This window comes from Cnephaeus nilssonii (assembly GCF_951640355.1).
Source record: "Cnephaeus nilssonii genome assembly, chromosome: 16".
Taxonomy (NCBI): Eukaryota; Metazoa; Chordata; class Mammalia; order Chiroptera; family Vespertilionidae; genus Cnephaeus; species Cnephaeus nilssonii.
Genome location: NC_137087.1, coordinates 55,797,749 through 55,869,837, shown reverse-complemented (window position 1 = coordinate 55,869,837; position 72,089 = coordinate 55,797,749). Strand labels below are relative to the sequence as shown.

At 39.7% G+C, this 72,089-nt stretch overlaps 1 protein-coding gene across 2 annotated transcripts; it reads left to right on the top strand.

The window, feature by feature from the left end:
• Positions 1-28,361: 28,361 nt before the first annotated feature.
• On the top strand, positions 28,362-65,303 carry RAB11FIP2 (RAB11 family interacting protein 2). Of its 2 annotated transcripts, XM_079792974.1 has the most exons (6): positions 28,362-28,501; positions 29,097-29,401; positions 34,717-35,159; positions 36,081-36,549; positions 55,415-55,460; positions 61,048-65,303. In XM_079792974.1, the coding sequence occupies exons 2-6, from the start codon at positions 29,265-29,267 to the stop codon at positions 61,273-61,275; spliced, it is 1,323 nt and encodes a 440-aa protein (XP_079649100.1). In that variant the 5' UTR covers positions 28,362-28,501; positions 29,097-29,264; the 3' UTR covers positions 61,276-65,303. The 2 variants fall into 2 exon arrangements, with proteins under 2 accessions (XP_079649100.1, XP_079649099.1); XM_079792973.1 differs by lacking the exon at positions 28,362-28,501 and having other exon boundaries at positions 28,518-29,401.
• Positions 65,304-72,089: the final 6,786 nt, after the last annotated feature.

Here is a 72,089-nt window from a genome sequence, read left to right as displayed (position 1 = left end):
GGCTGAGGCTGCAGTCATGGGGGACCCTGAAGGCCTAAGGGCCAAACCTCGGGAGCAGACACCTCCCATCACTTTACCTCCCTCCGAAGGACTTTAAAGCACGCTTTGGAAAAATACTACAAGACAGCAGGTATTGAAAATGTTTTAGAGCGAGTCTCCAAAATGGCAAGCAGCTTCCAACTTGGCGTTTAGAACATGCTCTTCTGAGTTGTAAACGGTATATCAGGCTCTCAACGGACCAATCAAGGACCTCTCCAGTTAAGGGATACCATCTGGTTCACCAGGGGCCACAGCTCTGAGCTGAAAATGTGCAATCCAGCCCTAGCATTGGTCTGCAGACTGAAAGGTCCCAGGTTCAATTCCAGTCAAGGGAACATGCCCAGGTTGCAGGCTTGATCCTCAATAGGGGGCATGCAGGAGGCAGCCAATAAATGATTCTCTCTCATTATTGATGTTTCTATCTCTTCCTCTCTGAAATCAATTTTTTTTAAAAGTGTACAACCCAGCAGTCTTCACACCATTTTATAAAGGACTCAATCTGCATCGACTTTCTCAATTCAGTCAACATTGCAGGAAAATATCAAATGGTTGAAGACATCAGCAAAAAAACCCCACAAAAACCCATTTTGGCTCTGAAGTGTTGCTTTTCAACTAGTTGTCTTGTTCCTGTATAAACAGAATTCCTTACTGTGTATACACATTTCTTGTGCTTGAACATAGTCCTGTTTTCCTTTTAGGAGAAACAGTATTTAAAACTCAATGGCACATCACTTCTCAGCCTTTCGGCTAAGAGCAAGTGTAAAACTCAGCGGCAGTGTGCATTTTTGTTTTTCCGTTACTTTTCTGTTGCTAAAAAGAATTAGGGGCATATTTCCTCTGGATAGTGCCTCTCTGACTTCAGCTTCATCAGAAATGGCTGGGGTGCTCGTTATGAAATGCACATTCCTGGGCCCCACACTATAAATGAGTCAGCATTTTTGACCTGTGGGAAAAGAGTGGAAAGGTACATAGAGACATATTAGGGCAAGAAATGTCTTTCAGAAAAATTACTGATGTGTAAAGTGCTTCTTTGTTCTCAAAATTAGAAAAGGAGTCTTGTGCTGAAATGAACTGTAGTTTTTCTGTTATAACTATTTCTAAGACTAGTTCCAAAATCTAATTCTATATCAGTGTTGTTGTTGTTTTGTTTTGTTTTGTTTGGGGTGGGGGTTAGTGTTTATTTTGATTATACAAGTTATGTTTTTCATAAAATATAGATTTAATTATTCCTAAAGAAGAGCATAGTCTTATGATAAGTTGCCTTTTTGAGGAATTAATTAGTGTATAAGTAAAGAAATGAATGCCTAGAAAAAATACAAGAAGAATGAATAGAAAAATGTTAGCTGGAGGCAGGATTTTCCTTTCTTTTTAATATATATGTTTTACATAACAGGAAATCCACTAGTTTATTTTTAGAAGGATGTAACATATACGCCTAAAGAAACAATCATAATCTGTTCTTTCATGGGAATACAGATAAGGCCTACTGAAATTCCTGAATACTACGTTCTCTGGAAAGTCCCCAGCAACCACAAAGATAGCCTAGTATGAACAAAGCTCACACCATCAGAGAAATAGCTACCGAGATCTTTAAATTCACAATCACCATACATTCTATGACTTGAAGGGAGGTTTCTAGTAGTAGAATGTCCCTTGAATTCAAATGGCCCTTCTCTTCTGCTTTGATAAGTAAATCCAACCTGATGATTGTCCATGGACATTCTTTCTGTCTCTCCATGGAGTTTACATCTGAGCTTTGATGATGGCCTCACTCTCTTTCCTCTCTCTATTACTCTTCAGCCTTTAAATACTTGTCAACTCTCTGTCCCACTGAGGAAAATCGAGCATGGTTACATTCAGAATCATGGAAAGGTTTTTGATATGGCTAAAATGGATGTCAATGTGCCCAGTTTCTGAAAAGAAAATGGAATATTTGGATGATATAGTGAAGTAGTCATTATCCTAGTGTGTCATGAGTCATGTTAACTGTTATTATAAGACTAGAGGCCCGTTGCATGAAGATTCGTGCCATAGGCCTTCCTTCCCCTGGCTGCCGGCACCGGTTTTCCTCCCGCACCCGGGACCCAGGCCTTCACTCTGGCCGCTTTCTTCAGTCTTCGCTTCAGCTAGAGCGCCGCTCCTGTAGCTCCCTCTGCCCCCCGCCATCCTCCTCATAGCGCGTCCCACCCTGCCTGGCCACTCTGCACCTGCATGCCTGCTGCCCAGAGGCCTGGAGTGGCTGGGGGCAGGGCCGCCGCCATCTTTGTCAGGTTAATTTACATATTCACCCCTGATTGGCTGGTGGGTGTTGCAAAGTGACGGTCAATTTGCATGTTTCTCTTTTATTAGTGTAGATATCAAAAATAATTATCCTTTTCTTACCAAAAAGAGAAGTCTTTCCAGATTTCAGATATCTTACATTCTAAACCTTGCATATTATTATCACTATTACCTAAGAAACAAAAGCCACAATTGGATAGATGCAGAGGACATTTCTTCGATACATATGAAAGCAGGGATGAATGGAAAGGGATAATTATGGGAATGAATGCCTGTATCTTTATTGGTCTAGCAATTTCATGATATAAGTAGGCTAATCAGAAAGTTAAGTCATCTATTTCCATTTGCACTGTCCATACATTTTAGAATATTGTAAGGAGAAAAGCAGTACTGGGACAGAGTTGGGAGGCCTGGGTCCTCATTCTTACTTTATGACCAATTAGTTCTATGACATTGGAAAAGTAATTTAAATTCTGTAGGATTCAGTTTCCCCATTTGCAATATTAATGGGTTAGACTAATCCCTAAAGTCACCTCCAGTGTTAAGGCTTTAAAATGGACATGAATATCTATATCTGTATATCTATATGTATATCTATCTGTAATATTCTTCCTCTCTTTTTTCTTTACAAAAATTCCAGATAAAGACCTTTTCTCCATGACTAACAATAAAGCCAGCTAACAGTAAGAGGGCAAGTAACAAATAGCATTTTTTCAATTAGTCCGATTGAACGACAAACAAAACTCTATGCAGATATTGATTGTTTCAGAAAAATGCCTTAAGTGTATGAGGTATAGGAATGGAACAGCAGAAAAAAACAAGTATCCATCTCTCAGTCAAACCGAACCCATAAACAAAATTAGATTGATGTCAATGATAGAGATCTTGGAGTTATCTGTACAGAAAGTTCTGGCAGGAAGAAGCACGAGCTATGTGTGCTTTCCCCGAGGGTCCTTTGAAACAACAGTAGACAGTTTGCCTTGAAAAATTACTTTCATGCCTCAAAAGTAGTTTATATTACCAAGTGAAAATATACAGAAGTGCTCTAGCTGCAGAGAGAAATCACATGGGAAACGGAGGTACTTTCCCAGATCCAGGGTCGGGAAGAACAGAAATGCTGGATACTTGAGTTACTCAGATTGGTATTTCATACTGAGTGATCCACAGACTTGATTCCTCACTGCAAAAGGAACACCCTCTGTTCTCCAGGGCCTTAGAGAAGGTAAAGAGAGCCGTCCCGGCCAATAAGCACAACAAATTGCAACGAACTTTCCAGTATGTAGAAGTTCCTAAGAACTTGCATGGTGTATATACACAGATATGCCACTGCTGAAACGATTTCTACTCAATGCCTTGAAAATGATGAGATGTGCTTCTTACTATTGGAGAAGTGTTCAAAGTTTACCATGGGTCTTGGTGTCTTTCCTATTTTTCCAGAACCTCTGACTCAACTGCTAAAGAAGCTTCCTCTTAGATTTTCTAATGGAAGGTGCCAGAGTCACATCAAGCATTAACCCTAGGATGAATCAACACTACTCAACATTCATTTGTATTTCCTGCCTTGAGAGGAATTGAGTGGAAGAGGAAATGTGGTAAAGCTACTCCAAGAGCCCTGGGGGTTAACTGACTTACTGAGTTAAACAGGGACATGAGGTAGGGAGAGAAAAAGGGAGGAGAGGGGGCAGTTTGGAAGCACAGCCTCCTTCAGAGGCATCACCATGGCTGCTCAGCAATCATGTCCTCCCCCAGATGACCAATAAGCGCCCAAACTCAGGGAACACTCCTAACCTAGCAGTGCTTAGAATTTGCCTCTTACTAGACCGTGGATCTTGAGCAAATGTGTCTATTTTTGACAAGAATTGCAGCTCTGCAAGGCATGTAAGCTGACTCGTATTTCTGAACGATGCTGAGGATGAAATAGTCCCTGAATGAAAATAAATACAAGACAGATGTGTCCACAAGCAGTAGAACATTTGACGGACAGTATGAAAGAATTTGATATGGCCTATCACATCTATCACCTGCTAGTGGCTTTTTGAAAATAGTTAAGATGTTAGAGAAGCTTGGATTTTCCCTTCTCCTTTTAATTTTTAAAACTTAAAAAAAGTTTTCTTTATTATTCTCATTAAAGTTCAATAATTAGTAACCTAAGGAATTGTTAGCACAGGCAATATGGAGAAATGAGTAATTAGCCTGTTTGGAGAAATGACATTAGACAATCTGGGTGATATAGGCAAAGGATATATTCCCCTTAATAGTAGAGTATTTTGTCCAAATTTAGTCATCTAATGCCTCACACTTTCAGTCAAAAAGTGGTAAGTTATTTTGGAAGCTTTGTCATCTGCTGTTTGCAGTTGGACAACAGTTTGGTATGTACCAGGATGTAATTGCCACAGGTTTTATTCCACCTTCTTTTCTTTGAAAACATTCTGATTATAAGCTGCTATACAATGAAGTTTACCAAAAGTTCCACATAAATAGTAGTTCTGTAAATCAAATTATTCTAAATGAAGCAACTACTCATTGATCCTTAAACATAGCCTGACACTTTTGGACTTCTGGCCCTTGCTTATGAAGTTTCATCTCCCACCCCGTTGATATTCATGGCTGCAGAAGTCAGTCACTGTCAGCTCCTATGACCTCCTCAGCTTCTCTACCAAATCTCTAATGTTGGAGTCTCTGTTGTCTTCTATGCTCTCTGTTCACCTCTCCCTAGACAATGTCATACGTTTATATGTTGATGACTCCAAAATGCATTATCTCCAGACCTGATCTCTACCTTCAGCTCTAATCTCTATCCAGTTCTCATCTGATATTTCCATTGAGATGTGTAAGAGGCTTTTTTGACTTAGCATATCTAGAGTAAGTTGAAGGGTAGACCCCCAAAAGAGATCTTCACATCCTAACCCTCAGAAGCTGTAAACATGACCTTGATTGGGAGAAAAGGGGGTCTTTGCAGATGTAATCAAGCTAAGGATTTTGAGATGTGATCATCTCAGATTATCCGAACAGGCCCTAACCCAATGATAAATGTCCTTATAAGAGATAGAAGAAAAGAAAACAGAGACACACAGGAGAAGGCAGAGACTGGAGTAATGCAGCCCCATGCCTATTCATATGTATTTGTTGAATGATCAGATAAATGAATTTTAATGGCCTCTTTATCTGTATCTTACTCACAATAGTCCCTAAGTATATGTGTTAAATTAATGGATGTATAAATGAATGAATATTTTTTGATTACCCCAGCTAGAAGAAATTGGTCCCTCTTCTGAACTCATACATAACACCACTGTACAAGCCAACACATTTTTATTCTATCTTTGAGTCAATTCATTTATATATGACTCCTCTCTTATTGACTATGAATTCCTAAAGTTCAAGATCAAGATACCTCTCATATTTATGTCCCACACAACATATTGGACCAAGAGTTGTGCTTCACTAGATACTTGGTGACTGACTGAATGAATGAATCAATTAACCCGTGACTGACTAAAAAGGACAAAATCTGGCAACTTGTAAATGTCCACATGCTTTAGACTGTTGAATCCATTCATACTTATCCCAGATCTGTTACAGCTCTTCACCAAATCCTTTCTCCACTTGAGGTCTTTGAGAATAAAAACAACTTCATTTCTTCCCTTGGAGCAGTGAAGACAAGAGGCAACAAGTAGTAAGCAAAATACTTGTGATACTCATAGGCCTATTGGACTCCTTTTTGGCCACTAACTCATTTAATTTGGTGTAGTTTAGCACATTACAAGATTGTTCAAGAGTACTATAATGATGTCAGACACCATCAGAAACCACTTCAGAAAATCATTGCCTGTAGCCGGATCAAAAGGTGAACACCTGGAAACTAGTGATGCTAGAAAAACAGAATAAATCATTTTTTTCTTCTCTACCTCTTAGAGATTTTCACCTTTCCCCCCTCAAGGATGTCCTTTTTTTTTTTTTTTAAATTTTCAGCTTCTGTAATATATTTACAAAGCATTTGTACCATAATAAAACATTTGGGTACCTGTCTGAAGAGGAATTATCCTGGGTTCTCACACTGTTCTTTGCAATTATTCTGGGCTATTTTCAGTTTGTTTATTTATTCCGGTGCTGTTTTCAATAAGTAAATTAAACAACACAAAGACAGTCATATTTATCCAAATTATCATCTGGCATTTTCAATAGGTAAACTTTATTGAACTGAAATATTTTACGTTGACTTTAGAAAGCAATATGGTAGTGTTTAACTGCTTTGAGCATATTAGTTTAGGCAAAATGCAGTACTCAGGACAATAATACTTCTTTATTTGCTTCTTTCTATCTCAAAAAAGAGTTGCCAAAAAATGGGTGGGACAGGCAGAGTTTTTATATGAAAGACAGTGTACCCTAATTTTAACCCAATCATTCATTTTTTTTTTTTTTTTGGAGTGTTTAGTTTCTACTGCCTACTCAACTCTGCCTCACAAAATGGTAAATGTGGGTAAGATGACCTCACTTTGCTTGTCAGGGTGCCTGGGAAGCTAACCAACATTAAATTGTAAATAGATTCAGTTGGCAGGACACATAACAATATTTGGATGGCCAGCTACAATATATGTATCTATAGCAACTCCTCTTACCAAAGAGATACCAAGCTGGGCTTTCTTAAAGTAGTGTGGGAAAAGGAAATGAAATGTGGGGAAAATTAAGACCTCTTTTTGGGTTGTTTTTATAGCTTGTACGTGGTTTATCTGAAATTTTGTGAATGTGATATGCTATTGCGTTAATGCATCAAGGCTGCAGAGTTCAAAAAGAGATGGTTTGTTTGAAATTATGGCACCAAAATGTGTCTCCACTTAGGATTTTACAAAACAAATGCCTTGGGGATTTGGAGAAGGGTACTTCATGGAGAGAAAGAGTTTTCAGATTTTATTTTAGTATTCAGTTCTCAGTACTCAGAGGAATTCGGTCCCAGTACACTATGACAATCACATCTGTCAGACCTCTGTTGGATTCATCTCAGTCTTGAATGAAACATTCAAAAATGCCCAGGAGGGGTTTTGTTCCTCTGAAAAATGAACCTGCTTCACTCTAAAGACACTTCTTAAAAGATGGTTATTTTCTTGAAATGTTGCTAGGCTAAAATATGTTATGAACTATACCTTGGAGTCCTCTGTTCAAAAAATGTAAAACTACAGAATGTCAACTGATCAAAACATGTTTCCAAGAAGACAGTTTTGTCTCAAGATCTTTTTTTCCTACTTTATATGAAATGACCAGCAATATGATAGCTTGTAGATGTGTGCGTGAGTGTGTGAGTGCTGAGGGAGGCATGCTTCATTGCGGTTAGAACCTTCCCCCTTCTCTCTTAAGTAGAGGAGGTGGGTTTGGCTAGGTGGGGATGCATTTCTCAGGGATATATCAGGAAGATGAACTTGCCCTTTCGAGAGGCAAACAGGCCATGCCTGACACTCAGAACAGGGAGCTTTGAGCATCTTCAGTTGCACTTGGAATTCCTACTCCCATCAACTGGGATCAAGTTTAAAGTGGGGAAGGTGGCAGGTGGGAATTATGGAAGAGTGAGGCCCTCAGGTAGAAAAAGAAGCTGCCAAGTCACTCCATTGTCACTCCCAGTCACCTGAGATGGACATTCGTGAGAGCTGGGTCCTTGAGATAAGCTCTGGTCAAGGGAAGGCCTCTTGAAAGCACCCTGGCAATTTTGGATCAGTTTCACCACTACCCACTGCTGAATGAGACAGGAGCTTAGGATGCTCTCGAAAGGGTGTGGTGAGACTAGGCTCAGTTTTCCTTGGAGCTTTTTTATTAGAATATTGATTATTGGCCCTAGCTGGTTTGGCTTAGTGGATAGAGCGTCAGCCTGCGGACTGGATGGTCCTGGGTTCAATTCCGGTCAAGGGAACATGCCTGGGTGGCGGGCCTGACCTCCAGTGGGGGGTGTGCAGGAGGTAGCCGATCAATGATTCTCTCTCGTCATTGATGTTTCTCTCTCTCTCCCTCTCCCTTCCTTTCTAAAAATTAATAAAAATTTAAAAAAATTTAAGAATATTGATTATTGCTGGTCTACTGATCAGATTGATTAGAATCCAGATTATGTGGCCATGCTTTGTAATACACAGCATGTGAACGATACTGCAAACCATGCTTTAAATGATGAGTAGAGATCATTATTTCCCTAAGTTATCTAACATTTGCTTTACTAAATCTCACTTGCAATGTTATAAGCTGACAACTTTTGCACAAAAGCAATATCTCATGCCGATGACTGTAAAGAATCACATGCATATCCATCCTCATAGTCTTCCAAAGCTAAAGGTACAACATGAGATAGATCGTTGGAATACAAAATGGAATCCTTGAATGCTTCAGTGGATGGCTTGGATTAATAAAAACATAGGGAAATTATTTTGTAAAACCATGAATTCACAACTACAAAGCCTATTTTTGCTTTGCCATTATTAATACAATAAGAGGTTTGACTTTGACCTTGGAATCATAAACGTGGAAAACATTAACAGTATTATATTGACATGGTCTGAGCCTCTCTTTTTCTGTATTAAACGGAGGCTTCTGATAAGTTTGCAGGAATCCCTGTGGCACCAAATAAAACTAAACAATTTATACGGACTCAGATCTAGGGAACCAAAAGATCCCAACTCCTTGATAAAAGGAAGACTGTTTGAAACCACTGGCAATTATTAATGTTTTAAAAACTATAATTTTAGAAGTCACCCTTTGTGAAAATAAATATTAACCTTTGGAAACTCTGTTTTTCATAATAAGGTATACAGCATGGTTTTCAAAGGCAATTCAGACTCATGTTGATAAAATTGTCTTCATATGATTAACGTAGCCTTTTCCCCTGAGCCATGATAAGTTTAAATTATCTAAGAATGAACTTGAAGGCTATAGTTGTCTTTAATGTCACAGTACCTCCCTTATAATAAAATAAGCCACCTTTTAAACGTTGCTATTTTTTTTCTAGAAGCATTTACTACTTAAAATTGGGCTCAGCAATATAAAACAAAATGAGATTTTTGTCTTCTAGACTGTCAATCAGTTTCCTCTGGGGTAATAGAGTGGCAGCTCATTGCCAGCTGTGGGTTTTCTTTCTTTCTTTTTTTAATATATATTTTAACTGATTTCAGAGAGGAAAGGAAAGGAAGAGAGAGATAGAAACATCAATGAAGAGTGTGAATCATTGATTTGCTGCCTCCTGCACCCCTCCCCCTGCCCCCATTGGGGATCGAGCCCATAATCCAGGCATGTGCCCTAACCTGAAATTGAACCGTGACCTCCCCGTTCATAGGTCATTGCTCAACCACTGAGCCTCGTCGGCCAGGCCCAGCTGTGGGTTTTCTAGGCTCTTCTGTAACATGGTGCCGGCCAACCTCCTGAGATCCCTCCCCCTGGCCAGCCAGCCCCAATTCGCCAGCCAGGCCGAGGGACCCCACCCATGCACAAATTCGTGCACCAGGCCTCTAGTTCTTTATAATGTGCTTTTCTGTGGCCAATGGATAATTTACAAATGATAATAATTCTCAGAGTCACCACTTTGCCAAATTTATAAAATTCATTATTAATAGCTGATATATTTCAAATTAGAGGTTTTCCTCCCAGTGAGGATAGTAATCCAATCTCAGCAACTTCACTTCTGCATGTAGACACATTGCCGAGGGGATACAAGCCCAAGGTTCCCATTAAAAAGGAAGATTTCAGCAAATCGTGTAGCCGAGTATTCAAGAGTTTATCAGTTTTTGGTTTTCCCTCAGTTTTAGTTTTGCTGTGCTTCTATCACCCCAGCCATTTACAGTGAACTTGTCAGTATAGTTCCGTTATGCTAAGTTCATGTCTGTTTAAGTTTGAGATAGTGCATACTTCTTGGAAGCTAAAAACACATGCAAAATGTTCATTATTGTGTTGGGCTGGTTCAATGGCAAATTAAGAAAAGCACAGAAGGCTGGGTTGAAAATATGTTAAAAGAAAAACCCACGTCATTGTTTATAAATCAAAAGGCAGTCAATAAACTTACATTTCTCATTGAAATATAAGGGATCCTAGCTGGCATGGCTCAGTGGTTGAGCATCAACCTATGAACCAAGAGGTCGTGGTTTGATTCCTGGTCAGGGCACATGCCTGGGTTGTGGGCACGATCCCCAGTGTGGGGTGTGCAGGAGGCAGCTGATCAATGATTCTCTCTCATCACTGATGTTTCTATCTCCCTCCTACTCTCCCTTCCTCTCTGAAATAAAAAATATATTAAGAAAAAGAAATATACAGGATATTTTTATCTTCTATAGTCAGAGTATGGTAAAACCTAGAACATTCTGATTGGGCTCACCACTGCAGCTGCAGAAAAATTAAAGCAAAATGAAAGCTTTGAAAGAAAGAGAAAATCCCCAAGAGTGTTGCAGCCATCTCATGCATTATGGTTTCTGATGAACCCCTTCCAGCATGGCCAGGGGTGAACCTGAGGAGAGGCGGTGAAGAATTAAAGACAGACAAGAGAATACAGTTGGGACCAGGTGGGTCACTGTGCCTGGATGAGGAAACAGTGACACACCTGTAAGCCAAAGCTTTATTTTATAGTCAGATCACACAAAGCAAAACAAGGGCAAGATGTTACAATGTTCTTGCGAATTTTAAATCTGCTTCTTTCCTGCTGTTGACATTCTCTGAATCTCTGAACTCTATCAAGCTTTGTTTAGGCAGCACTTGCTATACTCCCCTGCCTTCCCACCCCACCCCTGCAGCCCACATCCCTTAGCTACCTAGGACTGCAGGGTCAGAATATAAGGTCAAGCTTATAATCATAGCCTTTTGGCTATAATTGTGCTGGGAGGGCTTTGCCCTCCAAGCTGGGACTTGTACGTGGCTTTGTCATAAGTCAGTCCGAGGCTTGATCCTGTCCGAACGCTGTAGCCACTCTCCACATACTGAGAGTATTAAACAAAGTTCATGGAAGCTCTGATTTTCAGCACATTGCTCATCCAACAAATTGGTTTTCCAGCAAGTTGATTTTCTCCTCTCGCTTTCTAAACGTGTGTGCCACAAATATGCATCCACATAGAAGTTTAAGCAGGAAGGCAAAATGCATTCAATATCTGTGAGAAGTTTAAGCAGGAAGGCAAATGTGTTCAGTAACTGTGGGTTTTTACTGCTTTGCATCTCCATAGTTGAAACAACCTTTCAGTCACATGAGACGATATATTTGTCATCTGAAGAGATGACCTTCAAGTTGGAAAAGTTTTTAAGCTGAACTGAGGTTACTCGTGACACATTTAATCTCCCTGGAAACATTTTGTGTGTGTTCTGTACTAACTAGAGAGATAGCTTTATTCAGCTGGACATTTTAAAGCACTTAGTAAAACAGCTACTTGACAGTTAACATTTTTCCCTCTTGAGATCGAATTTATCTTTATAAAGGTTTGAAGTGATAAATATACTGAATGTAAATGAATCCTTCACAGTGACTTCACGTGGTTACCCACCCTGCACCCTTAATGTGTAATAAATAGATGTTTTAAATATTTGCTCCTAGAGGTCTCTTCTTGAACTTAAGCATAAGTTATCTAAACAGTTGAAAAAAGATTTATAGTTATGAAGAGGCCTCCATGTCAAGGAAAGTTTTATGATATGGTTCATAATAAATTAGCAATAAATGGATACAGGTGACTGTGGAATTTATGACCTTTAATGCTTTAATTCTGCACTAAAGAAAAACTAATTATTAAGGTCCTAAAGGGTAATATAAGAATAGCATCTACAAATTGTCAAATTAAGCCGTTAGTGCTAGGTTTTTGAGGTAGTTGCTTTTCACGTAGCTCAAACAGAGAGGCAGATGCCCGGAAATAGAAGAAAACTCAATGCCATCCAAGTACTAAGAAATCAACAGCCAGGCTTTCTAACTGAAACTAATGAATTACTTCTAATTATTTTCCTGCTTAAAAAATAATCACTCTTTCGGCACTTTCGTGAAGGGCTATCTATCCTGAAAAGTAAAAGACTAATTTCATTAGTTCTCTCGTAGTGTGGATTGTCCATTTCCCCTGCAAGTGCCCATTGAATACAAGAGGTCCCAGTAAAGTTATCTGAGTAAAAGAAAATCAAATTTAAGCTACTTGCTGGTTTTAGAACTGTCCTTTCTGTACGAAATTTCAATTAAAGCACTCAACTGGTGAGGCATCTCCACTTTCATCTTTAGTTTTTCATAAGAAAAAAGAACTCGGCCTTTTATTCCTAATTTGAACCTCACCGGGAGGTAGATGAGTTTATTTCCTAGAGCGAAGAGGCCATTGTAAAAGTTGGCCTCTCAAGTGATCTTCTACTTTCCAATCTCCTACCCTTTTAATCCATTCTCCACACTAGCACCAGAATGGTCTTTATTTTTAGGAGGAAAAATGTGATTATATCACATCTCTACTTAAAATCCTCTGAGGAGCTCCAACTGCTTAGTCCAACTCCTGAGCAAGGCAGACATCCTTTGTGGCCTAGTTCCCCCCTATCTCTCTGGCTCGCTCCTTCCTGGAACCCTCTGCACTGGTGTGCTGGACCGGTGGCCATGCCCAGGTGGACTGCTCATGACTTGCAGTGTTGACATCCTTTGTTTCTGCTGCCCAGACACCCTTGCTTCTCATTCTTCCTTTTCTTTCAAGGACCAGCTCAAACGCCACTCCAAGTGTCCTGTCACAAGTGTAACAATTGTCCTGTCAGCACCTACTTCCTTCTCCATGCTTCCAGATCATTGAATCTCTTTCTGTGCATTATGGTTAATTGTGTAGGTGTTGGTCTTGTTACTGAATTGGAAGTCATGGCAAGTAGGGGGTCTCATCTTGCATCTTTTCATTCCTAGTGCCTGAGTCGATAGGATAACAGCTGGGGAAAGGGAATTGAAAGGCGGGGAGGTGATGCGAGATGGATTATGAGTCTGAGAAAAGGGTCAGTAAATCTTTCTTCCTTGCAGATTCAGAGTTAAGAAGAAGTCTTAGATAGAAACCTTTCCATATGTTTCTCCATTTTCTTAAGAGGCTACTAAATAATAGCATAGAAAAGAATATACATTGTCTAAGATTGAGAGAAAATTAATAAGGAAATTATAGCTATACTTATAACTGTAATGATAGGGAAATAAAGAGGTGAGACCTCTAAGTCTCAGAGACTGAGATGCCACAGGGAAAAGGACTTAAAAATAGAATCAGAAGACTGCAGTGGAATCTCACTCTGCTCTGAGGTTAATGGAGAGTGTTTATTTTTTCGTACCTTGTTTCCATCTCTATAAAAACAGGGATAATAATGAAGACTTTTCAATGTTTTCTTGTGGGTTAAAAGAGATGAAATAAATGAAATGATGACAATAATACCTACCTTTTATTGATGACCTTATATGATCGACTTTGCGTTTTAGATACATTATCTATAATTCTATTTCTAAAAGTGCACAATGCCTTCCTAATCATCCTATTTCTCACCTGGACATTGGTTCTTTTTTCCAAACAGTCATGAGTAGTTTGACTTCTTCAGCTTTGTAATATCAGATTCTCAGGCAAGAGACGTGCATACTGGATGTCTTTACCTTAGACAAGGATATGAATATCAGAAAGCAGAGTTCAGTGGGGATCACCTTAGGGTCTGGGTGCACAGGTGCTAAAATAACCTTTTCATATTTCATGTATATTTTCACATGTCAAAAATAGACAAAAGGTGACAATAATAATGTGGACAGTGTTTTAATAGAAAGTAAAACAGTTAAAGAGAAAAACATTCAAAGGCACTTTAAGCAAACTTTCAGAATATAATAAGATTCAAGTTTACATTTAAAATTTACTTAAGTAATAATTAATGTGGTACTGAAGAAATATGTTAGCTACCAAATTTCTTGAAATGTTTAAGTGTAACCAATAATTTTACATGCTCAAACAGGATTCAGAAATAAATGAGGCATTTAAAAAAGGAACAGACTGGGAGAAAATATTTGCAATACATTTAACAGACAGAGAATTCATATCCAAAACATATAAAAAGCTTCAACAAATCAAAAGTAAAAAATTAAAAATGGCCAAAATATGCATAGGCAATTCACAAAGAGATAAATGTTCAATTAGCCTTATAATTAAGTAAATACATGATCAACACAATAATAAAATATAAACATTCACTCACACACTTGGAAAGATGAAACAAAAAATTATTTGTAATCCCAAGGGCTTTCAAGAATGTGAGAAAATTGGCACTCATAATGCAGTGAAAAGATAAGCTTTTGGAAGACAATTTAGCAAAACCTATAAAAATTTTAAAAGGATTACTATTTGAGCCAGCAATTCCATTTCTGGGAAACTATCCTAAAAAAATACTCTCCCTTTTAAAAAAGTAATACAAAAAGATATTCATTGTAGAATTTTATAATAGGAAAACAATGGAATTAAAAAATGTACTATAACAGAGACCTGAATTATAATAGATTCATGCTATAAAATTCTATGTAGCCATTGACTTATGTGTATTTGCCTAAAAAGAGCTCCATGATATATTGGGTGAAAAAAAAAATGAAGAACACTATATAAAAATCTTATGTATGCAAACAACAGATATATGTAGATGTGTACAGACATGTGGGGAACACATAGACAGGAAACTGAAGAATGCACAACCAATGCTTCTCCTCCCACCCCTCTGAGGGTCATGTAGGAGTGGAAAGGTGGCTCCTGTGCGTGGAGAATGCACAAGAATAGAAACAAATAAAGTGGCACCACATTCTAAATAGAACAAAAAATTTCAATAATTGGGAGGCTCAACTCCTGAGCCACCACGGCCGGGCAAAAATACCCCAACTAAATATTTTTAAAACCAACTCCCGAAATTTCTGTCCTTCCTTGCAAACTTTTTGCTGAGTCACCTAATTTTCTGGCACATGATAAATGTAAAGGAGAGATTCAAAATTAAAAGGAAAGTTGTAATATCTATCTATCTATCTATATCTATCTATCTATCTATCTATCTATCTATCTATCTATCTATCTATCTGCCTACCTATCCAACAATTTTCTATCCCTGCTATTTATACTCTACCTTTCCTACATAGTTGATACTGCCCTTCACACCAGTCTTAAAATGTATACTTTCCCCCCTCAGAAAGTCTCTTTTTAAAAAGCCATAAAATATCATGAATGGATTGGAGGAAGAACAAGAATGCAATAACAACAATAACAAGATTAATAGAAGACCTGTGTCAAAGTATAGCTTCCAGAATTTGGCTTCACCTGGAAACCCTTTCTTGCCTCTATTCAGCTTCCGTATATAAAAGGTTCAGTAGCTCTGTTTTCTTAGCAAAATGATAACAAGCTGTAAAGGGTTTGCCATATCATTCTGATTTATTTTGTTCCAGTGAAGGACTTTTGAATGTGACCTCATGTCACTTTTATTGATACAAGTGTTTGCCACCATTGGTGCAATCTAGCGTGATACCAGCTTGTGAGCAACATTTCTATTTTTTAGAAAGTTAATTCACCTTCTTTTCACATAAAAAAAAAAAAGGCAACAAAAGAGCTGAAAATTTAAACCAAAAATTAAAAGCATATGGCTTTGGTTGTTTGCATTTAATTAGGTAAATATGTATATAAATTATGCTTAGACCTGAAGGTACTCGTTGCCCATTTTTACTTTATGAATAACTCAAGTCACTGGAGTGCCTTGTAAAAATGTACCTATGCTACAGCCATTCCATAAACTCTATGAAATAAACACATCTTTCTGGCTCTGGGAAGCTCAGAAAATCTGGGTCTTCGCTCCTATAAATGTATCATATTGCATTTACTGGCTAATAAAGTCTCCAAGAACAAGATTGCCCTTCTTTTCACAACTTGATCCTTTACAAATTGACAAATGTAATGCTTTAACCTACTTGAACTGAACTCTGGGTCCCCGAGGGAAGATGCTAACCAGGTGAAAGTGTTTGTTCTCTGTTAGCTGGGCCTGGGCTGGCGGAGGTGGTGTCAGGAGCAGGCAGCCCAGGCCTGAGGGGTACAGCTCGTCTCCCCTGTAGGTCTGTGCTGCCCCAGTTCATGGGGTTGGTAAACCAAGGTCAAAACAAGAAGACAGAAGGAAAGAGCGGGCCCTGAGAAGGCAAAATACAAGGACCCGGTACCAGAAGCTTGAGTCACAAGACAAGGGCAAGGATTGTTATCTCGCTGGAGGCCAACTCCCCGAAAACCAAACAGAGATAAAAGCTGAGGGGTAGGTGACATTCTTCAGAATCCAGGTAGGTATTCCTTCCTTCTGAGTCATCAAATGCTTCTGAAAAAACTAGAGAAAGATTTTTCTGCAGAGCTTCTGTATTCAAAAAGTCCCAGGCATCTCACCTGAAAAGGGGTTGTGACATTCAGGTGACCTGCAGGGTGTTGCAATGAAAAGCTCTTACTCAAAGCTCAGCTAGAACAAGTAACTTTGGATTATATATACGTATATCTAAATATTTTAATATATTTTTATTGATTTCAGAGAGGAAGGGAGAGGGAGAGAAAGAGAGAGAAACATCAATGATGAGAATCATTGATCAGCTGCCTCCTGCACGCCCCCTATTGGGGATCGAGCCTGCAACCTGGGCATGTGCCCTTGACTGGAATAGAACCCAGGACCCTTCAGTCCGCAGGCCGATGCTCTATCCACTGAGCCAAACCAGGTAGGGCTGGTTTATATTTTTAAGGATAAAGTTTGGAAAGAGACGTTCCCAAGGAGGTAATAGACAAGGAAGAAATGATAATAACACCTGTAGGCAGCCACTTGAACATGTCCTTGCATAAAAGTGGAAATTTCCTTATCACACAATGAAATGTTTTGTCTATACAACTCAAAGCATTCTGAACTCCAAACAGTAAAACAACGAGTTTGTAGCAGTTGTAGAGGGTCAGTGTAGGAGAGGAAAGACCAAAGAAGAGAGAAGAAATAAGAGGGAGCGAGAGGGAAAGCTGAAGTCATTTCGTCTCAGCAGTGGGGGAGGGGGGAGGAGGGTAGCCTGCTTCACCTGTCAGAAAAAGAGCCGTCCCTGCTACAACGTTAAGGTTGAAAATCATCCTCATGTACGACTAGACACTTTCTGAATTCCCTGGATATCTGACATTGAGTCCATTCACTTAATAAAATGGATAACTAAAGCTGTTTGCTAAGTAAGTCAAAGAAGTGCTTCAATTTCAACAACCCAGGCAAAGGGAATGCATTCATTACCTAGGAGATTGCAAATGAAAGCGTTTACATCTAAAATAATCACCTAGTTCTCCCTTTCATTCTGCTAGTTGATTTCCACTGGGAAAAGAACAAATGGTTTCTCGGGGTCTCAAATGCATCCCACCCCCATTTGTGCTGAAGTTTTAACTGGGCAGATGTACCCACCCATTCCTCAAGACCACCTTGAACTACCTCCCTGCTTCTCAAAGGAAAAGCAGTCTGTGGTCCCCATCAAATGCTGACAATAGAATCTGTTTCTCTAAGCTTCCAAATAAACCACTAAAAGCAAAAGCGCTCAACGACCACTGGCCACTTCCAGTTTGTTTCCTCCATGTTCCAACGATTCAACAGCTGTGGGAAGCGAGTACTTTTCCTCAAAATGGCTGTAGCGCTGGCTGTCCCTACATGAAGGTGGGGCCTTCAAGAAATAACATTACATAAGGTCCCCTATTGCCAACATGTGGATCCAGGTGAAAAATCAAGTTACATAATAGATATTTGTGGCAACCTTAAAGAATAAAAGGTCAACGTGAAATCTGTGGAGGTGAGCAGGGGCAGGTAACAAGTATTGAAAGGCCATCTTTTCAAAGAATGTTCTAAGAAAAACAAGTGCTGCCCCATCCCCTGCCCCACCCTGCCCCGTCCTTTTCCACCCCACTCTCTGTGATAAAAGAGATGGGGGTTTTTGTTTGTTTGATTTTAGTATATAGGGGGAACACCTCCACCACCCCCCAAGTTGTTGTCCTAGTCCCACAGGGCAGGGGCCTGGAACAAACACCTCTAGACTCTCGATTCCAATAATTACAGGCTGTTGTTGTTCCTTGTGATTAAGCCCCTACCAGTGGTTGGCAAACTTATTAGTCATCAGAGCGGCAAACCGTGGCTCGTGAGCCGCATGTGGCTCACAAGCCGCAGTTTGCCGACCACTGGTAGGAGAACAAAATTCACCCTATGTTTTGCAGCTGAAATGCCGGTTGGTCTTTGTTTTACAAATGTTTCTGTAATTTTGTAGTTTTATCTTTAGTTCTGATACAGTGGAGACGCAATTATATATATACTAGAGGCCCAGCGCACCATTGAAATCATGCAAGGAGGCGCCCCGTAGGCCGCCACGGGAGTCAGACCTGACTGGCGCCGGGGGCAGCCAGGACCCACACCTGACTTCTGCCCCAGGCCCCCCCCGGCCCTCCTGCCTGTGTCCCCTCTGGGCTGCCGGAGCCACTGCGCTGGCTTGGGCAGGCCCCCCTGTCTCTGTCTCAGTCTCTGCTCTGGGCCTCACCTGCATGTGCAACCTCCTCCTATCCGGTCATGACCCGTTATGGCGTCCCGGCCTAGTTTGCATATTACCTCTTTATATATATATATATATGTATAGATTTTTAAGGTTTTGAATATCAGAGAAAAGCTTTCCAGTGAAAAATCTGTTTGCAGGGGTGATATGCTTGCTGGAACATTTTGGGAAATGTTTGCTCATTTTCACAACAAATAATTGGCAGAGTTGTGTCTTTGTAAGACACAGTTGTGTCTTAAGTAGTAACTAAAACTCTGTAGTGGAGATATCTGAGGAATGGCAAAAATTTAAACTCAGTTCAATGTAGTATGGGGGTCCTACTAAGTGCTGGAAGATACTAAAGAAATGCAAGAAGTAGGTTTGGCTTAGTTCAATGTTATCTAAGTGAAAAGACATACATAAAGAACTGTGCAAGAAGCATGTAATTAAATACCAAAATGTGTCAAGCCAAGGACATGGTCTTGTTTTAATCACTAAAGGAAAAAATAGACTGAAACTCAGCTAAGAAAAATGGCTAAGCTCTACCTTCCTTGGAAATAGTGTGGTACAGCGGAAAATAGCAAGATTCCAAAGTCAGACAGCACCACTCCAGCTAAACAGTGAGGTGGCCAATATCTTAGCCAGGTGGTCCTTACACAGAGCTAGGTTTGAATCTTGACTCCTCCGACGATTAGATTTGTGACCTTGGACAAGTTTTTAACCTCTTTGAGCTTCCAATTTCAAATGAGGATAATAATATAGTGTGCTTTATTTATTTCAGCATCTCAATGAAGTGGGATGTAAACATAAATCGCTTTAGTTTTGTCCAATTGTGGACAAACAGTGCTTGTAACACTGTTTTGGGACAGTCTACCTTTCTCATTTGAGAACGGGACCCTTAAGATAAACAATATTGAGACCAGTGCTGTCCCGGTGTTAGACAACACGGAGATCATGCCAAAGAACTTGGCTGTTTGATCTAGAAAACAATTGTTCTGAAAGATAAGACTCAATAGCTTACTGATCAAGACCAGCAACTTACTCAACAAAATTCACATCAAGACCCTGGCCTTGCGTTTGCAGGTACCAGTATGTAAAGCTGTTATGTCACCAACTGCTCCAAGTGTCACCCAAATGACCCCCACTCTTGCCTTGCATCACCCCCTCAACGTCAGCAACCCAGGCCCTACTACCGTTTCCCAACTGAGACTGTCAAGGTGGTGTTCTCCCTTATCGCATGCAGTAGGTCTAAGAAACTTGTCTTGGCTGGACCAAAAGGTTCTTCTGGTGGGTTTTTGAAGACACTAATAGTTGACATATCCCGTTAGAATAGCTTCAGCATGTTTCCTAATATTCTGGTCACCCTGGAATTAAAACACAAACCTCCCTGGACTGGCTTATAGTTCAGTTCAGTTCACATCTTCTTCAGAGCCCCACCCAGCCTCACTTCACCCCAGACATGAGGCTCAAGGGACTTGGGATTGGGAGGTAGATTGGCCTTCTCTTTACATGGAGGTGAGGCAGGGGTGGGAGGGAACGTGTGGTGGGAGCTGACCCCAATCCCTTTAAGACCTAACACTCTTGTTACTAGTCAGGGGTGTGGAGAGGTTCTTTCTCACTTTGTTGCTCTGGCAGGTTTCACATGTCCCTATGTCCACTGATATGGTGTCTCCAGTGTGGAGGGTGCTCATGGCTTTCTCTTAGCATAGTCGGCATCATGCCGGCCCTCCACTGATGTCCAACTCAAAGAGGATAACCCTCTCCATCAGTTCCTGCCTCCAAAAGCTTTCTTGGTGCAGAGTTGCCCTGTTCTGCACCCTCTTAAAAACTTTATGCTCCTTCATACGGAGCCACAGGTACCACTGAGAAACATGAGAATAGAGCAGAATATGGTAGTGAGGATGAAACATACTTTTAAAATATGTGGCCTGCCCATCGGTGTGGCTCGGTGGTTGAGCATTAACCTATGAGCCAGGAGGTATGGTTCGATTCCAGGTCAGGGCATATGCCCAGGTTGCCAGCTCGATCACCAGTGTGGGGCGTGCAGGAGGCAGCCAGTCAATGATTCTCTCCCATCATTGATGTTTCTATCTCTCTTTCCTCCCTTCCTCTCTGAAATCAAATATATATAGAAGCCTGGCCAGTGTAGCTCAGTGGTTGAGCATAGACCCATGAACCAGGAGATCAGGATTCAATTCCAGCTGAGGGCACATGCCCAGGTTGCAGGCTCGATCTCCAGTAGGGGGTGAGCAGGAGGCAGCCGAACAATAATTATCTCTCATTATTGATGTTTCTCTCTCTCCCTCTCTCTAAAATCAATAAAACTATATTTAAAAAATAAATAAAATATGTGGCCCATAGACTAATAATCTCCTTTCTTCCCTATTATATGCAATGCATTGTGTTGGTGATGCTACCTTTGCAAATAAAAATGAAATAGTAAATATTGGATACATTTACCATTTTGAAGTACATAAGAAAAGGTTTACAAACATTTGTACTCTGAAACCAAAAACTAACCTACTTTGATTTCATCAAACTACAAACTCATGCAAATTTAATATCGAGAATTTTAAAATTCTTGTCCAGACCGGTAAGGAAGAAAAATTTGATGCCAGAGTGACACTCCGTCTTGACATTTTGTTGTTGCTTCTTAATAAATAATCTTTAAGTTGGTGTCTTACAAATAGATGCTTCATTGCTGATCTGGCTAGGCTCTGCCCAAGGTGTGAAATTAGTTCTATGCCAAGGCAAAGATGGGATAGTTCTCTCAATAACATTTTCCAGACATGTTTGGAGACTATTGCTCTTTGGAGGATATCCAAAAGAGCAGAGTGAGAAATATTTATAGCATATGAGTGTAATAAAAAATGTAATTATGAATAAATAATACATTAAACTGGTAGGACATCGTTTACATTAGATCATAGGAATGAATATCAAAAAATACAGGCAATATTTTTGAAAAAACAACCAGCAGTGAAAAATTTAGTTATAATATAAACCAGACACTCCAAAATAATTTGTGGTTTACTTAATTCTTACCGTTCATCCTATGTTCTTTTGAATAAGCTGGAGGAAGGCACCCGAGTAACTACCTCAGCTGTTTCTGATTTTCATTCTGAATTTTCAGTGCAATGAAAACTCGAGTCCATATAACCAAAAGAGATGGCATGTCATTTTTAGAAATTTAGATCCCCCCAAATGTAAATACCCATTAAAAAGAAGTGCATTACAATAAATAAGTGTATCTCCAAATTGTCTCATTATTTCTGGGCAAACAAGAATTGCATATAAATTCTGAATAAAGGACTATCACATTGCATCTTATGTGTTCTGCAATATGCACTCACAGAAAATCATTACAGTAACAAAACCAGCTGCATGTAATAGAAAGCAAATGATTTACAATGTTACTATGAGAAACTACTTTATTTCATATTATCATAAAAAGAGCAGAACTGAATATTTGCATGACAAACAGAAGAATCCAGGAAATTCCAAATGCAACTCAGTGTTGTGTTGTTGTGTTTTTTTTAAATAGGTATTAATGCTGGAAGGTGATTTAAAAGTCTTCTCCTCTAGAGAATATTAGCAATTATAATTTGCAGTCATTATTAGTCTAACCACTGAAAGAAAAACATCCACAGACATGAATAGGATGTAGAAAGAAATACTTGGAGTAATATGTGCTTCTATCACACCACAGAGCTTACATTTAGTGAATTCTGAACCCTTTATTTCATTTCAGCTGAGAAGTAGAGTGCATTTTGTTGCTAAAGGAAGCTTGACCCTGAAATTTGAGCCACGGCATGATTGGTCCCTGGCCCTTGATGCGTGCATGCAAGACAAATCTTCGCAGTCCTGACAGAACAGATCGTGTTGGTCTATCCAGTGGTTTCTTAGTCATTTGCACACCTTTCGGGGGAAGGTGAAATTCTCAGAGGTTTCTCTGGTGCCTCTCTGATGACAGGAGGTTCAGGGAGTTGCCTCAGACCTCTGCCTAGAGTCCCCTGACCTGCTAGTCTGCTACTTCTGTTGCTGCTCCAAACCAGCATGGCGCATGGCCCTGGGGAGCTGTGGGACCTCGCTCACTTTTAAGGTCCCTCCTGGGAAACAAGATACAAGTGATAACTGCTTTTGGAGGCCCAAATCAAGCTGGAGGCGCTATGAACAATTTGCCCAATTCTCATGGGAAGGGAGAGGAAAGGTCTTGAAGACAGTCAAAAATATCCAACAAGCTTGATCTTCACCAATCTTCCTTTTCTTTACCTTTTCCATGGCCAGTGAAATCTTTGTCAAGTCCAGCTCTTTATCAATTGCGTTCCTTCCAAAATTTTTTATTCTTTGCATTAAATTTGGCATTTATTTCCTTTCTCCCTACTGTCTATCTTGAAATGGAAAAGCTGAGAATGGACCCCAGGCAGTAAGTCTGGTTCTCCTAGCTGCTGCCTGAAACCAGGAGGAAGGCCATAGGGTACTGGGCATTACTAGCAATAAGAAACATGGACGTGCCCTAGCTGGTCTGGCTCAGTGGATAGAGCACTGGCCTGCAGACTGAAGGGTCCCGGGTTTGATTCCGGTCAAGGGCACATGCCCGGGTTGTCGGCTCGATCACCGGTAGGAAGTGTGCAGGAGGCAACTGATCAACAATTTTCTCTCATCATTGATGTTTCTATCTCTCTCTCCCTCTCCCTTCCTCTCTGAAATTAATAATAATAATAAAAAAGAAACAGAAGTTATCATCAACACATTGTCAACTATAAACCACACAGCTTGGTAAGGTGTGTTTTCCCATTCCACAATAAACTTAAAGATCATCTCCCTTTTTTTGCCTTTTAAATTAAATTTATTGTGGTGACATTGGTTAATTTCATTCTATAAGTTTCAAGTGTACAATTCTATAACATCTGTATATCCCACTGTGTGTTCCCCACCCAAAGTCTAGTCTCTTTCCATCACCAAATATTTGACCTCCTTTACCCTTTTCAACCTCCTCCTGCCTCCCCCCCTCCAAAAAATCATCTCTTGCTTAATATAGTATATTGTCTGTTCTGCAATAGTCAATCAGTTTCAACCCATTGAGTGCTTATCTGTTTAGCTATCAAGTTCCTATTTATCCTCACCTGTTCATTATCTTATCAAGTTTAGTTGGACTTGACATTGTTTGACTGGTGGTAAACTAGAATTTTCTTGCTTTTAAATCCACTTAGCTCACAATGGTTTTAAGCAACCATTGAGACTAGAGGAAAAAGTGTGAATGCTAAAAGGTATACATTTAATAGATACAAGCTTAAAAACCATGATAAAATTTCACATTTGTAAAACTTACACAATTCTTTTTCATCTATTGTGCTATACTCCACAGCAAATGTCTCATAAACATCATTGGTAGCTTGAGGTGGGAGCCTTGGTACTCTGAATGGAAGCTGAACGTTTTCCACGAGAGACAGGCTACACGCTACAGAGAATCCAGTGATGTCAAAGGTGGCATTTCTTTGCAATATATCCATTGAAATAATGTCACTCCTTCGGTGTGTAGTTTATGGGTGCTGAGCCCCACAGTTCAGGTGGTTGTTTCTGTGAGGATACCATGAGTTGCAAAGTAGACCGACTGTCTTTTACTGGTCTCCGTGCTTTCACTAAAGAGTGAAACAATATGACAGATGTGCATACATTTAGGTAGTATAAAAAAGTATACAGAAAGGTAGTATAAAAAAGCACTAAAGCAGTGTAAGGCCCTGGGGTTGTGTCAAGGATGCTCTGATCATGCTTAAAGCCAACTGAAGTACAAGAGTTGTTCAAAGGATAGAAGGATTTGGCTTCCAGGTTTCCTACCTCCTCCCGATGGGAGCAATACAGAAGGAGGAGAGTCCATCTCACAGCCTTCCTTCATTCTTTGTGATGGGGACAGGAAAAATACAATGGCAATGTTTGTGTTGGCTGCAGCTTAATCTCTTTCCAAGTACATGAAATGATGATATTAAAGAAATTAGCAGGGGGTGAGCAATCAGCAAATGTTAGCTGTTATTTAATGATGTTTAAAATAGAGATAACATGCTTAAAATTAGAGTGGGACCTGGGAGTTAGAAAACACTGATTAGTCACCAAATGTTTGATTCCAGATCTTATGTAGCTGCTATGATTTTCACTAAGAGCCAATGATCTATTGGACTCAACTAACCTGCTTTTACTCTCTTAATACAAATAATAATAATGAAAACAACCCACTTTCTTATAGGAAATCACTTCACTTTTACAATACAATCCTGAATTCTATTTAGCTCTTTTGTTGTTGATTTGCTTCCCTAGGGCCAAAATATACTATTTTCTTTTTCTGGCTTGCAAACATTAATTCATAACTCCTGAGCTTGCCAGAGAGTAAAACTAAACAGTTTGGCTCTGGCCAGGTTTTAGGAAAACTGAGAAGAAATGTAGGTGTTACAGGAAGAGACATCGTTCCAGTCGGTCAGCCCTTGCCTTTAGAGTATTCCCTAAATTGTGTTGCAGTATGTTATTGTGTTGCTGTGAACGCCCGCTGCCAACTTCCACCCTAGAGATGGCTACATTTCAGAGATGAGTGAAACGATACTTGTAAACAGGCTTATAATCATTAATCAAGCTTACCAAACAATGTGAGCTCTTTAGAGGCACGCATCCTCTATTATAACTAATTGCCGATTGTTTATTTAATTACGACCTTTAATCGAGACATGAAGACTTGTAAAATGCAATTGATAAAAATTCCCCACTTCACTAAATTTGTTTTCATGATGCCTATTGTGTTTTTGTAGGTTTCAAGTATCCAGTGACTTCTCTCTGGGGATCCTGGCTGAAGTTCCACCATTTGACTATGCCAATGCACGCTCTAAAAATTAAAAATTCCTAAAGAAGGTTTTTCATTAAAATTGACAACTGCCCACTCTGGGGTCCAGATGCTATATTCATGTTATGATGATTTTGTTCTGTTTGCCATACATGACCTTTTCAGATACTGGCTCTTGAGGATGGAAAATTCTGCCTCTCTTTGTACATTTTTATGGTAAACTTTTATTAGAATGGCCTACAACCAGGTCTTTCCATTCTTGATGGTGTCTCTAGCTCAGGGTTATTCAAGTTGGGTTTCCTGAAGATCTTGGTAGTAATTAATCCATTGTCCCTTTTTGAAGTGCCTACTTCATGCAGAACTCACACCAGCCACTGTGTGTAAACAGCACTAAAAATTCCAATAAACAAAAGGAAATTTAATAAATACCAGTGGGTCCCTGAAAGAATATGCTGGAATCCTGGTGGTCTTTGAGGCCTGTGTTGTTTATGCAAATGTGACCCCTTCTTCTCCCCCGAAGGTTTTTAAACTATCTGGTTGCTTTTCTGTCACACATAGTACACTGGACCCTCACATACCTTCATTCAAAAAATATTTAATGAAAAGACCTTTGGCTTTTAGAGTTTTAAGTACTGCAGCTAGTAATCTGTAGACATGATGATGCTAAAAAAAAAAAACAACCATGGAGAACATAAATGTCTTCCTTAAGTGAAAAACTTTTAAACGGTGCCTGAAAAGAATAAGCACAATACCGGATACTTTTATGGCCATTTTAAGTTGGAAAGTTGTATGCACATCTATCATATTGTTTTACTCTCAAAATTAGTCAAAGAAAGAAAAAGCATTGCCATTCAACAAACCGAGTGCCTATTGCTAGCTAGCTCTGTGAAGTGATGATCCCGGGTACACGAGGCAACCCAAAGGACTTAGACTTTCCCTGGGAAAATAAGACATGAACGGAAACAAAAACGATAAAGGTAGTATAAAAAAGTCTCTCATAATTGAGAAATGGGGGGGGGGGGGGAGGCAAAGGGAGATTTAGAATTATGTGCCATACTATGCTAGGAAACATACATTATCTCAGAATACTTCTCCCAACTCTGCACTAGCTATTTTGTCCACCTAAATTCCTTGCCTCAGGAAGCTGAGTGGCCACCACGAGCTAGATCCTGACTTTCTGGCAGAGCTAAAACCTCAAGCAAGGCTCCTGACTCATCAGCCATTACCCATAGATCAGGCTGGGGTGGGAAAAGCACGGTGTTAACATATCCCCATTTTCTTCTCTTAACAAAGTCCGTTTCATTCCAGCAGCGAGGATGGGGGGCGAGGAGCGTGTGTGTGTGTGTGTGTGTGTGTGTGTGTGTGTGTGTGTGGTGGGGCATCAGGCCTTGCCTCAGGAGCGGCCAGGGCATTGTCTGTGCTTTGGTGAAGGAGGCTGTTGGCTTTTCTTCGTTGATGGTATGTGACCAGAATGGTCTCTGGGCTTGACTTCAGAAACCGGAGAGTCTACCAGACTGCGAGTGTCCACGGGGTCCCTTTGACATTGAGTCCACAGAGTCGCAATGGAGTCTTAGACATGAGTTTTCTCATTACCCTCAAAGAAACTGAGGCTCCGCCTGGATGGAACTGGAGAGCATTATGCTAAGTGAAATAAGCCAGTCAGTGAAAGAAAAATACCACATGACCTCACTCATTTTCGGATAATAGAGCATTATAACCTGATGAACAAAAAGATAGATACAGAGGCAGTAAAGCATCAAACAGACTGTCAAATTACAGGGGGAAGGTTGGGGAGGGGTGAGGCAGATAAGAGATCAACTGAAGGACTTGTATGCATGCATATAAGCATAATCAATGGACGCAAGACACTGGGGGGTGAGGGCATGTATGGGAGTTGAGTGTGTGTGTGTGGGGGGGCAATGGGAAGATATGTACACATGTAATACCTTAATAAAAAAAAAAGAAAGAAACTGAGGCTCGGGGAGGGAAAATGACTGACCCAAGGTGACACAGACGGATGGTGGCAGGAAACCGGCCTGATGACTCCAGCCCAATGCCTCCCGTTATCTTTATTCCTCCCTGTGTTAGTTTTGGGATCTATCTGCTTCCCTCTCTCACTTCCCTAGGGTGTGTGTGGGGTCATTCTAGGCAATTAACAGCCTTTTCTTCCTCCCTCCCTCCCTCCCTCCCTCCCTCCCTTCCTTCTTTTTTTTTTCAAAAGAAGAAGAGGGGATAAGGGGTTGAGAAAACTGTGTTTTCAGCCAGTGAAGGGGATTGATTCATCCCATCCCTGTTTATGGAAGGCCGGCTCTGGGCCAGGCACAAGGTATCCGGGATACAGCAAAGACGGCTTCCAAAGACTGAAACGGGGTCTCTAGATCTGGCCGGGCTCTCAGGAGCGGACCCGCCGGCCGGGGGAGGCCCCCGTGTCCCCGGAGCCCAGCGCGGGGTCCGGCGGCGGGGAGGACCCAGCCCAGGAGCATCCAGCCAGCGGAGGGAGCGGGCTTCGCGCGCCCTCGGTCGCCACGGCAACCAGGGAGGCGCTGACCCCCGACCCCGCCCGGCCCCGCCCCGTCGCGTTCCCGAGAGCAACGTGGAGGAGGGCAACCCGGAAGTGCCGCCGCCGCCGCCGCCACCGCCCGTCCGGTGCCAGGAGCCGCCGGCCCGGCCAGGCCGAGCCCGGTGCCCACCGCCCCGCAGCCCCGCGGCCCGCCGGCGCCGGGGCGGCCGCATCCCGGCCCCAGGCCCCACTCCACCCGCCGGCGACCCGCCCCGCCCCGCCCCCGCCCCCGCCCGGGAGGAGGAGCCGAGCGCGGGGAGGAGGAGGAGGGAGAGGCTTGCGAGAGGGAGCGAGGCCGCGCGGGCCGCGGGCGGTTCGTATTACCGGGGTCGGAGGAGGAGCCCGGCGGGCCCGGGGGCCAGCCCGGGGCGGGCGGGAGGCGCGGAGGGAGCGAGGGCCGCCTGGCCCCGAGGAGGCGGGCGGGGGCCGGGGGCTGCGGATCGGGGCGGGCGAGCTCTCGAGTGCGGGGCGGGGGCGCCCTCCCACCTCCGCAGCCCTCCGCCCGCGCCCCGGTGGCCAGGCCTCACCTGCCCGCAGGCCCGGGAGCCGCCCGCCGCCGCCGCCGCCGCCGAGGGCTCGTCCCTGGGGCCGGCGGGGCTGGTCGGCGAGGCCCGGTGATGGTGGGCCCCTGCGCCTCTGAGGACAGGGGACCCCCAGAGCGGCCGCGTCCCCGCCCCCGCCCGCGCCCCCGGGCTGCCCCGGGGAGGGAGGCCCTTTGACCTCAGCCCCCGGGAAGTTGGGCCGCGGGGCGCCGGCCCGTCCCCGTTAAGTGCCCCGAGGATGCGGTGACGGGGACCCGCTCTCCCTCCGGGAGGGGCGCTGCCGGCGCTGGGGGGACGGGGTGCTGAGACCCGGGCGGAATGATGCTGTCCGAGCAAGCCCAAAAGTGGTTTCCGACCCACGTGCAGGTCACAGTGCTCCAAGCCAAAGACCTGAAGCCGAAAGGCAAAAGTGGCACCAATGACACGTACACGATCATTCAGCTGGGCAAGGAAAAGTACTCCACCTCCGTGGCCGAGAAAACCCTGGAGCCGGTGTGGAAGGAAGAGGCCTCCTTCGAGCTGCCCGGCCTGCTCATGCAGGGGAACCCCGAGAAGTACATCCTTTTCCTCATAGTGATGCACAGGTCCCTGGTGGGGCTGGATAAGTTCTTAGGGCAGGTGGCAATCAACCTCAATGACATCTTTGAGGACAAACAAAGAAGGAAAACCGAGTAAGTTACGTCGTTTATTTTGAATTGGGGGGAGCTTCACTCTGTATGTGTATGGATTTTTCTGTTCTTGGAAATTACTGGTAATATCTGGGGCGTTGGTTTTTGGACTAAAATATGACCCAGTTTTAAGCACCGCAGCTGCATGACTGGGAAGTAAAAATAGCCCTTGTGAAGAAACGTTTTTTTAAATGGAGTCTTCAGGTGGTCCCTTCCTCTCATTTGTTTCGAAGTATTCATCTTAAATAGTTGGATATTTTGCACTGGACTGTAAGTAGATGAACATTGTTTCTTAGAAGAAGACTGGATCACAGTGTTGACCAGCTAAAACCGCACGTGTGCAAGTTGTTGTCTTTAAACACTACACATTTCCAGGCAATGGAATAGCAGAAAAGTAAATCTGCCAATATAGTGTCATATATCTGAGGCTGCTGAAAGATAAATGATCAAATTTAGCACTCAGTATGTCATTTCAACATTATAACCACAGTGGCCTTTATTTGAACGCAACCACTTTTTCAGGTTAAGTACATCTTGATGGTGCCTAAAGCTGTTCAGAGAGAAAAAGTTTTAAAAGTATGTACAAACATCCTCAACTTGAACGCACTAACATTTTCCTTTGAAATTCCAATATACTGGAGCTGCTGTATTACTTCAGAATTAGTTCTGCAAAACCAGTGTTGTTCAGATCATATTCAACGTCAGATTGGAGACAATGATTAAATTCTTGTGATGAAATGATGTAATGACACCTCCAATGAAAATGTGGCTTTTGATATATGACTTTCGAGCTTAGGCTAAATATATTCTAATTTTAAAAACCATAATATGAGTTAACACTAGGATGTTATGTCGTACATTGAAAAGTATTATGTTTTCAGAGCTAGGTATTTCACCCCTTCCTCAAACATAACTTTTCTGTTCTGAGAGAGCATTATAATTGATGGAATTAATAAGAGTTCGGTATAGGTTGAATTTATGAGAGGAATTGAAATTTCCAAAATAGCTTTGCTGTTGATTTCAGTGATAACTAAAATTTATTTATGCTTTTAGAAACTTTTTCATAATGATAACTTTCTTGACACTTAGGTTAATTTCTTATTTTAAAGCGACCACCCCTTGTATTTTTGCTATGCCTTTCTTTCTGCACGCTTTTCTTGATTGGAATTTTTATTTTTATTTTAAAAAGTGTTCCATCAGATCTTGACCTAAGACTTAATGCACAGGGTGAAAGGGTGGAGAGATAAGAAATACTAGGCATGTAAGACAAACAAAGGTAAATATTTAGACTGGTTAAGGATATGGAAACATTGTGAGAGAAAGGGTATTGAAAAGTATAAGGTTGAGTATATATCAATGATTTTAATAAAACTGTTTGATACCTACAAAGTGGCATTTAGTTTCCTCCGAGGGCTTTCTCCAATTTAAATTGAAAATGGATAATTATCAAATAATTTGTTTCAAATGACCAATTTTGGATGACACTGTATAATATTCAAAGTGTTTTGAGTGTAAACTTGGAAGTATATTGTAACTTCAGGCCTCATACTGCATTGACAGTATTTCTGCTATGATGAAGGATCTATTACAGGCCTCCCTCAAATGTAAATTTTCCAAGTGAAAGTAGGCCCCACTGTGAACCCAGACGTTCTGAGGGTGAAATAAGCTTTTAAAGTTTCTCCTTGTTTTACTCCTTAGTTTTGGCAACATCACAATTATAAACCATTTCGCCGTAAATAGTCATATTGTAGCCTCCCTGTAGAAAGTCTCTGTTGGCTGCTATATAAAATTGGTTAGAACTTTTTTGGGGGAAATGCTTTAAAATGCTATCAACAGGGCTTGCGATGTTATTGCATTCGAAGTGATTTTCATGTTATTAAATCCCTAACATTTTCTTTCTTTGTGGATAAATAGGGACTACATATTAGATGAGGTATCTTTATTGGTAATATTTCTTGATTTTTAATATATTTAATAGTTTCCTTTTGCAGCCCAGCTGTGCATGTGGCACAGTCAGAGACAGACTTGAGTCACTGGTGTATTGCAAGAAAGATATTTAATATTCTGCACATTGCTGAGCCTTGTCAGCGTATTCCCAAGTGCTTTTTAGAAAACTGGTATGAATGATGAAGGTTACCAGCTGAGTTAGACGTCCCATGAAACTGCTGGGTGTGACACTTTTTACTCTTGACACTGAAGACAAGTATTTACAGCTTGTCTTCCAGTTGTGTCATGATGGGCAAAGAAGTGTGATAGCTAAAACGATTATTTTACTTCTTTTTATACCTTGAAGTTAAATACCTTTTTTTTTTTTTAAAGGAGGGTTGGGGGAAGGGGCCAGTGCCTTACACTTTGAGCGGAGCATGGACAAAGAACTGTTCCTCCCCCTTTCATGGGTGTCTGGGTTGGTTCTGGCACGAGATTTAAGGAAATAATACACTGTTTAATAATAGAATGGTAAAATTGTTCATGCTGTTATGTAATATCTATTGATTTTTTTTTTTTTTTACAACAGAAGTGGGTGATGTTGATCTTTTTTTTTTAATGCTCATGAAAAGTAATAACAATCAGAGTCCCCAGAGTTAGGTATGACTCAAACACATGCCGATTTTAGGACTTTGGTGTGTGTCTCTGCAGTGCACCTGCGTCCTGGCCTCTGGCACCCTTACTGCCAATCTTGTCCCATTTCTGACCACACAGCACCAATTGCTTGGGAATAGTTCCCACATGTGTGGTGGTTTTTGAACATGGACCTGTGCCCACTAAAAATTGAACAGAGGCCATATACAGTTTAAATCCAGCACTCAAGAGGTGAAAAAAAAAAAAAATCAGCCATTAATCCACTAAGCCCCAAATGCTATGTCTTCATCTTATCTGTTTGAAGCCTGGGAAAACAAGTTTTATCTCTAGGGCGATTTTTGAAGGTCTCATTAAGACTTCCCTTTCAAAACAAAGCACCTAAAGTTATTTATCATGCCTCTATTTTAAATTAGTATATTTAAAGTTCTTTGCAGTATTCTGGGGAGGAAGCTGGGAAAGACTATACTAGTATTTACAGATTGTATTCAAGCACTGACTTGCTTTATTCTTTAAAGCTCATCTAAGTCTTTAGTGTTCCCCACAAAAAAGCAAAACAATGCAAAACACACACACATGCACACACAGTGTTTTATAGCTTGGTTGCTTTAAAACACAGTTCTAGAAATAAGTCAGTGGACATTTATTTAGTGCAAGGTGAGCTGAGCTGCCTTCATGGAGCTTACACTCTGGTGTAGAATGCATTGCCTTCTTTGGCTGCCAATCTCTTGACTAGAGTGCCTGTAACATATGACCAGCTGTGTGTTTAATCTTATTAGCATATATGGTTCATCAAATATGGAAGAACTTCTGTTTTCATGCAGATGTTATTCATCAGCTTTGGATATTTCCTTTATTGACTTTAATTTGACATTGGAAGTTACTTATATTCTCTGTGCCTCATTTTCCTCATCTCTGAAATAAGGATGTTAAAGTAGAAGATTTATTTGTGTTATTTGTAAAATTCTATGAATTTTGATTACCCCCTTTCATTTATTGGGTTATTGTTTTACTTTTTTCTCAATTTGCTTTGACTTGTTATACATGTGGAAATCCTACATTCTTGGTTTCTTTTTGCTTTGTTTTTGTTATATTTCTAACAAAGTGTATTTACCTGTTTTCTGTAAAGTCTGAGATGTTACTGAGTATTTCTGCAGTATCATTCATCAGAAGTGTTTCTCCCCCGTTGAAAATGATTCTATTTTCCAAATTCTAAGTTAGTAACTGGGTATACAACCTTGTCTCATTTCCAGACTTTTCGAGTGCCCAAGTTTGTGTTCAAGGTTCTGTATTCCACAGAGTTTATTGCTGTCAGATCTAGCCTCTGCATCTTCAGATTTTGCCATTTGCCTCAGATAAAGGATTTTCTCAGTTTAGGGTATCAGGTTGATGCTTTCTATTATGAGATACTCTTTTATTTTAAAAAAGTTGCTTGTTTGGGTGCAGCTAGATCTTAATTGCCTGAATTGCTTCAAGTTAATTAAGAAAAGATTTCTCTTGCATGCTACTTGCTAGAGGGTAGCTGGTATGGCGGTTCTGTGCCAGTTTTCTCTCTGCCTGGAAAGACCAGTCTTCCCCGTGCTGTACAGGAAATATACCTTCTTCTGGCACATCCTGCTAGCAACAATGAGAGAAAGCACTAATGTAAAATTAGACCAGAGCTCCTTTGTACCTAAGAAAATTTGTTACACTTGATTAGAGCTGTGTTTAAATAATAACCCGTCTGCAGGAATGGATATTATGCTTCATTGTTAAGTAATGTGAAAACATTGTAGAGACTGTCTTGTAGACTGGATTTTGCAGTGTTTTGGCTGTTTGCCCTGTAGAATGATCACTGTGACACTGACAACTGGAGACTTTCTCATGGATAAAAATACTGTGGACAAAAGCAAAATAAACTCTGTTTTTTATACATAATTTAACAGTGGGCAATGTCACACAGCGAGTTGACTAGCAGCATAAGATTTGGCTCCAATTAAAATAATTTTTATTCAGTATTGTCACAGTAGCAATAGTAAATGAAACAAAGATTCAAACAGGAAGTATTTAGGCTTTGTTTTTTTCTTTGGAAACTCTTTATAAGATTTATTACTATTTGTCACTTCCTGCCTTTTATTCATTTTGCATTTTTTATTCAGGAAAAGGCTTTGACCTGTTATGTATTAATCTAAATTACATCATATGCAATTTTCATGATTAAAAAGCCACATGTAGTGGGCTCCAATATTAACAAAATTACTTTAATAGTTTTTATGGAAGAAATTGGGGGATGGAACTAAATGTTTATTCCTTTATTAAAAATGTGGCCATTTATCATTTTTAAGTGCCTCAAAAATGGTTTGTATCAATGAATTCTTCCAAAGTCTGTACTTGAGTGTCTTTTAATTTTAAAAAATGTTTTTAGGCCTTTAGCAACACTTACCCCAGATGGAAACGTAACAGCTCTCATTGGTAAGACTCTTTTATGTGAATGATTTTCAAATCATGAAAGAAAAGTTTATCTGAAATCCTTCTCAAACTTACTGAAAACCTACTTCTTCAGTATCCATCACATCCCAGAGACAGTGGTAAGTTTTCAGTAATTGAACAAAGAGTAAAACCAGTAGTACTCTGTCGGACAAAATCTCCTCCCTTGCGTAGCTTCGTGTGCACTAGCTTCACCCGAGAAGATATTTGTATGTAGCCACGCTTGATGTCCTCGCTTATTACATGTTACAATCCAGTTTTTCCTTCTCTTTAAGGTGGTTTAGATTAGAATCCAAACAAGGAAAAAGAGCCAAAAACAGGGGTGAGATAAAGGTCAATATTCAATTCATGAGGAACAATATGACAGCAAGTATGTTTGACTTATCAATGAAGGACAAAACAAGATCTCCTTTTGCAAAATTAAAAGATAAGATGAAAGGTAGAAAAAACGATGGGACATTTTCCGATACGTCTTCTGCCATCATTCCAAGTTCTCACGTGACGGATGCCAATTCTGAATTTTCAAGCGGTGAAATACAGATGAAATCTAAGCCGAAAAAGCCTTTCCTTCTGGGGCCTCAGCGACTCTCTTCAGCGCACTCCATGTCTGATTTAACGGGGGCCCACGTGTCTGCGGAGAAACTGAAGCCGGGCACCATGGGGCAAACGCATCTCCTCGGACGCCAGATAGACGCCTTCGGAGCCGTTCCAGAAAGTGGTGAGTGACACGTTCTTGTCAAGTGTATCCTCAGGGGCCTGACGTATCCTTTTTCGTTTTTTAAAGTTTAACTTCTAAAATTAAAAAATTAGAATTACAGGTTCTTGGTAGTATTTTTTAAATTTAGTGATCAACTATTTATTGAATACCTACTGTCCTCAAAATTGGTAAGTTTATTAAGGACAGAGCCTGTCTGCATTCAGTATTAGATGATGATAAAAAAAAATGAGTCCCAGTCACTTATCATGGCCTGGCTTCATTTTTTTAAAATAGTTTTTTATTGATGGAATGATTTTAGAGAGAGAGAGGAAGCGGGGGGAGAGAGAGAGAGAGAAACAGAGAAACATTGATTTGTTGTTCGGCTTGTTTATGCATTCATTGGCTGATTCTTGTATGTGCCCTGACGGGGGATCAAACCCGAAACCTTGGTGTGTAGGGACAACCCTCTAGTCAACTGAGCTACGGGCCAGGGCTTGGCTTAATTTTTTTCTGTTGCTCCTCCTGTCTGGAAAACCTGAAGCATAAGTGAATATTCCATTTAATCAGAATGTTTCTAGGAAAAAACCTATGTTCATAAGTAAGAAAGTAAATTTAATACTAATGATGAAAAAAAAGTCTTTGAGAATTTATAGCACTATCCTGACAAGCAGAACCTCTAAGCTTTGACATTATAGTTTGTTTTTTTTCTTTCTGAGCTGAGTAAATTCCCGATTGTCTAGCAATATACTAATTATTATTAGCCTACGTACTCCAGATTGCTTTACCATAGCATTTTCGGGTTGTTTTCTTTGGTTATTTTAAAGGTTAAAGCTTTAAATAGCTAATTGCGCTCATTCTAAAAGCAGCAGTGTGCACACAGAATGTGTCATAGTGTGATGTAATGTGTCACTGATTATGTACTGACTACAAAATTATTTGCAGGAAGTCTCAAATCTCCACACAGAAGAACATTAAGCTTTGATACTTCTAAAATGAACCAGCCTGACCGCAGTGTGGAGGAAGGCGCACCATCTTCCGGAAGACAAAACGACCCATTTACCAATGTGACGGCTTCATTACCCCAAAAATTTGCAACACTGCCAAGGAAGAAAAATCCATTTGAAGAAAGCAGTGAATCCTGGGATAGCAGCGTGACTTTATTTTCAAAATCAATTGAAGTAAGAAAAGAAAATAAGAGAGAGAAAAGGGAGAAAGTTAGCCTGTTTGAAAGAGTGACCGGAAAGAAAGATAGCAGAAGGTCTGATAAACTCAACAATGGGGCAGCCGAGAGCCCCAGTGACTTGAAATCACCTAATGCGTTTAGTGAAAATCGTCAGGACTATTTTGATTATGAGTCAACTAATCCGTTTACAACAAAATTCAGGGCTTCAAATATAATGCCATCTTCAAGGTAAGCTTACCATGGGGTAAGTTGTGCTATTTGAGAAATATTGTACTTGAAAGTATCAAATACCCCTTTTAAAAATACTTGAATATTCTAAAGTCAAATGTTTATCTTATTTTTCTAATTAATTACGGAGTCAGACAATGTTGCAAACATCTTTGGATTTGACCTTTTGATCTTAGAAGGATGAAAGATTCTTATTCCTTACCCTAGTTTATTTCTACTTAGGGACCAATAGCAGCCCACTTATTATTTATTCTGTAATAAATACTGGCTTAGGTATTAATGGTTTTCATAGTAGGTGTTAACTGTCGTCATCACATGGCTGTGTGGAAGTAGTTTTATTTGTGAATGTTTATTGGGATTCAGGGACCCTTGTTGGGCACTATAAATACATAAAAAATAGCTATATAGTCATTTATAGTCATAGAAATAATCACTATCATAAAGATTAGATTTGGAAAATATGAGTTCTTAGTTGTGTAATGGTACTTTTCCCATTTCTTAGTACAAGTTGGAACTATACACCTTTAAGATTATGGATTTTGCAGAAGTGAAAGATGGAATAGCCAATTAAGGAACCTCAAACAAAGAATAAGATGAATCTATTGTGATCTTAAGTGGTTATCATAGAAATGCATGGTAGAATGTTTGCCGTGTAACATGGTAGTTTTTCCCCGAGGCACTAATGTATACAGACCTGAGTGGGAATCCTGGCTTAGTAGCTCTATGACCTCTGTAAACCTCAGCATCCCTACCTTTGAAACAAAGAAAATAATTCCTACTTGGTAGGATTGAGTGATGATAAATGATAAATAAAGTATAAGGTACAAAGCCAGGCCCCAAATAGGGAACCCATAAGTGGTGGCTGCTGTTATGTTGTATATACTGTTGTGTCATATTTTATTTAAACAGTGCTTAATTTTGTCCCACTATAAATATAAACTGCAGCATTGACAGTTAACCCCTTAGGCTGTGCTCTCCCACCTCTCCATAATCTAACGATTCATTGAAACATGCATTTAAACCTCTCAGAGGGAAGTGTGTATTTCTTTTCTTTTCTTTCATTAATGGGTATTAGCTGTGGCTTTAGAAAGTCTTGGTCAGTTTTCTTTATAGACTATAGAAAAAAGAAATTCATTCTTATGGCATTAATATTTTAATAAGGAGTCCATAGTTTTGATATGCTATTCTCAAATATTTTATTTTGAGATTTTACATAGTGTACTTTACATATTGCATTAAGACCTAAATTATTGGGGTAAATAGAAATCCACTTGCATTTTTTCCCTTCCTTTACTGAACTTTTTTTTGAAGAAGATTGTTAAAAACAACTGTCTAAGATAACTTAGAGATTGGGTAATTTATATTATTTTAGAGTCAAAGAAAATGGGAAATGGTAGGAAAATAATGTTTTTAAATTATGGCAGCCTGTGGAAAATAGGTATCCTCAAAGCTTTACTTGCCCTTCACTTGGACTATTACGTGGACTGCCATTGGTTTTAAAAGTGAGTGTGGCATTTTGCCAGATTTAGGCTTTGTTTTTGGGTTACTTCAGTATTAATGCATTTTCTGTAAAAATTAGAATTGTTTCATGTTATATGTATAAAACGATTGTAATCATATAAAAAACAATAGATTTTAAAACCTTAAGACTTTCTCTTTTTTATATTCTCTTACCTTCATATTTTGTGAGGACAGAAACATTTGTAGGTTCTTGGGAAGTTACTCTTTTTGTGTCAAGAATCACCTTTGTGGTAAATTTAAAACATTTACAATAGAGTAGCTCTAATTAATACGATTGAATATAAACAGATCGAGGGAGAGCATGCCATTCACATTTGGGGGAAGCAGCTTTCCCTCGTGTGGAATTTGGGAGGATACGGTGGAGGTAGTTTTGTCTTTACAAAACAGCGCCTGCCTGTTTATCGTCCAGTATCATCCCTCAGTTAGAGGGGACATTTTAGATTTCTCACATTAGCATCTAAAACAAGTGCCTTTTGAAGCTATAGACTCACATCACTAGGACGCATGCTGTGCATTTTTCTCTCAGAAGCTAAATAGATCTCTTTGCAGAGTTTCCTGGACTCCTGTGACTGAAGTTGTGGGAATGGGGACAGAGTTAGGGTAAGATCTATGGCCGTGGCGCTGGGTTTGTTCTCTGGGTCAGCTGGCTCACCTGTGATTGCAGGTGCACGAGAACTGTGCTGTTACCCTCTGAGTGAGTAATGCGTACGATTACAATAGGAGAAGTTTCTTTACGCCAGGAATTTCTAAAGTACCGAGAAACACTTTCTCAGAAGTTCGCGTTTTCATTTCTTAGTGTCAGTAAAATCCACCTGAAGAAATCACCTTGTAAATCACAGAAATCCTGTATTTTGCTTCTATTTCTGGAATAGATCGCATGGTCTTGCATAGAACTGGTAAGGAAATGAGTTAGGGTTTTTGTGGGGTTATTTCAACAGAGAACAGGGCCCTTTGAACCACTTTTCCCTGAGGTGACTCAGTCTCCATCCTCTTCAGCCCCTCTTGGAGGCCCCTCCTCCTGGAGGGAGGTAGTGAACCTGCGATGCAGAATTTCCCTACACGTCTGACTTTCCCTGGCATCACGTTCCCTACCAGACCAGTCCCTCTGTCCCCTCCCACCACCATGAACAACTTGAGGGCAGCGCCTGCATTTCATTCATCTTTCTGCCCTTAACCTCCAGCATGACGCTTGGTAGGTAGTAGGTGTTAGAAAAACACTTTTGAATAACTGAACACAGTAGAACAGACCGATTTCCTAAAAGGCTACTTCCATTCCCGTAGTCTCCTGCTTGCTGCTCAGTGTGGGCCTTGCCGCTCAGTGTGGGCTGTGAAGATCTTTCTGATAGGCTGAAAATGGACCCATAAAGGCAAATGTGTGCATTTTTATGCACAGCAAAACATCATTAAAAATCTAAGTGAGTTTCTAAGGACTATTAAAATTTAATATTCATACCCTAAGTAGCACATTTCTGGAGTTTATTAGGAACTCTGGATTAGTTAGGATAGGTTACCACCTGTAATAAACAACCGCAGATGTCAATGGCTAATCACAGTAGACGTTTATACTGAATGGCCAGATTATTATCTCTGAACGCATAATAATCTGGCCACTCAGTGTATATCCTATATAATAAAAAGCTAATATGCAAATTGTCCCCTTGACCAGGAGTTCGACCAGCAGGCAGGCTGGCCAACCACCCATGTCCCCTCCCCCTGGCCAGACTGGCTGGACCCCACCCATGCACGAATTCATGCACCCGGCCTCTAAAATATATATATATATATATATATACTAAGTGGCCAGATTATGTATTCAGAGATCATAATCTGGCCACTCAGTGTATTGTTCGTTGTCGTCACAACCTAATTCACTAAGCTGGGGATGGGAAGTGGATGCTCTGCTCCATACAGTAATTCAGGAGCCAGGCTCCTCCTTGTGATGCCCTCCTTTCATACATGACCTCCAGGTCATGCAGCAGGGAGAGAGAGTGGAGGATCACATGTGGGGCATCCTTATGTGCCAGGCCTGGCAGTGGTGTGCATTGTTCCCATATGTCCCATTGGCCAGAGCTCAGTCCTGGCCCAACCTCAGTACAGCCAGTTAAGAAATCCGGTTTAGCTATGCCTCTGAGGAAGCTGAATTGGGGGTGGGGAGTTCACAGTACTGTTTGCTGCAGATGCCAGTTCTAAGAAGTCTGCATGCTAACACTTGGCATGCTGCAAAACTCCTACTATGTGCACAGGTACATGAAAGTACAGTTGGAATTATCCGCTTATTTACTGACTGAGTTGTTTGTGTTTTAAAATTGCTTCTACTCTTGCTTCTTAATTATAAATCACAGGTAGTTTAGCACCATCCGTATCAACTAATTTGGAGTATGATTAACCCTACAATTTGTAAAGCCCTGCTTTTTGCATCAGCAGAATATCGTTTTCCAGAAACAAATATACCTAGATGTTTGTTATACCATTTTCAATAATGTGTTCACACCCATTTTTTTCTTTAACACTGGGCTGTTTTTCCACTGAAAAGTGGAAGTGGGTGGTGTGTTCACTAAACGACATCCCAGATATTTTTTAAAACAAATACACAGAATAGACCCCATTAGATAAGAACCTGTGACCAAGTTCTGGGTTCTTGAAGAATTAGCGGAAGAGAGGTACAGCGTTTCCAGGGCTTGCCCATGAACACCTCCTCCACACTCTTCCGCATTGTCTGTCTTTCTCCGTACCTAAACTGCGGGTTGGCAAACAAGACTCGGGGCCCCCATCTGGCTTGCTACCTGTTTCTGTGAATAACATTTTCTTGGAGCACATCTCACCTAGTTGTTTATGGCTACTCTTATGCTAGTTGAATAGTATAGACTGTTTGGCCTGCATATTTATTAAAAATATGTATTATTATTTTTTAACAGAAATAGTTTGCTGAACCCTGTGCTAGCTGAAGGGAGATCTTTGAGAAGGGCAGATTCATAAGATAGGAGCAAGCTGGGTCCCTGAATGCATGGAAGGCCACTAACCAAGGACACCCATTGAGCCTTGCCTTAATGATGAATTCTCAGAGTATTAAATTACTGCAATTTTTATTTATTTATTATAGCACTTAGCATTATTATTATTTAGCACTTAGGGCACAGGAGTTGTAGTACCTTTTGTTCTGTTCAAGAAAGCCTCCTTCAAAAAAACTAAGAACCACTCATTTGCAACACCAAACTCTTCTGTTTTTCAAGGCTTATTGTATTTTAGCCTTTTCTCAACTGTGCAACTTTTCTTTTACTATTTGTCCTCTCTGTTCTTGGGAAGTTAATTTTCTTACCTCTCTACCCTGTGGCCCTTGTAAGCCTTCCCATCTCCATTCTTTGGCTCAGTGGTAGAATGTACTCTTTTTTAAAAAAAATTGTTTATTGTTTAAAGTATTGCATGAGTCTCCTTTTCCCCCCATTGACCTCTCCCTCACCATCCCCTCCCCCAAGCACAAGCCCTCAACGCCCCCCTCCCCCACTGTCTGTGTCCATTGGTTTTGCTCATATGCATGCATACAAGTCCTTTGGTTGTTCTACCCCCTCACCCCCGCCTTTCCTCATAGCCCACCTGAATGTCCTAAGCCTGTCTATCCTTGATGCTAAAAACTCTTCAATTCCTATACTTCTTTCTTGATCAGTAATGTGCTGTTTCCCTTCTTTGGATTTCTGCTGATCCAGGAGGACATAATTGCTGCACCATGTTTGTTGTGTCTGGGTCTAGTCTTCCTAAGTATATAAGCTTCTTAGTTGGGCTAAGTCTTTAGTGCCCATCGAATCTAGAGCAGGGCGTGTTCTCACTGCTAAGCAGCAAGAGTTCCTGGGGATTTTTAAAAACTATGATTTGTTGGGCCCTACCTCAGACTGAATTGGAATCTTTAGTGAATGGGTCTGAAATAAAAATCAACATTTTAAAAACTTCCCACTGGTTCTCAGGTGTAATAAACATTGCTGATCTAAATTAAATCATCGGTTTCACAAGTACGTAATGATGAATAGGAATCAGGACTGTGTTTGTATCCTCATAGCTGAACCAGACAACTTAGTCACATTAGCTTTGCTCACAGGGTCCTAACTAAGGGAGAGGGCACGGTAAGAAGATCAGCTTGACGAAACCAGGGAAGTGGAGAGGAGTATGAACTTTGGCCGAATAGCTAAGGAACATCTGAGTTATAGTAGGCATTGAAGGCCGGGTAGAAATGTCCGACTATTAAATATTGATGACATCTATGGATGAATTATTTCTCAGGATTCAGGAAGGACTGCAGAAGACCTGGTTAAGGGAATTAATTAATATAGGAGAAAATTGGTTGTGTATATCTTATTCTGAAATTTAAATAATGTAGTTAATAACATAGGCATACCGTGAGAGATGAGCTAATATTTGATGTTAGAGGAGCAGCTTATCGGAGAGCTGGAACTTATGGGAGATATTTTTACCAGATAATTTTGTTTGGGAATATCCTCTGTTTGTGACTGGCACAAAGAACATTCTTTTCCACTTCATTGTGTTGTGAGTACCTTGTAGCAAACTCTTAGTCGCTCTATGATAACTTAGTGGTATGTTTTAGAATATTATTTTAGTATTATTGATTTTATTAGAGCACATATGCATATATTTCATTTGCAGTGTTTGCTGTGCAGAAACATATCTTCTACTTAACTGATGAGCGTAGGCCAATCAGTTATTTTTTAGGGCAGTACAGAAATAGTGTCCAAGATCAAGACCTTATATTTATCACTGATATTTTATGATTTTGCATGACAAGTATGCCTTTGACCTTTGGGATCAGGTTGACCTACTTCCCTCTTTCTCTTCTTTCTTCCTTCCTTTCCTTTGTTCCTTCACTAGCCAATTCCTGTCTATGGTTGTATCAGAAATTCCTTAGAAGCTATAAAAATTGGTTACCTAGACTGCATTTAAATGTGTTTTTAATTTTCACAAATCAAAAAAATCACCATAGGCTTAAAGTAAGTAACCATTGTTATGAAGTTATATAGCATGTCCATAAAAAAATGATGACTGTTTACTGTAGGCTTACATTTTAAAAGTTATAGTAAACATGATCCCTAAAGAAAAGATCCTATTCTTAGTTTTAAAACCTTCCTTTTTATAATGCTCCTTATGGAGATTCTTTTCTTGTATAAGTTTAAAGCTCTGTCTTTGGCATAATAAACCTTAAGGCGTACAAGGTTTATTTTAATAGCAATGTTTTTGTTCATATTTGTCTAATATTGGAGAAAATTTGCCTGACATTCATGGCAGGCTGTAAATCTTTTACACAACTGAAAATTTGTAGCCTTATTTATGAGGTAGAAAATAAAAACTTTGAGATGATTTTTTAGATCCATTAATCCATTAATGCCCGGGGATTTACAGAATGTATCCAATGAAGCCATGACTGGGAACATGAAGTATGCAGTGTGATTAGTTCCCACTAACTAGAACTTTATGTTAACTCCCCAGATACTACTTGAAACTTTTTACCCTTTGTGGTCCTAATACTCATTATAATAGTCTCATTAATTGGCACACCTCCCAATGGGTTAATTTGCAGATACCTACCATGCCGTCCTTTGGCTAACTCACTAATGCAAATTGATATTTATAGACTTAAAAATTGAAAACAAAAAAATCTCTATAACAAAAAAGACAAACTTTCTAAGTTGTTATTATTTTGAGCTGAGAGATTGAGATATAGAAAGTCTCTGTGAGAGAAGAAAACAAGCAAAAAAAAAAAAAATCCACAAAAACTACTGTAGGCTAATAAACTGATGTGAAAATTTCTCAATTTACAGCGCTTGACAGGTGCTAAAAGAAAAGCATCTTTAATTTTAATGTGTTGTTAGGACCTCTTTAGAGAGACTGTACAAGTTATTAACAAGGTCCTCTGAGACAGGAGACGGGTAATTAACAAGACCTATGGAGATATAGTTTAGGTAATTAACGAGCTCTTAGGCACTGGACACAGGATAACACATAGTGAGTCCAATAGTTAAAGAGAACAGGTTGTTATGATATGATCAAATACAAGATATAGTGTGGAAGTCCTCTTGAGGTTTCTGATAGGAAAGTATTAAAATTATATTCCAGTGACCCCAGCTCATCAAGTTTTGTGAATCAATATGTAATTTTTTTGGTTTAACTTTTAATATATTATTTGAGAGGATTATTTCTGTGTCAAATCCAACAAACAGGAAAGCTTCTTACATGTAGATTAATAATCTTTGTTTATTGTCATTAGCGAACATGTGTATTTTAAGAATAATACATTGGAAAGACAAAAATTATATGATTCTACATTGTTTTGGATATTTATTGTTCTATTTTTCATCTCTGGCCTGTTGTTTAAAATTGCCTATTCCAAGTTGACCTTACTTTTCTCATCCACGTGAAAACTGTCAGGATCCAGGCCTGAGAAGAGACTACCCTTCAACACTGGTTTTTCACAGTACGCACGGGTCCTCCAGTCATGCTCCTGTGGTACCTTCAAGTCTGAGACTTGTTTGTCCCAATTTCAAATATTTAATCTAGTTATTTCCTGTGTAAATTTGAAATTGTTGGGGTGTGAATCGAGTTTTGATTCAGAAAACGTCTACATCAAATATTTTATATTCTACTGGAGGCCCGGTCCACGAATTCATGCATGGGTGGGGTCCCTCAGTCTGGCCGGCAATCGGGGCCTATTGGGGCCATCTCTCCCAATCCCGATTGAGGCTAGGGGTAGGGGGTCTGCAGGAGGTTGGCTGGCTGGCGGGGGGAGTGGGGGTTGGGACTGCAGGAGGTTGGCTGGCTTCAAGAGGTTGGCTATGGGAGCACACTGACCACCAGGGGGCAGCTCCTGCATTGAGCATCTGCCCCCTGGTGGTCAGTGTGCATCATAGCTACAGGCCGGTCGTCCAGTCGTAATGCTCGCTTAGGCTTTTATATATATAGATGAAGACTAAGTATATAAAGAAAGCCCTTGCAGGCCTTCTGCTTTATTCTCTTGCTTCCTCACAGTGTGGCTAGGTCAGTCCAGCAACATGATTTTTTTTCCACTCTCAGATTTGGTGATCAGATAATGTTTTCATTTTCATTAGTTTTGCATATTTACTATATGCATGGAAACCAGAGGTTATGAAGATTGAAATCCTGCTCTTAGAGCTCATAGAAGCAGGTATGTAAATATTAGGTCTGAATTCTCTGCTAAGGACTGGACATTATATAGGTATTGGGGAACCATGAAAGGTTTTTAAATTGGATTGTAATGTGATCAAAGTAATATCTTACAGATAGCCCTATAGCATGGGGATCTGCTGGGGACAGGAGTGGAAGGGAGAGTGAAGAACTTGGGGCAGGAAAACGAGTTAGGAAATTAGTGTGATGGCTGAGGTGAAAGCTGATGGCGGTCCCTTAGCAGTGAGGATGGAAAAGAAGAAAACATCTCAGATATTTTTCTGGGCTAAAATGGGACTTAACCATTCTAGTTTTGTGTGCACATGTGGAGGGAGGAGAGGGGATTGGTAAAGGAGAAGAAACAATGAGGATTATTCCAATGATGTGTGTCCTCAGTTGATGCCCTTCATTTGGTGAAACACAGCATTGTAAAGGTTATTACAGCGATGTCAGGTCTGTAGCCTTTTGAATCAAACTTGGCATTTTAATCTTGATGGAGAGGTTCGAGGTTTTTGTTTTTAATGAGATGTTCTCTTGTTTAGAGGTTGTGTGTGTGTTTTTTTTAGAAAATAGGAATTATGTGTTTTGAGTTGATCGAGACAAGTTAAGCTAATATCAACATGGTAATAGCTCTGGAGAGGTTGGTTTTTAATACTTGAAACACACTTTGGCTTCTTTGAACAGAAGAATGCAAATTTCTGTAATTGCTAATGGATGCAATGTATTTAAAGTGTGTTCACCCTCACATTGTAATTACTGCATGAATTTCTCTCCAGGGTTTTGGCTTTGCCCAATCCCGTGTTGGACCTCTTTTGTTAGTTTCTCACTAAGAGAATGACTTCTGTGTACCCCGCCTCCCCAGACCCCCTGCTTCAGTGTTCAGAACATTTCCTTTTGGGCTCTATAACCATATCACCTGTGATTACTTTTCTTCATAACAATAAGCTTTAACTTTTGAAAAACAGGTACCGTTTCCATATCTGTAATATATGGTGGGAGTGTTACCTGTGGCCAGGCTGTTCTAAAAGCTGCTGCTGGTAGAAAATAAAGCGGTTAACTTGATTATGAAATGATCTTTCTTTTTTGCGTTTGTCTAGTGTTTAAGAATGTTAGGATCCGGACATTTGAATCCTTGAACTTAAATTTTAAAGATAAATTAGGGCTCTTTGATTTGATGTGTTACATATAATATAGTATATTATTATGTAACAATAATTAAATATAAATATATAAATATTAAGGTATATAAATATTGATTACATATTAAGTATTATACATCAAATACATGTTTTTATGTATTTTATATATATTTTTAAGCTTAGAACTCTTTCTGACAAAAGTGCTAATACCTCTTAAATAGCAATTACATGAATCAGCTTGGCCTAGAATAAAACTTAATTCACATTGCCAGTTTTTAGAGTTGTTTTAACAAACACGTATCTCAAGCTCTATTAGGGCTGGGGTGAGTGGGTTGAAGCGATGGTTCATAGAGAACTGGTGGCCGCACATTAAAATTGTGAAGGAAGATTTTATAAATAGGGACTACGCTTATATTGTTAGCTCTTTACCAACCACTTAGTAATTTCACCGTCTCTTCTCTAGTTGGAGTCATGGAGCTATATATACTCTATGTCAGTCATTCCCCAAGGAAGTATGTTTGCTACTTTAGGCGACCAAGGAGCCAATTATGGGGGTGCCCTGCCACACCTCTGTGTTGAGACCTCTTTGTTACGGAGCCTGGTGTGGGAATGGGGGTGTTCAGGTTAATCACATCTTTTGTTTACTTGAGGTGTACATTATATTCTTTTCTTATAGATTATTTTAAAATAAAATACCCAAACTAAATAAAAAATGTAAATCAGCCATAATTTAATATTTGATTCAGAAGATCTATTCTTCCACCCATGGATTTTACAGTAAAACATGAAAAAAAATAGTAATAGAATATTCCGGTTTTGGAATCAGTCTGGATTTGAGTCTGTTGAATAGCTGGGTGATCTTACTCACCTTTCTGAGCCGCATTGTTGTTCAGTGTTACCTGGGATAAAGCTACCTTGGTGTGATGCAGGGGCATGAACCCTGTGCCGAGGGTAGTGTTTGCCACAGGGTGAGTCTGGGAACAGTGGCTCTCGCTGTGATTTTGCTGCGCAGCATCTACAGAATCACTTTACGTTAAGTGAAATTATTAGTAACAAGATATTCTCAACTTTAAAAAACGTAAATGCAAGTGGAATTTAGGAGCTGACCAATAAAGGATATACATTGGAAGAAAACAATACACTTGATAGATTTTCTAGTTTCTTTCAAGATATATGTTTAGTAATAATCTTTGATGAAATAAACCAAACTACATTGAAATTTAGTAAAAGTAGAAAATTTATTTTGTTACTATATAAGGCAAAGGTATTATACCTACTATTGCTATAAATTCCTGTGTTCAGAAATTCTTGCATAGCACGAATAAGGACAGTGTGTGGTAGATTTCTAAGCTTTGGCTTTGTCTTAAAGCATGCTGACTATTTCCTAAACTCACGTGCTGAGCTCAGATTAAATTGTGAAAGAGGACAGCATAGCTTCCTCTACAGAACTTGGCCTTGTCTCAGGTACAGAGCCAGCTTGGGGTACTCTTGGCCAGCGGCATTGTGGGTCCTCTGTCCTTTAGTGCCGAGTCCAGCAGGACCCAGGGGCAACTTGCCTCATTCGTGCCCTCATGGAAGAATTACCTCTGCTCAGGTTGTCCTCATTCTTTCCTCAGGAAAAAGCTGATCAAGGGCACTGGGTTGGCCTGGGTCATACAGAGACAGAGCCTATGCGGGGTCTGGCCCTGTTAGGGGCCTGGTGCCTTGTTCTCATCACACCTTTCCAGTTTTACAGTTTTGCTTCTAAAGTAAACAACTTGATTCCCACCTCCATCCCATCCACAACCCCAAATAGACTAGTGGACCTGTGGCAGGCAGTGGACCAGGGTCTACTCAGAGCAGTGGGATGAACACAGCCTGACTTCTCAGCGTGACAGCATTCCTGAAGATCTGGGGAGAAAGATTCTTTTTTATCAAGAGAAAGACATATGATTGTAGTCAGAGTGAAAAATGCAAAAGTGTACCTGAAGTTTTAAGTTAAATTTGAGATGTCAAGGAAATTTTATGTTTGTTGCAGATGTATTCTCTTGTATTAGGGTGCAAAAGACAAAAATGAGAAGCTTAGTTTTAAATAAATGGAGAACTGTTGGAATTCATAGGGCTTATGTTGGACAGTTTGTGAATTGATTGATTATATTTAAAATAATTACTTCTTTTCTAGAATAGTAAGTTAAACTTGATTGAATATAATGCTTTAATTTCATAAATACCTTGATATCATTACATTTTAGGACCTGTTCAACATTTTAGTCCAATAAATATATTTGTTACTGTTACGATAGAAAAGCAGCTGGGTCTGGATCTGCTGCCCATGATCTTTGGTGTCACTGACCACAGTCATTAATTGTCTTGTCTGTGAGATCTCTTGAGAGATGTCCTGTGAGACTATTAATAAGTCAATTACTGTTGATCCCCATAGACATATCATATTAGGTTCTGTTTTGCTATTCATGTATTTAGTATGTTTGCCCAGACCCAAGAGAGATAATGTAGTACTTTAATCTATATCATTAATTTGATTTGGTACTGACTTCTTTCTTTTTTTCCTAAAAAGAAAGGGAAAAAGACAATATGGAGTTGCACCTTGCATCTTAAGCCCTGTCTGCATGTGAAATAGACCTAATTGAAACATACGAAAGGTTGTATTTACTAGTGGAAATCCTCTTTGGACACTTCATTTCTTTGGGTTTTTATAAAGAGGATCACTAAAGAACATTTCTTGAACTCCTTTAACTTCTTTAAACTCTATTGAACTTCTATGGAATAAATGTTTTTAGTATTTTCCAGAAAAATCTCAAGTTAATCTGTATTGCGGTCAGATACCTAAACTGGTGGCCCTGGTTGGTGAAATGGATAAACTGGCTAGTTGAGGTGACTTTATTGGCGTCAGCTTCCAATTCATATTGGCAGTTGTATCAGAATAATTCTTCCTATCTTAAAAAGAACTGAAAAAAAAATCCATTAATATATTATCAGGCCTAGATATACAGTAAGTAATAGTTATTATTCAGAAAAAATCATTTCCTCTCTTCTGGCCACTTTATATCTTGTTGAAACTTTTATCGACCTTCCATTGATTTACTCAGTCAACTCTTAGCTCAGCTTTACACATTTTTACTAAGCACTGACTATTCATTTAGTCAACACACCTTTGTTAAGCATCTGCCATGATGCTCTAAGTACTGTCATGTGCTGGGACTGAAAAGGTTAATGAGATATCATTTCTTTTTCAAGGAGTTTATAGAAGAAAGGGGTGGGGAACCCAGGGATTAAGATTCACAAAAGACAGACTTTTTAAAAATTTATTTTAGTGAGAGAGGAAGGAAGAGGGGAGGGGGGGGGGGAGAGAGAGAGGCATTGATCAGTTGCCTCCTGTCTGGGGATCAAACCATCAACCTAAGTATGTGCCCTGACCAGGAATCAAACCGGCCACGTCGATCGATGCTCCAACCAATCGAGGCATCTGGCCAGGGCCACAAAAGGCAAAGTTTAAGAAAAAAAAAAATTGAGAGCAGTTTTAGGTTACAGCAAAATTGAGTGGAAGGTACAGAGATTCCCCATGTATTCCTACCCCCACACATGCATAGCTTCCCCCATTATTAACATCCTCCACTAGAGTGGTGCATTTGTCACAATTGATTGACCTATATTGACACATTGTAATTATACAAAGCCCATAGTCTACATTAGGATTCTTGTATATTTTATGAGTTTCGACAAATGTATGACATGTGTCCACCTTTATCTATATATATAAAAGCCTAAGTGACCGTTATGACCAGACGACCGGCCAGTAGCTATGATGTACACTAACCACCAGGGGGCAGACGCTCAAAGCAGGAGCTGCCGCCTGGTGGTCAGTGCGCTCCCACAGCCAACCTCTCACGGTCCCTCCCCCAGCCGGCCAGCCCCGATTGGCCCCCATCACCAGCCAGGTCGAGGGACCCTACCTGTGCATGAATTCATGCACCAGGCCTCTAGTATATTATAAAACCTTATTGATTACTGTTCCTTTGAAAACTTACTAACTGTGTTACCCGGAGTAAGCTTCTTTTCTGTGCCGTTTGGTCTTCTGTAAATGGAAGTAATAAGGAACACCTCCTGGGATTGAGTTAACATGCACATATAAAGTGCTCAGAAAGACACCTGGTAGGTACCACAGTTAAAAGTCCAATAAATATCCGTTGTCTTTGGGCCTCGTGTCTTTTTTATTCTCCCTTGCTTTAGTCAGTGGGGCATTTTCCTTTTCCTCTTTCAGACTCATTAAAGGTGCTGTTATGTTATGTTCCCGTTTGTTTATACCCCTCCCCCCGCTACATTTGTCACCAAAGTGAAGCCTCAGGTCTCCAGAGCCCACTCTCTGAGTGAAACAGGAAGATCAATGGGATACTCCCCTTTGAACATAATTAATGTCAGGAGTTCTGTGATGGTTTAAAGTTATACTTCTCCCCATACACAACAAGGAATGACTGGTGCTTAACGTTACTCCCGCTCCTTCCCCTCATCGTCCCCCAGCCAGGTGGGACGCCTCCTGGAGTTTTCAAATAACTTGAATCCGTTTATTAAATACAAAATGGATCAAGTTTGTAGAGCAAAATGCACCTACCTTTATGGGGCCTACAAAGAGGCATTATGGAAGATGTCATAATACTGTTCTCAAATGCCTTCCGGAGAGCTTCCGGTGTCGTTACTGCGACTTCTCATTGAAGGACTTACACTCCTCGAGCCAGGAACCTGCACAGTTTGCATTGTCTTACACTCACAAGACTGAATCCGTTTCATTAGATCTTTGTTCTTCTGTGGGTTTTTACTTTTATCTTGACAAGCACTTCATACTCCTTTTACTCTCATTAGTCCCTTCCCTGTCTTAGGAATCCTCGCTCCAAATGATTGTATTTATGTTTTTAGAAGAGAAAAGAAATGACAAAGAAAGACTCTGATCGTTGCCAAATGCAGCCGTGATTTCTGCAGTGGCCAGTCTTCCCGCTTTATGAGCTCGGTTTGCTTTCCTCACCTATCGGTAGGAGACTAGTCCATAGTGAAAATCGAAGGACAGTTTCAAATTCTCACCCATTTACTTATGTCTTTACTCAGTATTTATTCTGCAAAATAAATCAATAGATGTTATAGGAGAGATACTAATGATTCCTTAAAATATACACAAGTACTAATAATTTCAAAATTTAAAATTAGAGTTTACTTAGAAAAATTATTTAAATTTGGAAATATCAGAGTGAAAAATAAGTTTTTACTTAAAAACTTTAGAATGTTAAGGTAAAGCATTTTCTTAGTTTAAAAGTCTTTTTAAAATAGGAATTTAAAGTATCTGTATCAGCTTAATAGTTACTTTAAAATCCCCTGCTACCCCCAAACTCCTTGAGTTCTGATTTCTAAAACAATTTCTTTTAATTGTGAAGTTTAACTTTGCCTGAAGTTCTTTCAGTGTGAGCATGTCTAAGTTCATTTTCTACCTGATTAAGAACACCATGTTCCTTAACCTGTCAACAGCTCAGTTGAGCAGTCAGCCTGTATTATTCAATATCTTGTGTGACACGAGGACAGCAGTCCAAAGGGAGAGATATCACAAATTGGTGCCACACTTCAGTAAATAGAGACATTTTATTTTTCACCAAGCTAATTCAATCCAGTTCAGTTAACTCTTTTTCCCCCTTAAGGAAGGATCAAAAAAAGCAGCGTGAATGCCTGAGTCCGTCATGTGTGTGACACATCAGTGTGTGACTATAAAGCCGACCACAAGGGAGGGGTTCTGCCTTTAGACTTGAGACAATGCCCCATACAATTGCCCTGAGCTCAGATCTGCACTGGGGATTGCTGAGTGGCAGCGGGCTCCGATTACACGCAGGTAGGATGGGAAATAGTGGGGCTCGCTGCACCCGGCACGCTTTTCCCTTCCCGCTGCGACCTGTTCAGTTGGATCTAATAATTCTCAGACGTGCTTCAGGCTGTCACTGAGTTTCACTTTAGTTCCAGAGGCCACAGCCATCGGACATTACGTATTGCTAGTTGTATGATTTTGATAAAATCTTTGTCCTACATGTCTGTTTCTTAAAAACCCTTTTCCCAATAAATCTAACACCAGTATTTCTGTTTCTTAGTTCACTGATTTCTTCCTGAGGTATAATGAATTTATACAGTCTCAATATTGTTTATTCTTCAAGGGTGTAATGGGATGGATAATGCTACTGCCCATGAAATGTTTAAATAACATTTACGAAAGAAGACTGAAAGTACAAAACATTGTCTGTTGCCCGATGGATCAGGTCTAAGAGCCTCATCTTTGCGTCAAACCCTTCAAGGGCTCCTCCCCCTGCTGCCTTGTGTTCCAGTCTCTTTGATGTTCAACGTTAACACCGCTTTCTAGCGGCCCCAGGCTGTGCCCTCTGTTTTGAGAGTCCCCCCTCTCTGGCCTGCCAAACCGAGCCTTCATGTCATTGAAAATCCTACTTCTCCATTAACTCAGGCCTTCCTCGAGGGCACTTCTTCCCACTACATGGTCTGAAAATGTCACTTTGCGAGGGTGCTGTCCCCAACCTCCCTCAAGTGCAGCTACATGGACCATGCACCTGCCCAGAATGATGTGAGGTGCACTTTCTGGTCATCCCACGTGGCCGGTACGCTCAGGGCTTCCCCGTGTAACACGTGCTCACTGGGCAGGGCCAGAGCTGTGGCTGTGCCACGGGTAGGAGGACAGGTCCCAGAGCCAGACACGCCACCATTGCCAACTGTGACCACACGCAAGTCACCACACCTCTTGTGGCTCTCGTGTCCTCATTTTAAAAATGAAGATCATTATATCACAATAAATGTAACACCAGTATTTCTATTTCCTGAATGTACTCTGTGGTATTTCCACACTTAAATAATTTTTTTAAGTAAACTAATTTTAAATTTTGAAATTAGACTGAAATATGTTTTTAAGGAATCATTAGTATATCTCCTATAACATCCACTCTTGATTTATTTTGTAGAAAAAATATTGAGTATAAAAACAAATAAACTGGTGAGGACTTGAAACTATCCTTCAATTTCTCTGATTGTACAACCTACCTTAAGGGTTGTGAAGATTAAATGAGTTAATTTTGGGAAAGTGCTTAGAACAGTAGCTGACACAGTTCGAGTGCTATGTAAATATTTATTAAATAAAATAATATGTTGAACATGTCCTGTCGGCCAGTCACTGTGCTAAGTGTGTGACATGTTAACTAAGTCAATCTTCACAGTGGTCTTGTATGGTAGATCCCCATTTTACAGAGGGAGGAACCCAGACAATCAGAGTGAAGAAACTTGCTCAAGGTCACACAGCAATTACAGGGCAGAAGCAGGATTTGAATTCACACCTCCTGGTCCCAGGGCCCTCCACCGCTTCTCTGCTTGTACCCGCTGTGCTGTTCTGTGAAACCTGGATGTCGGGCATTTTGTCCTGGAGATGGTCACAGTCCGATGGGGAGATTGGCTGTTGGAAGACAGCTCGCTGTGAGAGAATGGCGAAAGGAGAGGTTCGTCCCACTGAACCCTGATGTTGACCACGTTGGGTTGAGAATCCGAGAGGATGGGACCCCCATGTGTTAGCAGCTGCTACCATGGCACCCTAGGCGGAGGAGTTCTCCATGATAATGGCTTTTTGGATTTTGTTGTTGTTTTCTCTTAAACCACTCTTTTTGTCAGGCTCGTGAGACTTTGCAGGTACAGTGGTGTAGTCCGGGACCATATAGAACCCAGTAAAAATGATGAGATACCGGAAATGAGTCAGCCGCCTCTGCCTGTAAATGGTGCCTTGTAGGTATTTAAAACATATTCCAGTCTTTGCTACCAAATCACCCAGCTCTCCTGAAATGCTCCATTTACCCATAGGAGTCCTAGCTGGAGAAGGCCAGCCACCAGTTCTGGAAGCGAGCACTACAGATCTTAGTCATAGCCAGGGAAACCTTGGCTCTGTGAGGAATCCCTTTGAGGTGGCTGTCTGCTCTGCAGCTTCACAGCTGGGGATGTGTACCTGTAACAATAGATTCTTTCCCGGATGTTATAACCTAGTGTCCAGACTGCGTGCACACAGCCCAAAGTTTTGAAAGTGAATTTCTTCAAAGGATTCCAATGGTTTGGCTGATAAAGCACAGATAACGTGAAAAATATATTTTACTGTTAAGTCTTTTGGGGGAGGTATAAAAAGGTTCCTAGGACAGTCATGCTTTGTAGTGGTTAGCAAGGCTAATACTCTTAAGTGCCGGGTAAAAATTAAACTTGAATAGCAATGATGAAATATTGACTCATCAGATGGCTTTGAAGTTTCGCTCCTTTTTGGTTGCAGTGCCCTTTCTAATGGACATGTTTCAGAGAAGAAAGTGACGATAGCACTCAGCCGGCTATTTTCTTACCCTCTGCACAGAAGAAATCTTTTCTTTTTGGGGGGGTCCGTGTGGGTATTTGAATTCTGAAGATCAGCTCCTTAGACATCACATTCCTGATAGAAATGGTTCCTAGCACTCGGAATGTGTTCTAGGGATAGCCTGATGTTTAAAAATTTAAAAGATAATTGCTTTAATAGCTGTAGAATTTTTTGTATGCCAAGTTTGCTTTGTCTATTCTATGCTACAATCTTTCCATCCTAAATTTATTTAATTCTCCATCATTCTATGTCAGGAGGACTAAGGTGAGTGTGTATGTAAAATGAATAATAACGTTATGAAATTTAGTTTTATAAAATAGCTCACTGGGTAAAACGCTCATGTTTAAAGATGTTTAGAAACGGCATATTTGGAGGTGAAGTTTTTTCAGTTCTGATAATAACTGAAGGGTTTTCCTTCAAAGCTTAAAATTGTAGCTCCTTTCGGATGTTGAGTAAATATTGGTTTTCTTCTACATCCTGGGTTAAATTTCACTCATCCGAGTGATTTAGGACTTTAGAAATTGTTACTGAAATGTTGGTTAAAAATGTCCTGTTTTTATGTTTCCTCCCACGTGGACTATGATACATTCTTAACATTTATGTTGTGTCTTTTATTGCTCAGTTTCCATGTGAATCCGACAAGCAGTGAAGACCTCAGGAAAATCCCGGTAAGTTGCAGAGGGGGTTAGAGAGGCACAAAGCAAGCCACAAGCCAGCCTCTGTCGGGCACACGTTTCTAGAAAGGCTCCCGTTCCCTGGAATCCCTGTTACCTGCCGCTTATAGCTTAGGTGATATTTGGGGAGAAAGAAGAAAAGCAAAACCCAATCTTTATTTTTAATATATGATAGGGTGTGACTTTTATACAATTAATGGAACTTCAGGCAAACATAATTATAATTGAAGCCTGCTTAAAATATACATATTTTGTTTGCAGACTGTTTTAAAATTAATATGAAAGCTGTATGGCAAGGTCAACATTATTGTTAGGAAATACGAGCATGTGGAGAAAACGATTTGTTGTTGGGACAAATATTGAAGAAAGAATAATACCGCTTATTAACGTTCAACAATCTTGCATCCTGGCGGGAAATGCAGTTAGCCAGGAGTGCATTTGCAAGAACCTTTAGGACACTAACCTTCCCAGACAGAACAAAACCATCCATATTAGCGGGCGTGGTGTAGCCACCAGCTGAGTCAGCTCACATACCCGGCAAAGGTTATTCAGGTGTCTTAACTTCATGCTGTGGTTATTTGAAATCCGGTTTTGGCTCTCTGTTCAGAGTTCCATTGCATCTTCAGTCAAATCTAAATATATTAAACCTAGGGAAGAGGTTACTTTACCAAAATGTGGGCACGTGTGCTTGGTAGAAAACTAAGTCCTCATTGAATAACAGAGTGGAGCCTTTACTCCAAGACGCTGGTGATTGCTCTTTGAACCATCTGCCCTTAATGTGTGTGATCCAGATGTATAATAAGAATTTTTTAAAGCAATAACATATCACAATTTTCTATGATGATCTATGCCCAGAAGAAGCTATGGTAGTGTACAAACCATTCTAAATGTAGTTATTTATTTAAAATCATAGAAAACATTATAGAAGCTTTGTGCTGTGTTCTTGCTGTTTTATGTAAATGATTTGTAAGTTTTTATGCTTCATAAATACTCCAGTCTTTCTAAGATGCAGTCTGGCGAGAAATGTCAGAATATTTGAAGTGAGCCTTTGATCAAATAGTAAAATGAATTCTATCAGGCAAGGTACTTAATCTCAAACAAAATGCAAACATCAAAAAATCGATTTCATGTGTAGCTATTGTTTATTAAGTAACCTTAATTACAATTTCTATGTGCTTGTAAATGTATTTTTCCAAATCTTGTAATTTATTGCTGTAAAAGCATCCTTAGAATTCTTTAAAGAAATAAAATGTGAAAATTGTTTTAGTTAAAGGATTTAAAAGTGATAAAAGAATCCTTGATGTGTGATTATTTTTCTCTGGGATACTAACTATTCTAAAGGACAGTTAAAGGATTACTTAGGTGTTGTTAATTTACTGCAAGATACAATTAGAGAAGGAACCCATCCTCAGACTGATCGTTTTTTGATGAAAAGTATTTGAACAATTTTTATGTTGAAGATTAGAAGATGTTTGAAGTAATTTACATTAAGTTCTCCGATAATAGCCATCCACCAAGTTATTTTTCCCCCTTCTGGACATAGTATTTTGTAATTAAGTTTGTATGTCTTATATGCTAGTGCCAACACCTGTCTGTGAAAGCACAGTGTTTAAACAGGAGCAGTAGCCAGTTGAAAGGGCAGTGTGAGCTCTTTAAGTCCTAATTAAGAACTGAAAGGGAGATGAAGGGAGTAGGACAAAAGATGTGAAAGTAGCTGAGATGATATTCCCAGAGCAAAGTTCCTCATTAGAACAATAATGAGATGATCAGAGAATGCCAAGCCTTCCTCTTATCTCTCTCTCTCTCCGCCAGTTGCCTTGGATGTCAGTTAGTGCCCCACCAATATTTGGTTACCAGGACAACCTTTCTTTAAATCTTCAGTTATTTTGAGTCCTGCTAATTTGCTTTTGTTCAAATTTAAATATTGTAAAAAAATATATACATTTCCTAGTTTAAAAGGCTAGACTGTGTAAAGCAAAAATAGATCACTGGTGATTCTCAAAGTCTTTTGCACAACTATGTTATTTAAGATTTCGATTAGGAAATTTCATGTGATAATTCTATTCTCTCACCCAACCCCTAATTCCTTATATCTGCATATGGAAATTTTTAACAGTGGTTGGGTGTGAATGAAAAAGAATTGGTTGTGAAAGGGGAAGAAGGAAGAAAAATTTACATTTCAATATAAGAAGACATCTTAAAAACATATGTGCTGTCTGTATGGATTGCTGGAGGAAATAATGTTGAGTACTTAGGAGTCCCATGTAGGTTACTTGAGTCTATACCAATAATTTATATTTTCCTGAGAGTTTTCCACTTTAAGCAATATTTTAATTTTCTGTTGTACATATGAATTGATATGAATTGTTATTATTTTATTTGGAATTATATCAACAAACAAGGATATATATTTATTGAGTGTATCAATTTAAGAATCTTATGCCTAAAATTAAAAGGTATTTACATGCTTTTCAAATATGGGATAAAATCTGGAACTAAGCATAAAACTTTTTAATGATTTTATATTCTTTTTCAGAATATAGTTTATAGAACGTGTGTTTCTAAGATGTTTTTCTGCCTAAAAACTTGATGCAGAAATTTGGGTTAAAATTTTCACATAAAAGGACAAATGGAAAATTTATTGAAAAGGTCAGAAGTGTATTTCCAGGAAATCTGCCTATTCACAAGTATTAGAAGGTTGTAGGGGAACAAAATAAGTAATGGATCTGTATATTTTAGATTATGACTGTATTATGACACTATTCCAGGATAATAACTAATTATTTTGAGACTAAATTGTTAGATAGATTTATGTCATGGAATAAAATTTAGACTATTTTGACATTTTTCATCCTCATCGTCTTTAGAGAAATATTAAAAAACTTTTTAGCTACAATATCTGATATTACTGGTATAGTGCTAAATATAACAATATAAGTGATTTTCTAACTGTTCATCGCTTAGTTTGTAGAAGTCAGTATAATTTGATTAAGATTAAAGAGACTCAAACATGTGATTCTTAAGTTAAATTAAAAAAAAAGTAAGAGTCAGGCAATCAGTAATGAATCCCATTTAGCTTAATTTCATGAATCCCTGCAGTTCTCACCAGAATCCCTATTTTTCAGTAAATATTTTATTAGAAAGATGAAATCACATTAGTTGGGGGGTATTACTTTTTAAAAATGCAGTTCAGAAATATCACTGTGTAAACCAGGACATTTTAGAGTTAAAAGGGACCTTGGAGAACATCTCATTTGTCAAGTAAGGAAAGTGAGAGCTAGGTTGGTCTCTGTCTCATTTGTGCAGAATTATTCAGGTTAAAGTGAGGAATTTTAGCTTATTTTTAATAAAGTAAAAAATACATACTTACCTCTCCAGTGTATCTTATCTTTTCTATAGAAACCTGCTTAATATAATAATTATTTAATAAGAATGTGGCTAGGAAATTATAATAATGTTTTATATCTCTATTCATGACCAATTAAACTCTTCAATACATGAGAGGTGTGTGCATTGAGACTTAATCTTAAAAAAGATGAATTGATCTGAGAGAGCAGAGAATAAAAGTAGATTAACAGAATTGTCCTTTAACTGTTGCAGAGTAACATTATGAAATGTTTTTAGAGACAAAGGTAATATAATGCATGAAGTTGTATCTTCCCAGTTTCTAATGTTAAAACAAAATAAGGTGTTTTAAATATATCTTACAGAACTTAAACTCACTTCCCCTTAGCAGTCTCCCTATTCGTTGTTGATCTGGTGGAGGCCCTCATCGGTATCTTGTCTGTGATATTTCAATAGCTTTATAACTCATCTCAGCCCCTCCAAGTGATTTTCCCCACTGCTGCCATTTTCATTGTCCTAGAACATGACTTTAATCATATTTTTCTTGCCTACTGAAACCTTTGAAGGCGTCCTATCTCCCGCAGCAATAAACCTACAAGTCCTTAATGACAGCATTGATCATCCTCGATGGTCTGTGTGGAACCTGCCATTTCAGCCTCTCTCAGCTCCCCATCCTGAACCTTACATGCCGGCCCTTCTGTACTGATGACCTGTTTGACCACCATGCCTCCAGCCTTGCTTCTTCCTTTGAACAAATGGAGCCACTGCTTGAGATGCACGTTTTGCATTTCCACCTGGTGCAAGCTAGATCTTCTCCACAGAACCTGAGAGAGCCTGTGGGGCTGGAAGAGTTTCTCCTTCCTGGACTTGGGTTGTTATCCTGGAGGAGGAAGCGTGGTTGGATAACATCCCCATCAAATTGATGCCTGTACTCAAGCTTGGTTTTTGGTGTTGGCAGTCTTGGTGCCTGCGGGAAGAGGGGATAGAAAGTTACACTTTGGCTTTACTCATGAGAACTTCTAGACACATAGCAAATTAAAGTAGATCCTGAAAATGAGTAAAGACAAATTTAATGTCTGTTAAAAATGGGAAAAGAACCTTTCTGCATTCATTGGTCCCCATTCTCTGTCTCCCTCTGCATAGATTATATACTGTAGTCTGAAAGAGCAAGACCAATTTCCCCAATATTTTATTTCCCTTAAAGCCAAATGGAAATGTTTTGAATGAAAGTGATGAAAACCATTTTAATTTGTTGAGTCTAGTGATAGAACTATGTATAAAAAGACATAAAAACACTAATTTATGTTTGGGAATTATATTTTACATAATGAAAAATCTATTACTATCCACTATAAATAGATGACAACCTATTTTATTAAATTCCTGAGAAATATTTTTCTTTTAATATTAGAATGCTTTTTAATGAAAATTAGGTCAATGCCTTTTGCTTTCTTTTTTATATTTATACGTTAATGTAAAAAGAATTTTCATTAGTGGAATAACTTTACAAAGTAAATCAATAGTGAAATGGAAGAGAATGCAGATATACTGATACTAAATATTAATGTGATCATAGTTGAACTCTTGAGTTTCCTGATAACAAGGGCAAAAAGGGAAATAAGATAAGGTATATATTCTACTATGAGATAGAAATGAACTAGTTACTCAGGGGAGGAAAAGCTGTTTGCCTCTAAATTAAATCAGAAGTTACTCCCATAGGAGCATCTTATAAGATTTAATTCCGAATGCCTTCAACATTTCATAGCAAGAAGCAGATTTGATCTTGCTGTTGCTTGTACCCATCTTAAATAAAGTCAAAGGCATAGCATTAAACTGCAGTTCAGCGGGAGCAGTTTGATGATAATTAAACTAATGTCCAAATGTATAGTTTTCAACAGCTTCCTATAGTTCCTCCAAGTTAATTCTTAGGGATGTTCAATTTTTACCTATTTCAGCTATATTTATTATAGAACATTTTATCTTAATCTTGAGTTGTATGTCTGCCTTTTTTATTAGGACATTGTCCACACTGTAAAAAAAATGATTGTAGAAGAATTTAGAATTGGAATAAGGGCTTTGATGCCTCTGACCCAGTGCTGGCCTCAGAACTGACTAGCCGTTCTGTGAACTGTCACATTGGTTCTAGCCAAGGACAGAGGAAAACCAAAAGCTGAAGTTCAAAATAATTCGCATTTTCTTCCTGAGAACTAAAGTGCCGGGCTCTCTCCTGTTCTAGGACAGCAACCCTTTTGATGCCGCTGCCGGGTACCGCAGCCTGACCTACGAGGAGGTCCTGCAGGAGCTGGTGAAGCACAAAGAGCTCCTGCGGAGGAAGGACACGCACATCCGGGAGCTGGAGGACTACATCGACAACCTCCTCGTGCGGGTCATGGAGGAGACGCCCAGCATCCTCCGAGTGCCCTACGAGCCGTCCAGGAAGGCTGGCAAGTTCTCCAACGGCTAACGAGCCTTTGTGCTGCCTTGATAATGGGGGAAGAAAGGGGAATAAAAGGAAAGACTTGTTACCGGAAGAACCTGCACTTTCAGGTTTCAGTCCACGCTCGTCCGTTGGGAAAAGGTGTTTCACTTGTAAATATGAGCGGGGACTGTCAAGAGTGACCTTTGAAGTGAGTTCAATAATTAAAACTTTGAAAGGGAAAGGGCCAGACTCCAGATAAGTAAGCAGCTCCTGGGGATTCACTGGGGTGCTGGCCAGCCCACTCCCCTGCCCGAGGCCCAGGGATGTCTTCAGAAGTTCATGGCTCGCTCCTCAGGAAGATTTCTCATGACTTGACATTGTGAGAATTGATACTGTGGTTGGTTCTTGAGCATTCAATTTGTAGACGATATAGCTGCAGGAATACTGCTCATTATAAACACTACTTCAAAAACAGTTCATATTTTATATACATACGTATGTACATGAGTGTAAGTTCATGTATCTTTGCATATAAAATACGTGCATATACCTCACATATACATGTGTTTTTAGGACATTTAAAATCAGTCGGTTTCCTCTAAAATGAGGATACCAGTTTCTTAATTGGGAAATGTATGTGCGCTCAGCGAAGCATCATTGCTACTGCAGTATTACGTGCGTGTGTAGGGAGCTGCTTCCAGTCACTCTAGAGTCTGAACCTTGGTTTCAAAATGAGCTGCTACTACGTTACTCCAGCGTCAGATTTTTGCTCTTTATCCAAAAGTAATGCTCCAAAGGCCTTGTTAAAGAATGACGTATTTCAGGAAAGTCCATTAACTTCACAACAGCATGGATTTCTCGAATTGGTTTTTCAGCGTAACATTTGAGTTTTGTCTAAGCTACAAGCAGGAGATTAGCTAATGTAATTTGTTTTGTTGCCATTCTGAATGCCTATAAAACACTAGCAAAGAAAATAGTAAGAAGTTAAAGCTGAAGATAACTTGGAGGGTAAAAGTAGGTGATCATCTGATGCCTGATAACCCAAAACAGTGGGCAGATTCTCGGAATAAAGAATTAGGCTTGGTTTCAAGTTCCATAAATAATAGAACAGATGGTTGCATTTGGGTCTTGAACCAAAATAACAGTTACTAAAGAGTGAGTTTTTAGAACAGATCTTTATTAGCATGACGTTACACATTAATCTGCATCTACCCTTTAAGAATTGATTTATCACCAAATTATATGTCCACTTTTTTATGTCTGCTTCCCCAAAATGTTGAATACTTCCATGAGCCAGCTTTCATTGGTTGTACAAAATTAGTCTGAATGTAAAGTGAAAAACAATGGTTATAAAAAATATTAATTACTGCTTATTTTTTACCTTACAATCTAAAATACTTACTATGAAACACTGAATCTGTTTCTTCTGAATTTAAAATGAAAAAACACACCGTATATGAAGACATACATTTCTCAGTCTTTTAATGAAGTGCATTTTTGTCTAATATGCATCTCTACTAAGACTTACTTGAAAGTTAAATACAAAACAGATATAATCGTTTCGCTTATTTTAATATTCTGAATCAGATAAGACTTGGCCAAGTTTATATTTAGTTTATAAGCTAAAATTCCTGTTATTTGTATTTCCTGAGTTTCTTTAGTTTTTCTATGAGAGCATACATTTTGAAATTGTGAAAATTTTCCCCAAATAAAAAAATTCAATAATTTTTTAAATGAAGAAATGGAGGAAGGAAAATAGCTCTACTAACATTCTCCATCATATATATATCTTTCCTAAACCTCCAAATCTGGTGTAGAATTTTATTTTTCCATTTGAAGTCTTAGTAATTATTTTTAACATGGTGCCATTTTAATTAACATTTATTAAATATTTACAAAATTCTTAGCACTTGATTTTGTGTTGTTAGTATAATTGAGGCTCTTACACTTTTTAAAAATATCAAAATCCATGTGTTTTTAGTATTATGACAGATTACTTACAGATATTTTAATAAGCTTTGGCCAAATTTGCTCCTTACAGAATGAACCAAGATATTAGTTTTGTATTGGGGATATGTTTTATGTGAATAGAGATCAGTAAAAAGTATGATTCAAGTAACTGCTATTCTTTTTATGAGGAGATTCATTTTTAAGGAGACATTCTCTGCTTGTATAAAAACTGTTAGAAGTTAGGTTTATCCACACTTGAGAAATATTTTTATCTTTAAATCTGAGACGAGAATTCTATTGAAAACTCATCCTGCATTTATCACTGCCTAAAAATGTTCTGTTTGAATGTTTATGAAGTTTTCCTCATGACCCAGAGTACAAGTTACTTGTTTTCATAATCTGTCAATATAATACGCTACAAACAAAAAGTGAAAATGAGTTCCCCAGTAAACATATCAGTGTTTCCTCGTTTGGGCAGAAGTGCATGCAGATTAGTTTTATTTGCTAGCATTGTAGAAGGAAGGCCAAAAGTCACCTTAGTTTGTTTTTCCAAAATGTAACCTTCAGTATTCTAATGGTGTATTTTGTTCGTAGCTTAGAAATTGAAATAAAATATATGTACTCATTAAATAATGCACAGCACTATAGACTTATAAATGGATTTTATTTATGCTTAAAATGTATGATCAAAAATATTTCCACCAATAAGAGGATTTTTAAAAAAAACACACACACAGAATTGATATTTATCTCAAACCTATCTTAAGTTAATATACTTCTGTTATATAATTAAAATATTTATTATTTTTAAAGTAGCCTTATTTTATAACCAGTTTCCCTCCCAGTTTTAAAATTCAGCTCTGAAAATATCGAACATACTGTCCTTGCACTTAGGCCTCCGTTTCATTCATTGGATAGCAGGGTCCTATCTTAGAATTGCATATAAGCGACGTGTCACCCATTCATGAGAGACGTTCAAGTATTGCTTTTGGCTGCTCTGTTCTGCCTTGAGCCTAGTTTTGCCATTCTCCCGTGAACGTAGTGTTACCCATAGATTATACATAACTACATCTATTGCTTTTGGCAGTAAATGAAGCTTTAGTTGTAATTTTCCAGCTGTGAAAATGTTGCCTTGTATTGAAAAGGGTTTCAGGACTGGAAACCTAAGTAAAACCCAGCTCATTAGTGACAGCTTTGCTTTCCTGCCTTCACCAACTCCTCTGCCCTCCCCCCCGCACCACCCCCATGAGGGTGCTTACTCTTTAGCAAGGAGAATCTAAAAAAACACAAAAGAACTGGCTTTAATATATCTCGTACTTGTTACACTGGAGCTTTTCTCTTCCTCCGGCTTTTCAGGCAAAGCTCCCGGCCTCGGGTCTGTGAGCGAGGCTGGAACTTTTTGATGTCCGTGTGCTCATATGTCTTGTAGATATGCTAGGTGTCACTGTGCGTGTGTAAGTGAAGTATGAAGCATGCTCGCTCACTTGATCTCTTTGAAGTAAGAGGTAAAGGATCACAGTGCTGCTGGTTCGTGATGGTAGATGCAAGGGTCTGTCAGCGCACATTCGAAAGCCCCCATTTTCACAGATTTATAACTCTCATAATCCAGATGCAGCGATTGGAAGTATTTAATATGCAGTAGATGGCACCTTAACTAATTCATCTGCATCTGGAGGGTTTCCTGATGTATTTAATAAGTAGTGGAGAAGCTCTTCAAGCATTAAACTCGAGTTGGCATTTTATTTCATTTCTTTTCTCTGTCAAAAAAAATCCCCTCTTACCATGGAATTGAAGTCTGTAACAAATGATACGTTGGGCCTATAAATCTTTGAAGCTTCCAGATGGTTTGTATTTTGAGGTACAAAAGAATGCTGCAGATCTAGAAATGTGTATATTTAGCAGGTATTTGAAAGACACAAGCATTATTTATAACTGAAGAGTATTACACTTGTTAAGTAAAATGCTCTTAGTCACTTGTATACATTTTTACCGGTACAAACTCAAAAGTATGTAAGCCTTGCATAATGTGACAGTTGTATAATTTATGTAATCTGATGCATGAATCAGACTTTTTGTATAATATATATTGATTTATTATAGTTGATTAAAGTGTTTAATCTTAATTCCGTTGTCTAATTTCTTATTGCAGATAAAACAGTGTGGTGTGTGCATTTATACACGAGTCCTCCTTGTCCTTTAAATATAGGATGCCTCCTGTTTGACGCATTGCAGCAAGTATTCTGTAAGACCCACACACCCATTCACTATACAGATAGTTCTGAAAATTCATTCAGAGCCGAGTGTCCGAGTACCTTAGAGTGAACAGTCAACAAAAGTGTGAATGCCCTCTGTATATACAATGTTCCCTCATAGGGATAGAGCTCAAGTTTGGTAGAAAGTAACATTTGAGAATTTTATATATAGGCTAAGGCCTATGCCCAATGTTTTCTTGATATAGCATCTAGATATACACCTGTCTATCCGAGGGAAACAGGAACCTAAGGACCCGGGCTAGGGTGTGGTGGTGTGGTGTGATGTGGTGTGTGTGTGTGGCAGTGTATTGGGCAGTTGGACATTAATCATACGCATTTGGAACAAGGGATTTCTCTGCAGGCTGGAACACCTTCCTAGTCTCTAATTGCTCTCAAATGTGGAGGGTCCATGTAACTTATCCCTTCACTTCCCCAGTATATCTCTAGATTGTTCCCTTCCTACCTATCCCTGGCACACACGTGTTTATTTTTCCTTAGTCTACTGACACAAAGATATTGGGAGTAATTTGGAAGTAGAGAGTTATCATTCTATTAGAATGACCATTTTCCACGTAGGTGTTGTTTTAATGCACTGCCTGTCTCAGAAATGTTTCTGTGCACTTTTCAAAGTATTGGGCCTGTGCCTGCCTGGATGCCCAACATTCTACATTTCCTCCCCAAATGATGTTACATGATGGCACAAATGTCATACTTTCACATTCTTATGACGGACAGAGTCATATACCTATAATTACATGAATTAGAAGTACTCAATTCTGTCTTATACTCCTCACAGCCTACAATTCGATAGTGAAATTTTCAGTGGTTTCATCATTTGTTAGGCATATTCCAAAGTCAGAATTTATGCTGGGCAGCACGAAAACAGATTTCTCTAGCAGAGCTTTTCAATTATGGTGTGTGGTGGACAATGGCAGATATGGTCCAGTTTGTTTTCATTCCAGTACCAAAGTTTGCAAATGATTTATTTATTTAATAAATTAGAACAGAGGAAGATTGACGCTGTTAAAACGTTATAGTCTACTACGCACTGGTGATTGACGTAAAGTGTGTGAGACAGACCACAGGTTATTGGCAGTTTCCAGCAAATTATCTTATTTGTGCTACAACCTTAGAGCAGGGATTGCAAACTCAAATGTTTACGGAGCCAGGCAGGTATGGCGGATAAGGAGGCAGGCCAGGTATGGAAGAGGAGGGATTACTGGGGACAGTGGCAACCTGGGGAGCCTGTTCTCCCCCATAAAAGTGGGCAACAGCTGTGCAGCTCCGACTCATCGAGGCCATATGGCGGTGAATGCACGGCCAGGGTTGCTAAACGTGATCTTTCTAGAGAAACTGAAAATACAGCTATTTCTGTGAAATATGATTTCCAAATGTTGCAAACTAATTATTTTTCTAACAAAAAATCAGAGGCCACCAGTTTGCAATCTCTTCTTTATTGAGTCACTGTTTCTGATGACCAGTCATCCTCTCCTCCTCCTCCTCTTTCACTTCCTCCCCCCACCCCCTCCTCCTCCTCATCATCATCATCATCGTGGGAAGAACAAGTCAGGATATGATGGTTGTTTACTTCTCCCACGAATGGTGTTGTGTTTATTCAAAATATGGGTTGGCCCGGGGCATATGGGATGTGTGAGATATGTAAGGCAGAATCCCAGCTCCAGACTTTCTTGTGGGAGGGGAGGAGGAATAGCTATTCAATGGGTACTGAGTCTCACTTATGCACGACAAGTCAGTCCTAGAGATCCGCTGGACAGCTGAGCCTATAGTTAGCAATACTGTTTGTACACTTAAACATTGGTAAGTCCGGCCGGTGTGGCTCAGTGCTTGAGTATAGACCTATGAACCAGGAGGTCACAGTTGGATTCCTGATCAGGGCACATGCCTGGGTTGCGGGCTCAGTCCCCAAGAAGGGGGTGTACAGGAGGTAGCTGATCAATAATTCTCTCATCATTGAAGTTTCTATCTCTCCCTCTCCCTTCCACTCTGAAATCAATAAAAATATTTTTTAAACATTTTGTTAAGAGGTTAGGGTAAATGTTCTTACTACAATTAAGGGGGAAAAAGACGTTCTCCAGTATGCCTGTCCCTGAGTGTGACTGCAGTGCATTTGGGAGGGAGAACAGTACAGGGAAATACAGTCTGAGCGCCACCCTTCAGTGTTTATCACATTTGACTGTTATCCCAGGATCTGCTTCAAACCTTTTTTGTAGTAATTACGATTTTTCAATATTTACAATGATCTTGCCTTCTGATAAAAATTGTACAAAAAATCATCAGTGTCCTAAAGATCAGTTTAGCGCACAATATTAATGCTGTGCTGTGTTCAGGTCAAATGACATGTGGTATATGATAATTCCAAGTCATATAAAGTTAATACGTTTTCATGTGGTTTTTAGTTTACAAAGTACACATTTCAATTAAAATGTAGTGGTTATTGTTTCCATAGTTTGATTTTATACATCAACCATTTCAAATCCTACCCTACTTTTTGATCAAGAAAGGTGGATGGTTTAGATCACTTGTTTTCAAAGTATTGCCCTGGAGCAGCAAGGTCAGTGTTACCTGGGAACTTGTTTGAATGCAAATTCTCAGGCCCGATTCCACACCTAATGAATCAGAAATGGGAGGGGGGACAGACGGTAGGACTCAGAGAGCTCTATTCACAAGCTCTCCATCTGTTTAAGATGCGTAATTGAGAACCATTGAAATAGACACACACACACCCATTTCTTTCTTAGCTTAATGTAGTTTACAGAATCCTTTCTTGACTTAATGTAACTTTTCTTGCCATTCTTGAGTTTATTTTTGAACCTGCTTTTTCAGTTTTTAAATGCATATTACATTTACTTTTTGTATTTTTGTAGAGAAAGGAGGGAAGAGAGAGAAAAATCAATGTGGGAAAGAAACATGAATCTGTTGCCTCCCGTACCTGTCCTGACCTGGCATTGAACCTGCAACCTGGGTATGTGTCCTATCCGGGAATCGAACAGTCACCTTTTGGTGCGGGACAGTGCTTCAACCAACTGAGCCACACCAGCCAGGGCATGAATATTTTGTATTTTAGAGAAACTTAATCTGCATGATGAAACTTCATCAAGGTAGACTGTTCATAAGATATGCACAGTGCCTTATGCAGAGTAGATACATAAATACTGTTGATTCATTGGCGTGATATGTTTTGTTCGCTACGGTAAGATTGGGTATTATGATTGAGAAGGAAAACGCATACATGGGCCTTAATACAAAACTGCCAGAATGTCCCCCTTTTGTTCTGACGTGGGTGAGCCATGTTTGGTTGAGGAGGGCATCTCTCTCAGCTCCCCAGAGGTCTTTACCTGAGGTCACAGATGTTAGTGTGGAAGAGGAAATGGAGAGTGCAGCCACACGTGGAATGTGGTAGAATAGGGTGTGGAATATATGTGTGAAATTGGGTAATGAGCCTTAATATAACAAATAAAGCCAACTTGTGACTTTTGGTGAGAGGTTTTACTTAACAGGCACTTGTAGCTTTGCTAGTTACAATCATTTTAGCAAATAGTTCATAAAAAGTTTACTTTCTTTTCACAATCAATACTGGGTTGAGTGCTCATTTCTAGGGAAATCGAGGATGAAATTTAAAAGTCTTGTCAGATCTTGTACAAATATTAGAAACACCCAGTGATTAGGAAAAGGCCATTCCACACTAGGTTCAGTAACGTAATTCCAAATAAGGGTGGCGTGAGAGAGAACGGGAGAGCATATCATTGGCTTTTATTCCTCAGTGAAACCATGGCTAGAACCTTAACAGTGTAAAATGGAAAGACATCGGAGCACCGGCCCAAGTTGGTGGGTTTGGGTTTTTCAAATTTGTGTTTGTTTTCATCATCACGCCAAGCCTCCATGTCCAACATTAGCCTGTCATAGAAAGAGAACTCAGATCATCCAAATCACAGCTGGTTCAGAATCCTCAACCTGACTGATGCCGTTTCACCCTCTTTCAGCAAAATGTCTCTAAAGTGTAGCTAGAGAGGAACAAAATTGGCTTAGGAATTTACTTTCCTTTCCTAGTGATGAGGGAGGCGTTAATGAGGAGAAATGGCAGAGAACAGCCCTGGGGTTGTGTGGAGAAGACAGTAGGCCAGGCTCACAGGTAGACCAGTTGTCCACCTCAGAGTAAGTCGGGTTGTAATCTCTGAGATCACCCAGGGTGGGCACCTCTTTTTGGGAAAGAATTCATTTGTCTTAAACCATTGACTGATCCAATAGCACCATTTAATGTTTTTGTGTTTACATTTAAAGTTTTTTTTTATTAATGTACTGTTATTGAACATCTTTCATGATTTATAAGCTGTAAAATATTTTAATCCTTGACTCATTTGTTTACCAAGCTATTCACTTAATGCTATGGAATATGTAGCACTTGAGACCATCTGTTAGGAATATTTGAATAATATGCACACTCTGAAGATATGTACAGCAAATAGAGCTCAGAACACATGAAATATTCAGGAAGAGTTTGCGAAGACAATCCATGTATTTTAATTAAAAGAAGATGTTGCCTGAAATCTAGCAGTAAGTCTTTCCAAAAACGAAGCTCTCTTCTGATTCCGGGCAAATTGCTGTGCTGGGATGGCATTAAGCTGTCATTTTGACTTTAAGTGACTAGACTTTAAATAAAAATACTGGAATTAATACTAATTAGAACTGCGCCTAGGAGAGCTTTTCCCTAAGTGTGGGAAGTTACTGCAGGGAGCCGTGTCCAGGGCCGGGGAACGGTAAGTGTGTGTTTTGTGAGGCAGGCCGGAGAGGGAGGCCGTGCCTCCGTGTCTTGGGGTCCTTCTTGGGGGAGCCTCGGGTGTAGTTGGGTAGCCTTGGGCAATCACTGAGCTGGGTGCTGTGACTCGCCTGGGATCCTAGCCTTGAAAAATCCTTGAATCCTGTTAGAGCTTGAGGATGTGTGTTTCTTTTTCCCTCGGAATTGGTGGAGGATGGGGGCAGATTGGCGTCATGTGTGGGTCGCATCACGTGTTGTGAATGAAAACTGAGATTTCCTAAGTCACTCAGCCTGGATGCCTAGACCTGTTAGCCGGGAGTGATTCTCAGGAGCCCAGCTCCCTCCGAGGAGGCTTGTTGTTACCTCAAGGTCACACCACTTGATGAGCTGTAGCCTGGACACCTATTATGGTGCCTCGAAGAATGTCCCAGAGGGCATCCGCATGGGACAACACCTGGTTCCCACCACACCGAGGGGTGTCTGGCAGCTTGTCAGTCTTAACCCTGCCATTCTGAGAGGCGCCTCCTTTCTCTGCTTTCAACGCTTGCGTTTTGATGCCTAAACCGGACAAGTCGCTTGGAATCAAACCTTCCCCTTTTTAGTGCCTGTTACTTACTGGTCTCCGTGTCAGGAGTGTCCCTCCCACGTGCACGGCACGTCTGTCTAAGGCCATAAGATCACAGCAGTGTAACACATCTTTCTCATTGGCTAGTGCATAGGCATCACTATTTCAGGATATTAGCCTATTCTTTTAACCGTTTTTATGATCCTTATCTTTCAACATTATTACAGACTTTTTATTATTACTCACCTCAAATAATTTGGGACTCTGCCTTCTGTTGATCCCCACAGACTCCCAATAGTTGTATGAATGCCCATCCGTCGTCTTTGTGCGAAGCTCTTCTCACTTGTGGCGTGCGGGACAGCCTTCCCCAGAGACACTCTTCAGTCCGGCAGGCCCTCGTGGTTGGCATCTAGTGATTAAATGAGTTTCAGTGTGCATTTCTGAATGGTACATTTCCCCCTACCTTCATTATTTTCACATCCACATTTCTTCTTGTCCTGACTCATTTAATCCTTTTGCATTGTCTCTATCTTTGTCCATCACCTTAGATCTTTCGTGGGATGGAGCACCGTATGAATAAATATTTTTTCTCTGGCATTTGTTCCAATCCTGCTCATTCCATTCCGTGAAGAGTCCCCCATCTGATCTTTGCTGACCTCCAGCCAACCCCCATCTTGGACATTTATTTGGCTTTGTTTTGGGGTCTAATAGTTTGTTTTAATATACAAAGGCCCTGATGAGTCATCTGTTAGGGGGCTTGTTTCAGTAAAGCACTGAACAAGTCGAAAATAAAATAAATAAAATAAAATAAAAATATACAGAGTTCCTAGCAAAGACTTTGAGCCTCTAGTCATCGCCACCGCAACATTGACACCCAGTGCTGTGCCTGGGATGTAGTTGGTGCTCAAATATTTGTTGAATGAGTATTGGATTATTTTTATTAAGTTCTATATGATTGCTATGAATATCTATTATAAGCAATGGTGTTCTTTCTTATGAAGGAGCCCCCTTTAAAATGAATAAAATAGGTTTTTTCTTTTGTTTTTGTTTGTTTGTTTTTTACAGGCACTGGAAGTTGAACCTAGAGGAGACATAATAACTTCAAAGACATTGCCAGACAGAAATAAATGTTCATCTCAAATTATAGGCAGTCTACCGAAATCTGAGAAACCTGCTTAATCAGCTTCTCCATTGATTTTGTTTTAGTGAGGGCTTATCATACCCTCCTGCAGATCCTTGTTTACTTGTCTGTGCACCTGCTCGGCTGTATGCAGAACAAAATAGCTGCTCACTTTGCTTCTTTACCACTCACAGGTCA

Bases quoted from the DNA above. Each gene is read 5' to 3' on its own strand.
- RAB11FIP2 (XM_079792973.1), top strand. From the start codon at position 29,049: ATGATGCTGTCCGAGCAAGCCCAAAAGTGGTTTCCGACCCACGTGCAG. The intron at 35,160-36,080 runs GTGAGTGACACG...AATTATTTGCAG, and splicing joins CGGAGCCGTTCCAGAAAGTG to GAAGTCTCAAATCTCCACAC. The intron at 55,461-61,047 runs GTAAGTTGCAGA...CTCCTGTTCTAG, and splicing joins AAGACCTCAGGAAAATCCCG to GACAGCAACCCTTTTGATGC.